This window comes from Sander vitreus, chromosome 6 (assembly GCF_031162955.1).
Source record: "Sander vitreus isolate 19-12246 chromosome 6, sanVit1, whole genome shotgun sequence".
Classification (NCBI taxonomy): Eukaryota; Metazoa; Chordata; class Actinopteri; order Perciformes; family Percidae; genus Sander; species Sander vitreus.
Window position 1 is genome coordinate 32093403 of NC_135860.1, and position 62120 is coordinate 32155522.

General features: G+C 40.5%; 3 protein-coding genes across 3 annotated transcripts; all 3 read left to right on the forward strand.

Annotated features, from left to right (window-relative positions):
* The first annotated feature begins 6134 nt into the window (after positions 1-6134).
* On the forward strand, positions 6135-27947 carry LOC144520103 (lysosomal-associated transmembrane protein 4B-like). Its single transcript, XM_078253771.1, has 7 exons — positions 6135-6422; positions 7448-7559; positions 9924-9997; positions 10399-10521; positions 11154-11252; positions 17925-18020; positions 26752-27947. The coding sequence occupies exons 1-7, from the start codon at positions 6327-6329 to the stop codon at positions 26875-26877; spliced, it is 726 nt and encodes a 241-aa protein (XP_078109897.1). The 5' UTR covers positions 6135-6326; the 3' UTR covers positions 26878-27947.
* Positions 27948-29451: 1504 nt separating this feature from the next.
* On the forward strand, positions 29452-47144 carry LOC144520104 (matrilin-4-like). Its single transcript, XM_078253772.1, has 12 exons — positions 29452-29631; positions 33137-33281; positions 33809-34381; positions 35696-35818; positions 40787-40909; positions 41541-41663; positions 41991-42113; positions 42318-42440; positions 43473-43883; positions 43991-44143; positions 44498-44590; positions 46887-47144. The coding sequence occupies exons 2-12, from the start codon at positions 33155-33157 to the stop codon at positions 46940-46942; spliced, it is 2028 nt and encodes a 675-aa protein (XP_078109898.1). The 5' UTR covers positions 29452-29631; positions 33137-33154; the 3' UTR covers positions 46943-47144.
* Positions 47145-47427: 283 nt separating this feature from the next.
* Positions 47428-58339, forward strand: LOC144520105 (uncharacterized). Its single transcript, XM_078253773.1, has 4 exons — positions 47428-47788; positions 51837-53270; positions 55827-55892; positions 56176-58339. Exons 1-3 carry the CDS (start codon positions 47701-47703, stop codon positions 55886-55888), a joined length of 1584 nt encoding a protein of 527 aa, XP_078109899.1. The 5' UTR covers positions 47428-47700; the 3' UTR covers positions 55889-55892; positions 56176-58339.
* Positions 58340-62120: the final 3781 nt, after the last annotated feature.

Sequence of the window (62120 nt, forward strand, 5' to 3'; positions counted from 1 at the left end):
ATTACGTTTTTAAAATTTATTTTCAATAATATATGTATATATAATAAAATTATTAAAATAAAGGGATATATTACTAAATAAATACGTAAAATGTAATTTAAAAAGTGGGGTGAGTGTGTAAGATAAAAACAGAAATGAAACTAATAAAATCTGTAAACATGTTTTAATGTGTGAATATGTTTTGTGGCGCTCTGCTTGTAGTTCCTGCTGATGTCCACCAGAGGGCGCCATGACGTCACTCACCAGCACAGAGACGAAAACAAACTGGGGACTTTGGGTTAGTTTGATTGTTCTTTATTTTGGTATTTCTCTCTAAAATAACAAATGACAACATTACCAATAACCAGTAACATTATAAATCATCATGTCGTTAATAACAGATTTACAATTAGTCAGAGGTTTCAGGGAAAAAAAGCTCTACAGTTTCCACAATTTTAATACTTTTTTTGTTATCCAGCGATCTAAGTAGAGATTTAAATTCTATGAGAAAAGGTACAAAATTAGGAGATGAATTAGAAAAGTTCTGCTTGTGAATATAAAATTTGGCATATAGAATGATGAAATGAATTCGATACTCAAGAGCACCATTTCCTGAATTATCGTAGAAACGGATGATATCTTTAAGGTTAAAGGTGTAGACAAAGTTGGTGGGTTCAAAAAAGTAAGTCTCCAAATCTGTCCAAAATCGTTTGGCTATTTCACAATAAAAAAAGGTGAGATATTGTTTCAATATTCTGTTTACAAAATGTACAGGAAGAGTCAATGTCGGCAAATTTAGCAACAAGGTGATTAGTAGGGTATATGTTATGTCAAATGTTGAGGTGTACTCCTTTGCTTTGTTAGAAACACAGTACTTATACGGTAGAAGCCAAGCCCTTCTCCAATTTATGTTCTCAATTTTAGATCTCCACAAAAACTGTATTCTTTCTCTGAAAAATTTGGCGAATATGCTTATTGTTACACTTTATGTGCGTTCAAGGGGGTCTGTGGGTCCTCCCCCAGGAAATTTTGAGGGTAAAAGACTTCAATTCCTACATTCTGATACATTTTTGGGCACCATTTTATGGTAAAAATGTCAATATTTATTGCAAGGAAATCACAAAATTCTGGTGGCAGGTAACAATTCAAAAAAGAAAATACAATGGAATATTATTATATTCAGTAGTCCAGTAAAGGGGCTTTCACATCCGGGACATGGGCCGGATACGACAACACTTGACCCAAAAGTCCAGTTGTTTAATTAGCATGAAAGCATGTTTTGCTCCCAAGTTGAAAAATGTAGAATTGACTTAGGCTACATAATCAGTGATGTTGAATATAGCCTACAGTGTAACGGACCACCATAGTTCATACATACATGTGAACCGCGGATTCATTGCAGAGTTTAACCTACATAGTGTTGAACTACTACGTAATGGGGCACAGCAGAAAGACGGAGCAGAACGACACTGCTTGTTCAGGGTTTTCATGTGTACTCCTATAGGCCTACACTTTGCATCAGGTGTTAAACCAACTGTACCGAATTAGACTACTATTTAACGCGATAACGAGACGTTTTTAACCGGTAATGAAACTGTCGCAATTTAATACTGATGCCGTCAGACGGCCGCACAGACAGACAGCAGTCGGAGTTCTGGCGGAGCTCTGTGCCCGTCAGCAGCAGCTTCACGCTGCTGCAGCCGGTCCCCCAGAGCAGCATGATCACCGGGAGGGTCCGGTACAGCCTGAACCCTGCAAACAGAGATCCCGTTTGAAGGTGACGTGCTTGATTTTGACTGAACGTCCCAGTTTAAGTAACCTCTGATTGGGTCGGTCGCCCCATCTCGGGACCAGGCCATCCGTTGCCGACTGGGCTTAATATTACACAACGATACATTTGACCGGCCCACATTTAAAAAAAATGGTCCGGCCCCTCACCCATTTACCAGAAATGCCAGATGGCCAATCCGCCCCTGGTTGTTTTAATAGCATTCTAATAAAATATTTCATTTTTTGAAATATATTCCTTTTAATAACCCTGATTCTGTGACAGAGCTGTTAAATTACTACATTAATATGTGAAATATTATCTCTAATGTTGACATGTAATCAGCCTTCATGTTTGAACCACATTTAGTACCATACAAGGTATTAGCCTGTTGCCTTAACTCACTGGTGATGTCACATTTGGAATTCTATTTTAGGCTCCTCCCCCATAGTTTATGATCTGTAATGCATGTTCACAGAACAGTGTACTGAAAGATTATAAGTTGATCGAGTTGTGCCGAGCCGGCTTCCTTCGATGGAATGCTGCTCGTGGACCTCCCCCACACCTTCAGAGGTGAACGAGTTGAGTCACCCCGACGGTCCCCAGAGTTTTCCCCTCTGGGGATAGCGGTTGGCGTGCAATAACTGGGCCCTGAGAAAGCTGTGCTTAACTCGTTCCGGCACCCCCTCTGACGATGTGGTGTGTTGGCCCCACGCTGCATTCCATCTTCGTAGCCAGACACAGCACATTTTAACATGTGTTAAAACTAGGGCTGTCAAACGATTACATTTTCTTAATTGCGATTAATCGTTGAATTTCTATAGTTAATCGTGATTAATCGCATGTTTTATCACATGATTAAAATTCTATTATTTTGCATTTCAGAACTGTATTTAAGTACATACTAACAATGGAAAGCAATTCTTACCAGTGTATCTTGATTGGGAATCAAATGAATGCAAAGAAAATGACTTTATGAACTTGATTTTAAGATTTGTATTTGTTATATATTTAATCTAGTCACACATTTGAATCTAGAGTCAATATTAGGGTTGGGTATTGTTTGGTTTGGATACCGGTGCTAAAGCGGTACTTTTAAAATGATACCGGTGCCTTAACGGTGCCTGAACCGAAAAAAAAGACTTTAGTTACTAAACAGTTGGCGACATTAAAGAATGGCTTGTTTATTGCTAAGGCCATATCGTCAAAATTAAATGTTTAATAATAATGTAATCACTATAACAATAACTTATTTCAGTAGTAAATAGCTGTTGAATGACAAAAACAACCACCAGATGGGAAAAGGGCATTTAACAACAACTTTGAATGCACCACAAGGCTGTAAATTACCAGTTTCAATGAACGCGCCGTCTGTGTTTTTCCGACAACAGCAGCTGCAGATTGTTACATCCCGGTGTTGGAATCCTCTACAGTAAAACACAGTCACACTTTACACTGTTTAGCGTTAGCTGTCAGCATTGTAACCGTGTTTAATCTAGCTACTAGCTAGCGGTAGGCTAACGTTAGCTGCTGTCGAGTATAGTGTTAACTAGCATCATGTGCAGCAATGTTTCTGTTGCCTGTAACATCTGTTTCAGAACATCAGAGAGAAGTGCAGACATATCAGTGGCACCGAAATGAGGCACCGAAATCCGCGTTGCTATTCCTGCAGCAGCAGGATGTGTTACGAGGAAGTACGGCAAAATAGTAGCCCGTTAGGCACGACGCAAAGCAGAGTGAAGTGAAAATAAATTAATAAATGGCGGCATGCGATTAATACGATTAAAAAGAAAATACCGCATTATGCTCGGCCCTTAATCGCATTGCGATTAACGCGTTAATGCTGACAGCCCTAGTTAAAACAAAACGCGGTCATTGCAATAACGTGTAAAGCTAACTAATCTGATTCAGAAAACCAGCCTGGTTTCGAAGCTTCGTCCATTATTTTACAGTCTATTCACAGACTGAAAAATAATGGACTAGACTTTCGGATCAGAAAAGTGAAGCCAATGCGGAAGTGCCTTAAAAACTGCATTCTATCTCATTTCCAGCAGGGGGCGACTCCACTGGTTGCAAATAGAAGTCCGTTTCTATAGAAATCTATGGGAAAATGTCTCTACTTCTGACTTGATTTAAAATATTACTGTTGGTTTATAAAGTGCTGAACATTTTTTTCTTAACTGCTTTTTAATATTTCGTGTAAATCCCTTTGAATTGCCTTGTTGCTAAAATGTGCTATATAAATAAAGCTGCCTTGCCTATACTTATTTTTTAGGTCAAACGTGGCTGCATGCTTCATAGAGTTCCGTGAAGCAGTTGTCTAAGTGACTGGACTTGACGTGTGTAAGAAAAAGGAAAAATGTTCCTAAATAAAAAAAAGTTAAATTAGAATTTTAAATGTTCATTTTAAGGTTTAAATGGACTTTGACACTTGATGAACGAAAATGAAGAAAACGATGTTTCTAAAAAAAGAAACAATGTTCTTACATAATAAAAAATTTTCCTGTATAAATCTTCCTAAATAAATATTTTTAAGTTATTCACTTTTAAGTTCATATGTGTTTTTCTTAAACTTTTTATATATACACTTTTTGGGAAAAACATTACCCTAGATGGGTGAGGAATCATATATGGTTACTTCATTGACCTTGATTTGCAACACAAAAATGAAATTCTTTTCAAAGAGTCACACATGTTTAAAAGTCATGTGATATCCTCCAATAACACTCTAGGGTTGAAATTCTGAATTTCCAAGTATTTCAATGATATTAATAACCCTATAAAAAGGTTTAAAGGTACAATTTGTAACATCTCTGCATTAAAATGTCTAAAGACGACTATTCCTATGTTATATATTTTGTTGAGTTGTGTACTTACACTACCCCAAATGTTTCCAACAATTTTCAAACCCAGAGAAATCTGTAATTTTTTTTCTGACACATGACGTTTTGTTTAGTCGCCTGTCAGTTGCGTCATTTCGCTTTTTGATCCCAGATGCTATGTTCGAGAGTAATTGTAAATCATACCCAGAAAGAGTTATACTCAGTAAACGTATTACTGTTTTTTTCTTCCTCACGGCATCATTTTGTCATTGTTCCTATAGCACTTTTCAACACAGCAATACTACCTTATTTATTGATACATTTTAATATAGATCGAGCCAGCTTAGCATTACTACAATGGTTACAACAACGTGCTGGTTGACAGTAGCTAATGCTGATGCTTGGAGGGTAACATTAAAAGGTTACAACATCGTTCAACACGCTAATACATTTGTAAACTTGTACATGAATGCTAATACATTTTTAGTATGATTGTTTTGACCACGGTTAACAGCACTGGGCTAACCCACAAATACGTTCACCAGCAACCTTAGCTGTATATATAGACGACTAATCTAATGCTAATTCAGCCAGCTAGCACACCCCGGTCTGTCTGCCTCACACCCCCAGCGCTAAGAGACTTCAGTCGGGATGAGAGCTGACAACAGCCCCGTGGACACATCCACAGTCAGCCCCCAGCCAGCTAGCAGCCAGCCATTATCATTACAGCAATCCAACCCCCGGTCAGCACTTGACTCCAGCGGCGGGTGCGAACGACACTAACGGCAGTTTAATGAACCGTCGGGAAACAGACCATATCAGACCCTAGGCCCCTGAGTCGGAACAGCGGCCATCCGTAACGATACATCTCCGTTAGCATTACCGGTGTTCATAAAATCTCCCTGCCGAAATTCTCCCCCTTTTGGCATTTAGCTGTCTTAACAATTAAAGGTACCCGACAAAACGTGGGTTAGGCCCCAAAACGACTAGTTAAGATTACAAAAAAGTGAATGGGGAGCAATTCCGGGCAGCTTGGAGATCTGCACAACATCGGCCATCGGACATCCTCGCCTTCCCAGAGATTAACAGTTACAATACAAACAGAAAAATGAATCTCCAACAATAATCGTGCAACACATTCATAAGGAATAAATGCCAGTAAGCCTTCATTTAGTGGTTTTTGTTTTAGGCTGAAGATTCACACCAGCTTGATATTAGTCCACGCAGCCTCAGTTAGGCTGATCCAAACAAAGCAGGAGTAGGCCGAGGTCTAGTAAATCCACCAAATATCACAAATTGCAAAGGCAATTGTACAAAAATGTCCAGCATCACATTGTTGCCTTTTTCACAGGTGCAAAGGAAAAAAATAACACTAGTAGAAGATGATGGCAGTCAATCACATACTGTACATAACCGATATGGCACACTACTTAACAAGAACATTTTAAAATGGCACTTCATATTGTAAAGGTTGCCAACCCTTGGCCTATATTCATAGTAAAACAACAAACTATGGGGATTTTATTTTGAAACAGGAAGTCAAAGTTCCCTGACGCTCACGCTGGCTTGACGCTAGCCGCTCAGGTAAGCTTGCTCACGGTAAAAAAAAAAAAAAAATGTAACGGACAGAGGCAGATCTTGTTTGTCATTAGTGAGGACAGACTGGACGCTCAACGGACGTTGATAGGAAAGCAGGGGCTCTTTCTTTTAAACACCGACACCGTTTGTCAAGGCTCGCGCAGTTGTAAGCAGACAAGATGATGATCTCCCCGTGGGACCGCTGGTACTCCACAAGCTGCTGTCTGTGCTGTCATGTCCGCACAGGAACCATCATCCTGGGGGTCTGGTACATGGTAAGCACCGCCTATTGTCTGCCACTCACTGCGTACATGTAGGCTTTCAGACACTCACCATGAGTAAAAACATTGACCACATCAGAAAGCATTTATTGGCCTACTATGTGCAAGATGTTATGATTATGCTGTGTTTTATTTAAATTTTATTTATGATTTCTATTACTCTTAAAAACCTAAACTCTATGATTTCTATTACTCTTAAAAACCTAAACTCTAATTTACAGAAAATGATTTAATTATTCTCTTAAAAAAAAAAAATATATATATATAAAAAACAAGTAGGCCTACCAGCAAACTTTAAAGTAGTATACATTTGTTATATTGTAAGTTACTGAGATGAGTTACAGTATAGAGGCGTAGAGGAGGGTTCTGTATATAAAAATGTCTCCTGACTGAGTTTGAGTCGGATTGGTCCTCTACATAATTGATTGTATTTTTATGCTTGGGAACCTTTTCGATTTTTTACATTATAATATTGCTAAATCAAATACAAATATACTCTCTGTTTTGTGTAAAGATCAATGTGGGGATATCTGTTGAATGCATCCCTTTGTTAATCTTAATGTGCAGGAGATGGTTAGCTAAACCAAACACCACGCTCCCTATGAATAAATTAGCACTTGGCCTCTTCAGGTAGCAGGTTTTGTGTCAGGTCTATTGACTGCAGAGAATTTTCCATTACATTCATCTGATCAATGGGGATGTATGAGTCATAGCACAATAAGCTGAGCTGACCAGACCAATACAAAGGTTCATGTATGTGCCTGGACATAGAGCTCATTTACCATAGCTATATTATCTCTAGGAGAAGGTGTAATTATTAGTATTTGGGCTGTCTAGAGTCACTGTGTTTGGATTTCCTTTTGTTACTCTGCACGTTCAATTTGGACATCTTTACATTTCAGAATACTTTCAGCATCTGCCGTTTGTTCTCACTTTTCCGCTGTCTCCTGCCCATCTTGCCCCCATGCCTCTGTCCATAATGTTGCCCTTTATCTACCCATATGTCCTCTGTTTCTAAGCTCATCAATGCGGTGGTGTTACTCATCCTGCTCACGGCGCTCAGTGATCCTGAGCAGTACCACCTGACCAGCGCTGAGTTGGCTAATGACCTAGATGTCATGGATGATGCCAGTAAGTAGCCCAGAAGGCCAGTACATTACAGTAAATTTCCCATGTGTACTCTCACAATACCACTGAATGGGTGTTACTATTTATGTATTCCAATATCTTAACAGTTTTTATTACATAAACAGCTTTTGTGAATTGTGTGGGAAACCTCCACTGGCCTCTGTAGTGTTCTGTTCTACATGAAACTAAGTCTCCTTCAATGACTGTCACACATGACTTAATCTCTGCTTGCTGCGTGACACCCTCTATAGGGCTGTCAACTGACTAATGGAATGATTTATTGTGTTGTTAGAGGGACCTCACACGTTTGTCTAGACGACGGTCAGCACTTATTTTTAAATCAAATACCCAAAGCCGCAGACATGCAAGCCTAATGTCCATCTGTGCAGAACATTTGAAAAGCCTTCTTAACTGAGCAGGTGTACACTGGAACAGTCTGACTGGAGGTGGGCCACAGCACATGCTGCTGGTAGCCTCTGATTGGGAATGACTGTGTTGTCCCAGTTCCAAGGGATAAGGGTGACCTATGATGCATTACTGCAGGCTGGGCCGGCCGCTGCCACCCCTGCATTAGGAACACACTCAGCTTGAAATACGACTTCTGTTCATAGGAACAAGAGCACTATAATATTGCTGTTATTTTAGCACTGTTGGATTTTTAGATAGGACAAACAACAAGCTGTAGTGACAGTTGTTTTGTGTTCTTTGAATGTTTTGACATTATGCCACTCCATATGGGTTTCAATATGCCGCTAATTCCTCTGAAAAATACATCGGAAAATCCACTAAAAGTGATTGTCAAGCTTAGATGTTACTCAGCGTGTGTTTTGTTGACACTGGTCATTTTTTGGGGCATTGAATTGAAATTGCATTCTGGGCATCAAAGCCTGCAGAGCAGGGCATCACATCTTCAAAACAGGACATAAAGCTGTGAGACAAAAAATAAAGGAGTGCTCTGCTATTTCTCTTTTACTTGATTTATTTATTCATTTTGAATACAAGCTTTATCTACAAGCTTTTCCCAGAACTGCAATGCTCCTTGCACGTTTTGTGTGAGGTTCTAGCAGATTTTGTGGTCTGACATCACTCCCAGAAATGTATTTTCATAAACTCTTTCTGTATTACATTATCAATCATAACTTGTACATGAATGCTTTTTTGTTGCAATTTCCAAACAGCATAATCTTTGTTTTATTCAAATGTAATGATAATTTGTATGTTTTAAACCACTGTTTTAATTGACTCATTTCCGTTGTGATTACCTCCAAAAGCTGCTGCTAAATTATTCCCAGTACAAAAAATAGTAGTGTTTCGCGAATAAAACAGTTGTGAGTATTTGTGATACTCTGCATATGTCATTTATGTACAAAATAAACAGTTCAGGACCTAATACTGACCCCTGTGGGACTATGTCTATGCCGAGGTAGATGAGAAGATTTCGAACATTTCTAAAGCTACCTGTTTAACAGTTTGCCAGGAAATATTTACAGCACATAACCCCCCAAGAAAACTATAAATTGTTGTTTTTACATTTCTCTTTGTGTCCAAATAAAAAAAAAAAAAAAGTTACCGTGTTAATTAGTGAGCTTCAGAGGTGTTGGTAGGCAGACTTACATTCACTAAATAGCTACATAACTCCAGATAAATACTGATGTTGTTCCCAATCTGCTGGATGTGTAAATAGGCAATTTTTTGCTAACAAGTTATATATATCAACTCACATATCAACTAAAAGGAGATAATAGTGTATGTCAGTGTTGTGTTCACAGATTTTCCCCACTGATTTGCAGTGGCCAAACAACTCAGTTACAGGTTTAAAACTATCTTCTATTGATGGTGTTTTAGATAATTGGTTTTTGATTAGAGTCTGACTCTGGCCCTTTCAACACTTAGCTATGTTATACTCGGGGGGGGGGTGGAAGTGATATATTGCCTCTCTGTACACTTTTAAATCTTGTTATGGGCAAATGTGATTCATCCTATGACTCAACATAGGCTAATACATATTCATTGTCAATTTATAATAGATGTACATGGCATTTTAATGGGTTACATGACAGAGAAATGTTAAATTGAATTCACTTTTTTTCCCAGGAGTGCCACATGTACAGTATTTTGGTTTTGCCTGGCGCTATACTAATACAACAGCAAGGATTAGTTCTGTTATATTGATATGAGGTTACGATGACATGGAGCGAATGACAGAGGTTAGTTCTTTGTCTGGTTGACAGATGCAGCGTGTCATTTATTTTCTGTGCAGAAGTGGTGAACATTTTAAGAAATGTGATTTGGAATTGAATGTGCCTCAACCAAATTGACCATGCACTGACTACGACTGACTTTTAACTACACCTTTCTGTGCTTCAGACATGTGCATTGCCTCAGCGATCTCTCTGCTGATGATACTTATATGTGGGATGGCAACCTATGGCGCATACAAGGTAAACAAAATGATTCATTAGACTTTTCTTCACATTCCTATACTCTCACAGTGCTGATTACAACTAAATATACGGGGCATTTGCTCTTCACTGATTGTGTTAGTTAGATCAGATCATTTCCATAACATAAGTGTTTTTCAAACAGTTCAAAAAAAGCATTTAATGTTGCCACGCTACTGCTTGTGAGCGCTAACACTACATCTATTTTTGAAGTCTTTTAAAACACAACAAATTAAAATACCATGCCTGCTTTTTTTATTATTAATATACACACTGTAATCTCCATGCGAAACAATTTAAGCTTTCTGTCTACAGTGTTGGTTAAAGAGCTCAGCTTGTTTCTTTGCTTTCTGATAAATACCTCCTACCCTAAATATCTAAAAGACATTACTCTGTTTCAGCTGCGTGCTGCCTGGATCATCCCATTTTTCTGCTACCAAATATTTGACTTTGCCCTCAACACCCTGGTGGCTGTCAGCATTGTGGTTTACCCAAACACCATACAGGATTACCTGCAGCAACTGGTAAGAAACCTTGGGTGTTTTCCTTTTAAAAGTCAGTGACATTTAACAGCATGATATTATTGACTTCTTTGTGGTTCACAAAGGTTTTCGTAAAAGCCCATTTTATGGTTCTGCGGAGGCTCCACACAGAGCTTTCACCGTAGCCTACGTAAGTGGCCTGATGTTTATACTTGTGCATTGGTGTGTGCGTCGAGCCGGCATGTGTGTGTGTGTGGGGAGTGGGTGATAGAGCGAGGGAGAAAGTGAGAGAGTGACGGCGATTAGCTTCGGAGCGAGTAGCGACTCTAGAGTCATATAGTGAGAGAAACAAAGAGTCTTCCCTGTGCTTTCTGACCATGGTGGGAAATGCAACATTACTCTGCCATGGCCGAGTGATGTGCGTCGCTGCGACGTGTAGTTACATTTTTCGAGAGGTGCACGTCAGGCTACACTGTAGGGTCCAGCATAGACGCAAGAGGGGTCTGCGGGGGTACGCCGTCGATTCGACGCAGAAGCAGAAAATGGCCTTAAGCGTTTCACTTGTCATTTATAATTTCACATGTCAGTGTTGATGATGTACAGTTACAGATGCCTCTACTATCTAATGACTGCTGCAAAAGTCTGCTGCATATGTTTCTCTGACTCCCGTGCAGCCTGATAACTTCCCCTACAAAGAGGAGATCGCTGCTCTCAGTAATGTGTGCTTGGTCCTCATCGTGCTGCTCTTCATCAGCTCTATTCTGGGCTTCAAGGTAATGTTTTCTCATCTTAATTTGCATATCTTCTCCATACGTTTAGCAGCACTGATAGTTCTTAGCAAGCCTACCAGGCTAATATTTGCAGCACAACAAATTGTCTTACAACAGAAAAGCTGTATAATGCAGCCTTTGACACAGGCACCTGCTTTTTATGTAACTTTCTGTACAGATGTGACTTTATGTAGACACCAAGTATCTTTTTTTGGAGCCCCATGGAATGTCCTGTAAATTATCTTGGGAGGTTTTTGGCAGGAGTCATGCATCTCAAAGCAGACATGTTTGACTTTGAAAAAAAGCATTAATGCCAAGTTAGTAAGTAAGTAAGTAAGTAACATTAATGATGGCTCTGTTCTATTCAAGTGTGAAGCCAGGATAGTGTGACCGTGAGCCAGCTTTCACAAAATCGTGACTCTGAAACAGAAGCAGCTAAATGGAATTCAGACATCATGAATGTTATTATTTACACCTGTGCTTTTTCTGCTGTGACCTACATTTCTGCTGATAGTGATGATTTTGCTGATAGTAGAATGGGATCTACAAATACTTTGTTTTGTTGCTGTTGGCTTTTCCACATTCCTGGAAAGACTTAAAGCAACACCAAAGCACTTTTCCCACTTTGGTCGCCCTACAGGTTGAAGGTGGAATTGTCCATTACATTACATTGTGCAAGTTTGCCAGATCGGGTAGCGGATCTGTAACCTGACTCCGCCAGATGGATTGCTTTGCATTTGCTTGGCATATCCATCTGGGAACTTTCTGTTGGAGAACTTTTGGAAGGGGCGAAAATACTGGTTAGCTGATTGGATAAACCATCTGTCTATCACCACCTATGTTGGTGATCTCAACAATCAGATCAACGAAGCAAGCTAAGTTAGTGTAGCTAGCATTAGTTTGGCTTCAAGGACCTTGCAGTTCTTCTAATGCTATCGTTTAACATACAATTAAGTTAGGTAACGTAGCTAATGTTAACGTTTTTTAAACTTACCATTTGTATGTGACATGAATCTCATCAATGACAATCCCCACCAAGTTTTCACGGTACACTTCTGAAGAAGAGCAAAAACATCTTTTCCTCCGAGAAAAGCCTCCAGTGCCGTTTTTTGCTCTTCTTTCAATGAAGGAATACTTTCTAATTCGGTTAAACTTGCGCGATAGCCATGCTCATCTCATCCGTGGAAGCTGCCATGTTGTTTAGACTGAACAGTTGCTTCTTGTTGCGTCACACCTAAACCCGCCTCAAAACCAACGCTGATTGGTCGGTCGTTTGGCGAACGGCTCCAAATTTTCTCTATCTCAAGATGCCAGACTGATCTGCGAGTGGAAAACTGGAGCTTGCGAGATCAGGACGGTCTCACGACGCAAGCGGATCTGTAGTTCGAATGAGACATAATGAGACATTACAGCAGCGGTAATGGACAATTCCGCTTCCAAACTGTAGGGGGACCGAAGTGGGAGAAGTGCTTTAGTGTTGCTTTAATGTCACAGTGTTTAAGCCATGTGGCATTAGTTGATTAGTTAGTTGATCCACCACCCATGCCAGACTAGAATATCTCAACAACTACTGGATGGATTGCTAAGACAGTTGGTACAGATACTTAGGGTCCCCAGAGAATGAATACTAATCACTTTGGTGACTTTTCAGTTAGCGCCACCAGCAAGTAAAAGTTTTCACTTTACTAGTAAAATATCTCAACATCTACATCTGAGCTTTGTGCAGACATTCAGGGTTCCCATATGGTTAATCCTACTCTCTTGGATGATCCCCTGACTTTTCCTCTTGCGCCACTATGAGGTTGACATTTAAGTGTAATATATCCCTGCCAAATATTGGATGAATTACCATGAATGAAATAATTCAAATAGCTGCTAAAATGATAGTGATCTTAGTAAACATTACTTCCTAAATAGTCTTGCATTGCCAGACCTATCTCCACAGCGCTGTGGAATAAGGTCTGGCTACACCACACATACATTCCAGCAGAGGAAGAAAAAAAACGTGCTCTGTTGTTTGCATTTCTTTAAACCAATCACAATCATCTTGGGTGGCAGAGACGGTGGCTCTGCAAAATAGTCTCAGGAAGGAACTTGTTTTGGTGGAACGTTTGCACCCCGCAAAAGAAAATGCCACATACAATATTAAATGAAGTTAACTGTTCAAACTATACAGTTACATGAGCTATTTAAATTAGCTGAATGCATGGTTAAATGTAATTTGCTCTTACCAGTGTATCTCCGTGTGTACTTCGTCCATAGCAGTCCCCACCAATCCGTCCCAAAACGTCAGATAGTAAATGCCATAAACATATTCTTCATAAATCTTTACAATCATTCCCTGAAAGCACCAAACAGGCCTGCCTTATTGCACAATCCAACTCTTTTTCAAAACTTGCCATTTTCAGCGTGTCGCTCGCTAGCTCAAAGTTTGTTGTTTTCCGAAGCGAACAGAATTTGAGAACGGCAACACAGAGAGAGCAGTAGGTGAGGGGTTAAAGGAGGGACCTGATGTCAGCCTTGATCCTGGAAATGTGCTTTCATTGATCCAGACTACTTCCTAAACATTAACATGTTTCATAGTTATTGTGAGCATGTTAGCTTGCTGACATTAGCATTTAGCGCGAAGCAATGCTGTGTCCAAGAACAGCCTTACAGAGCTGCTAGCATGACTCAGCCTTGATAATTTGTATGGGGTGTGTATTGTGTCACTACAGAATATCCAGTAAAACTGTCAGATATGTTTTTGTGGTTATGAGGCAGCTCTGCTGACACCCAAAACCATTTGTATTCTGCCAAGTCTGAGATTAGCAATAACACACATGGCTACTTTTAATAGCAGCGGGGGGTATGCTTTCGGTTTGACTTTCATAGATAAAGGAACTTCTAGATTGGAAACTTTATGTAGCACTTTCAGAATCTTTATTTGGATCAGTAGTTTTGTGAAGATGTTTCTGACTGATGGAATAATTTGCTTAGCATTATCACACTGTCATTTGCAGTGGACTGGGAGCTAAATTGAGTGATCTCTGTTACTGCAAATAGATCTCTGTTTATTCCTGTGGAGGTTTTTAAAATAACCTAGCTGTCAGAGCATTAGAGTGACTTCGTAATTGGTTTATTATAGAAGTTAGAGAGCTCCGTCTGGCTTTGGTTTGTGTTGGGGATGGATTTAGCAGATGGTGTTGTGTTTGGCCGGGACATTCCAGTAGCAAGCTACCTGCTGAGAGCCAGTATAACCCTGAAAACAGAATTTGAATTCAACAAGTGTGTAAATGGATAATTATCTGTATTTTATTAGCCTGGATGCCAGCCGAACTTAGCCCCACCCACAACATTTGAGGTCGGGAAGTTTGGTCTGGACTTGATCCATTGTGGAGCAACTATGCTCGAACCAGAGCTGTTTGGACCAATCAAATTGTCAGGCGGGCTTTATATGATGATGGACAGATGATCAACAGTAACGTAATCAACCACGTCACCAAAGAGCGCTTGGGTTGAATTTGTTTACAACAAAGATGGCTGCCGCTGGAGAATTGAGATATGTAGATTCCGCCATCGCGTCTGTTATAGAAGATATCGACAGCACGTTCATTTTAAAAAAGGAGAGGAGAACCGTGACCAAGGCATTTGTCGATCGGAAAGATGTTTTTGCCGTCCTTCCTATGGGATTCGGTAACGTCACATACTCTGTTGCTCTGATTGGTTGTAGGTCTATCCAATTGAGTGCAGGCAGAGGCATTTTCATTTCTGGTTTGGTTGAAACACGCCCCATAAAGAACAGCCCAATGGAACAGCATGTCAGTACCCGATCCGTAACGCCTGTAAGATCCGTTCTGCCCATGCGCATAATTACGTAGTAGAAAACTAACAATGTCCCTGTGCGATTTGTACCACGCATGCGTTGAAACACTTTACGACAGAACATCACAACTTTTTTATTAAATTTTTATTACACAATAGTCATAGCTACAAACAATCGAGACTTGTCACTGATCCAAAACCGTGTAGCGACGTCATTGTTGTGTTGTTTATGTTAATGTTTTTACTTTTAATACTTAGTCTTGACTAATAACCATAGACTGTCTATTATTAATGTGATGAAGTGTAAACGTACATAAGTGTCCTTTTGAAGACGGGATGACAGCTCTTCCAGCCACCACTGCTGTATACCACTATAGTAGCTACATGCTAACAGTAGTAAACATGTCATCTTAGCTGGCAATGTTGTTAAATTCTCCCCAATTCCGGGTCACATTCCTGCTGAAACATGTCCGATTGTGTAGTGTTTGGTCCAGAAGCCTTTATCTGCGATTTTTTACGTTAGAAAGTGCTGCTTCGTTCCACTACAATCTAACGTTAGCATACTCATGGCTAACTATTGTAGCTGCATGCAAACGCGACATAGCGGAGCATATATAGCTAGCTATATATGCATGTATGTAGCAGGACTTTGTACCGTTAAAAAATCACCAATAAAGGCTTCTAAACCAAATACTAAACAACTACAAATACAGTAAAGTGACCGGAATTTGGGGTGAAATGTCCAGCATTGAGCTACATAATAGTTTGCTAGGAGTTTGCTGGTCTCTCACAGAGATCTCATTTGTAGCCCTGTTTTTACCTGATACTTTCATCGAAGTACAAACACATGAAGTGAGAGGTATACACATGCTTAAACTTTATTTAAAGCATGATTAACCTGAAGCAGGACGGAGTCATGACTTAAAACACCAAAGCATGGCTTCTGGCTCAGGCTAGCTAGCGTTAGCAAATTACCTTCAAAGTTGCAAATAAATTATGAAACGTAAAATTTGAAGCCTTTGTTTAATTTGCTCCATGGTGTTGTACTGGATGGCCGGACGACCCTCCGTATATCATTAACAGATTAACTTTAGGCAACTCCAGCAAACACCTTGTAAACTTCATCTCTGCCATCATAACGGTCTACTGTCACTGTCTAATGTTTTCTTCTGGTAACCAGAAATGTCTAAACATCCTAACGCCAGTGCGTGCATAGAGCTGTGAAGTTTGCCGGTGTTCGTGCAAGCGTAGAACTGATCAGGCAGTGTCGTAAAAGACGTTGAGTTTCTGCGCATGCGCTGAATTGTGCGCATGCGCAGAACGGATCTTACAGGTGTTACGGATCGGGTACTGACACAGCATCAGACTCATGTTCTGACTAGAATCTAAGTATGACGATGTCAGGCTAGTATTTTATGGGAGTTATCTTCAGTGTTAGTGAGAGTTTCTTTGAATAACATCATTTTTATCACAGCCTATATAAAGTGCATGTCATCATGGTGGCATCTGTGTCTGTGTGCAGTAAATATAGACACTTACAACACACAGTTTCTCTGGGGATGAGATGACCTAAATATATTAATGAATTAGCAGTAAATATTTACACTTACAGCACAGCTTCTCTGGGGATGAGCTGACCTAAATATATTACATAATAATGAGAAAAAAGCTTGTTTCCTTAAACTACAATACTAATTTAAAACGCTAACGTAAAAGCGTTTCATATACTGTAACAAGACTATATACTGTGAGGCTATACTTAGGCACAGCGATGCTTGAGCTAAATGCTAGCAGCAGCATGCTAACATGCTCCCAGTTGAAAGTTTAGTTATAATGTTTACCACTCTCTCCATCTTGTTTTAGCCTGTTAGCATGCTAATTAGCCCAAAAAACACAAAATCCAGCTGAGGCTGGTGGGCATGTCATTGATTTTGTGGGTATTTAGCATCATACGCTGAAAAGTAAAGGAATCACCATTAGGGGTTTCACGATTTCGATTAAATCGACCGATATAAGTGTTCGATTTTGACTATCAAAGGAGAAACAACAAAACTGGACAGTCCTCCTTTTTCACTGAAGTCATTGCCATCCCTATTAAAAAATAATGTTTAAATTGAAAATTTTATTGAATCGTGACACCCCTACAATTAATTCGAAGAGGGACATGGACGTCTGTACTAGAGATGTTCCGATACCAGTATCGGTATCGGCTCCGATACTGCCTAAAACGCTGGTATCGGTATCGGGAAGTACTGGAGTTTATGCACCGATCCGATACCACGTAATAAAGCCCTAAAGAAAAAATACGTTAAAGTAGTTTATTTATGTTCTTTTTCCGTTATAACTGACTGTCAAACTGCATAATAAAAGAAAGTTCTGTGGCATTCATGTTTCACAAAGAGTTTAACCTGAGCCAGACTGACAACAAAGATAGAAATCATATCACATCCATACAGGGATAGTATACAGTTCTTAAAATATAATAAAATATATGACACACTAGTATCGGATCGGTACTCGGTATCGGCCGATACGCAAGTTCAGGTATCGGAATTGGTATCAGGAAGCAAAAAATGGCATCGGACCATCTCTAGTCTGTACAAGATTCCATGGTAATCCATTAAATACAGTAGTTGTTAAGATGTTTGAATCTTAACCAAAGACTGTATTGCCATCCATAGAGCCATGCCACTAGTGTGGTTAACAACCATTTGTAAGTTGTCACAAAAATATGTTTACTTAGACTCATTAATTAAATAATGTATTACTTACGATAATCCTAAGAGGTTTTTGCTAAATAATAGGTGGGTTGGATGTTATGCAGTTCAAGCTTCTTATCTGTGATTTTGTTCTTTTTCTATCTGATAACAGGCCTACCTGATAGCATGTGTGTGGAACTGCTACAGATATGTGAGCGGCCGGGGTATGTCTGAAATCCTGCTCTATGTGACGACCAATGACACCACGGTAAGTCACCTCTACTGATCTGTGTTTGTCACGGCTGATAGGACAGCACAGGCAGGGAAGACCCAAATGCAAACCCAAAGGCAGGCAAATTCAGTGAAGAAACTTTAATATTGATAAACAGGCTTACAGGCAGGGAGGGGGGGATGTCTTAACATGAATCCAACATATTGCCAGCTGCCGGCATAACCATTGTATATTTACAGTTTGAATTTCGTCACGGCATGTATATCACAGCTACCCTAAGGTCTTACAAAGCTAACACTTTTGTCCGATTTCAATTTAATTCATTTTTGAGAATGTGAGGGGTTTCGTTAGCTGCTAGTGTCCCTTCAATCCTATGGGTAAAGATCGCGGCTAGCTAGCTACACTTTCGGCATAACTAGAGTATATTTACACTTTGAATTTCATCACTGCATGTATATCACAGCTACCCTAAGGTCTTACAAAGCTTAGCTGACACTTTTGTCCGATTTCAAATTAATGCATTCTCATTCAGGTCTCGTTAGGAGGAGGCAAGCTAGCTCTCATTGATAGAGCTCCATCCAGCTCACAGCGGGCTCTATCAATGAGACTCATGGACAAGAGGCGTTTATTTCCCCGATCGTTTGTTTAAATAACTCAACACACATATACATTATAAGATTAACTGGAACCTGTGGTAAGAGATTGCGGGCGTAACAAGCTTGCTGACCGCACTCTCACTCACACACACCATTTAGCAGGAAGAGGGGAGGGAGAGCAGCGAGCTGCATGCCCTGGAGCTCTGTCAGGGCAGCGGGGTTTGGTTGTCCAGTAACCCAGTGACTTTGCGCGGGTATGGAGCGCCGCGGGCTGCCGGCTGTGATGGAGCTCCATCTAGCTCACAGCGGGCCGGGTCTGTGATAAAATAGCAGATGAACAATGTATACAATTTCTGAGATCTGCGCGACCTATTCAGAAGACTACCTGATCTCAGATCAGTGGTGTAGCCTATGTAAATGTTGGGGCGTGACAAAGGTAGAGACTAGAGCCAAATAAGGAGGAGCCACCATGTTGACGTCGACTCGGTGGTTCATTTAGGCACCGTTTAGGCAGTTTCAAATTGTGAGATTTGCAGAGGAAAGAGCTGTCAATGGGATTTTGAGCTTATTATTCTATGCACTTAAAAAGGTATGTATTAAGGCTTTAGGCCGTCCACACATTATAGTACGCCCAGTTTAAAATGCAAATGCAACTTAATTTGATATAATATGTAGTAGGTGGTTCCTGCTCCGTCTCTTTCAGGTAAGGGGTCCTTGGCTTAAGAAACGTTCATTCAACGTCATTCAATACCCAATTTCAATACCTAAAGGAGTAAATCTCATCAGCGTCAGTGAGTCAATAAGCATGCAGCATGCTTCTAACAAGATCTAATAATGCTGCTGATTGGCTGTCTAACGTTACATGTCGTAGAAAAAAATTGGTATTGAAAAAAGTATCATTTAGGAACCGGTATCGTTTAATAATCAGTATCAAAGTCACGGTACTGGTATCGGAAAATTTTGAACGATACTCAGCCCTACCTATCTGTTTGCACTGGCCCCCAAAAAAAATCCCATTGGCTTTTAGTAAAAAAAAAAAAAGTAAATCTTAAAAAACAAAAGTTTTGAAAAGGCTCAGTAGTTTCCTAAAACAGCAGTTTGTGAAAAAAACTACAAAAGTAGAGTGTGGCACTACTTGCAGCGGGCAGCAGGATGGTGTATGCAGAACTGAGTCAAAGAAAGTACAATGTCAACATTCATGGCAAAGCAGGAACATGCAACGGCACATTGGGGATTTTACATTTTGGACAAAGATGCATGGAACAGCATTGACCCGGGCTGAATCTATACTGTGTTTAGCTGTTGCACTACAGTTAAAGAAAACCAGTAGAAAATAGGTTTCTACCAATTTCTTTTCCCTGTCAGACCACCTGTGTGAATGCTAATAACATTTTACAATGTGCTGTTACTACGGATAGATAATACTATAGACATTCCGCATGTATAGTGTACAGCTGAACAAATACTTTTGTCAGTGTTAAAACACATTAAAAACAGATTAGAATGTCTGACTAGCAAACCAAATGATTTTCAAGTCGGCAGATATAAATGAAATGTAATAGTGAGAAGTATATAACCAAAATCATCACTCTGTGTCCATGTGTGCAATATGTTACCAAATTTACAGTCCATCAAGCTCTCCTTTATGTCTATATTGTCGTCTAGAGATCCAACATAAAACAAGATCTGATCTTGAATGGTTGCTTTCTTCCACTTCCAAAGGCAACAAAACAACCTGCAGAAAAATGATTTACTTATTCAATCCAGACTGTAAGTCACGTTTTCACCGTCTGCGTAGGTTTCCTCTGCTCAGACCAGTCTGGCAACTGTAAAGTCATCATGTTGGGGGAGGAAGGAAGTATAAAAATGGGCTGTCGTAGAAGGTAGTTTTACACAGGATAGCACAGATCAATGAACAGACTTGGACAGAGAGATGAGGCCCCATGCTTGCAAAGCCATTATAATAGTGGCGGAGGCCCAGTAAAGTAAGTGTGCTTTGTCTGGGTCTCCTGTTGGTGTCCTGTTGCTCAGGCCTGGCCCGCTAACTGATGTTACCCTGCTACCCACACACACATTATAACTATTCATACTTTGGAGAATAAAAAGTAGGCTGTAGAAACACTAATGATCTGTTTTGACGATCACAAAATGTGTTTTTCAGCATGAACACATAGGGAGCTGTCAGTAGCTGGCTCTGTTACTGACCTTGCAATATTTTTGGGTTTCACAGGTATTTTGAGAAACCTGTACTCCTCAGTCTGCTACTTAAGACTCCTCTGAGTGTAACATTCCACACAATTTGAAACAATCCACCACACTCGGCAGCTTTACACACTGCGTGGCTTAATGTGATCATGTTCAGGGCTTTTAAGAAACAGACTCCTGATGACTGTCAAGAAAGGAACAGAAGGCCGCTCTCTAACTCACTACTCATTACTGAAAAGTACCAGAAAAAACAGCAGTTTGTCCCTTTATTTCCTAACATTAGCCTCACCTCTGCATGTGTGCTTTATCAATTAGAGCCTGACATATTCAGTTAGAGCTCCCCACAGACCACAGCTAGGTGTGTGGCTTTTAGTTAGCAGCTTGCATGGCTTTACATCAGATCCACAGCAGTTAGGTCAAAGGTCCACTAATGTGTTCCATATGAGTTGAATTCCTGCACATACAGAAAAGTCCCTTACACCCACACGGTCAGGTAAACTGACTCGCCAGATGATTTGTTACACACTACCATCTGAGAAGATGTCATTGGAAACGGCTTGGAAAAGGGCAGGCACTTAAAAAAAAAAATACCTGGCAGGTGATGGGATGAACCATCTGTCTATCATAGTAGTTTTAAACAGTCGCGTTTGTCATACATACATACATACGTTTGTTTCGGTAAGCTGGCAGTTTAGACACAAATGCATTACTTTAAGCACATCAAGATGAATTTCCGTGTGATATGTGATCCGCGATTCTCGTGATCTCATGATATTGCGAGAATCCAGCTGCCGTGCAAGGTAAAAAGTCAGGTGTGTCTTTTTGGCAATAAAGGAACAACAATAAGTAACCCTTGAAATTCCTCATAGAATAAAATAGAACAGTTTGCTAATCCCCGCTCCTTGTAATAACTATTGCTAAACCTTTCAATCTGTCCAGTTTTCATTAGATAGATATATCTTTATTGTCATTGAATATATTTACATAACAAAACTTTGTTGGAGCAATCCAGTTAGTAGCATTAAAATACAAGATAAAATGTGTGAGGGGTCCTGCTGGATGTTTGTGGCCTGTGTGAGGAGACGGCTTGAGTGGATTTCACACAGATTTTGGAGGTGGGAACTGTAGCTGGGGCCAAAAAAAGCAGTTCAAAAAGAGGCATAGTTATTACAATATATAAACACCAATATATCCACTAAACTCAATATTTCTGTTTGATCTTCAAAAGCCAGCTTCTTATCTATGATGTACTCAGAATGTGTCTGAATTGTTTCCATCAATTACAGGCCACTACAGTTCAAGTGGGCATTGATCCATGTAGGAGGATCTAGTCACTAGTAGAGGCTGTTAAAGATTATTGATTACTTAAAGCTATAGTGCGTAGTTTCTGTCTTCCCCATGAGGAATACTAAGTAATGACAACAACACTGTTGTTGCATCCACATGACACAAGCCTTCCGTGATCGCGCACCACCCCCACCCCTCCTTGATGCAGTTGCTAGCTGCTAAGGAGGACACTGAGGATTAAAAAAACATGATGGACTCTTCAGAAGAGGTCATTATCTTCAAAAGTTGCCAGATGCCACAATCTTCTGAACATAGTCATACTGAGAAATTCAGAGAGAGTTGTGTGGAGCTGATGGTCTTAATTAGCTTTGTAGCAACTCATTTGGCAATGGCTTGAATGTAACAGACGTTGATTAATATCAAAAAGTTACGCACTAAAGCTTTAATGTCTATGTTATCCTTAAAAGATCAGAATGATTCCCCTTTACAAAGTAAAGACTGAGTCTGTCTGTATGGACTGAAACTCTCAGTGATTCATTGTTTAAAACATGGAAGAAGACACACGTCAGACACATGGTGTTGTTGTATATGAAGTCAAATGAACCATTGAGAGAGCCTACATTTGTGTTAGCCATAGTGTTTACAGCAACACCAGAATGTTGAGTCACACCTAAGATGTTCTGACTGCACACAGTCTCAGCTTTACTTCCTGGTTGATTACCCAAGAAACAGACGGAACAGAGGCAGCTTAGATTCATACATTTGATTAAATGAAAGGCTTTCTTATGAATGTTGTAAAGACGTGTGAACAGGTTTATCATGGCAAAAGTGGTAAGATGGACAATTTGCTGAATTACATTATTTTACAAACAGATTTCTGCTTTTGGTAGTGTAAACCTAAAAGTAAAGTGAAAGTGTAAACGGAGAAACATCCTTACTTTAGGTGTAAAGGAGGAATGCAAATCTGCCCTCTCTAGTTAGACCTTCTGTGTACAGCTTTAAAGGTCCTATGACATGCTGCTTTTTTGGATGCTTTTATATAGGCCTTAGTGGTCCCCTAATACTGTATCTGAAGTCTCTTTTATATAGACCTTAGTGGTCCCCTAATACTGTATCTGAAGACTCTTTTATATAGGCCTTAGTGGTCCCCTAATACTGTATCTTAATTCTTTTATATATATAGGCTTTAGTGGTCCCCTAATACTGTATCTGAAGTCTCTTTTATATAGGCCTTAGTGGTCCCCTAATACTGTATCTGAAGTTTCTTTTATATAGGCCTTAGTGGTCCCCTAATACTGTATCTGAAGTCTCTTTTATATAGACCTTAGTGGTCCCCTAATACTGTATCTGAAGTCTCTTTTATATAGGCCTTAGTGGTCCCCTAATACTGTATCTGAAGTCTCTTTTATATAGGCCTTAGTGGTCCCTAATACTGTATCTGAATTCTCTTTTGTATAGGCATAGTGGTCCCCTAATACTGTATCTGAAGTCTCTTTTATATAGACCTTAGTGGTCCCCTAATACTGTATCTGAAGTCTCTTTTATATAGGCCTTAGTGGTCCCTAATACTGTATCTGAAGTCTCTTTTATATAGGCCTTAGTGGTCCCCTAATACTGTATCTGAAGTCTCTTTTATATAGACCTTAGTGGTCCCCTAATACTGTATCTGAAGTCTCTTTTATATAGGCCTTAGTGGTCCCCTAATACTGTATCTGAATTCTTTTCTATATAGGCCTTAGTGGTCCCCTAATACTGTATCTGAAGTCTCTTTTGTATAGGCCTTAGTGGTCCCCTAATACTGTATCTGAAGTCTCTTTTATATAGCCCTTAGTGGTCCCCTAATACTGTATCTGAAGTCTCTTTTATATAGACCTTAGTGGTCCCCTAATACTGTATCTGAAGTCTCTTTTATATAGGCCTTAGTGGTCCCCTAATACTGTATCTGAAGTCTCTTTTATATAGACCTTAGTGGTCCCCTAATACTGTATCTGAAGTCTCTTTTATATAGGCCTTAGTGGTCCCCTAATACTGTATCTGAAGTCTCTTTTATATAGGCCTTAGTGGTCCCCTAATACTGTATCTGAAGTCTCTTTTATATAGACCTTAGTGATCCCCTAATACTGTATCTGAAGTCTCTTTCCCGAAATTCAGCCTTGGTGCAGAATTACAGCCACTAGAGCCAGTCCCACAATGAGCTTTCAATGTGCCATTTCTGTGTCTGTAGCTTTTAATGCTATTGAGGAGGAGAGAGGGGGGGCAAGGTGGAGGGTGGGGGTGTGGCCTTGACCAACTGCCATGCTTTGCTTGTTTGAAAGCCATGATGTCTCTCTCTCTCTTTCTCATGGGCGGGCCAAATTGTCTGGGGGGGCAAAGCAGAGAAAGGGGAGGTAATCTTTCCCCTTATGACCTCATAAAGAGAAGATTCCAGATCGGCCCATCTGAGCTTTCATTTTCTCAAAGGCAGAGCAGGATACCCCTGGCTCGGTAAACACCTATTACCATTTCTAGCCACTGGGGGACCATAGGCAGGCTGGGGGGACTCATATTAATGTTAGAAAACCTCATAAAGTGAAATTTTCATGCCATGGGACCTTTAAAACTAAATCTGGGTGCCGACATCTGCATTTGTTTTTTTTATTATATGGCATAGTGTCCCATCTTATTCATCACCCACATTATTCAGGACACTTTCCATGTGACTACAAGTCTCTTATTTTGATAGAGAAATCAATTTACCAGTCTCCTGCTGACTCCGCTAGCCTGACCGGTCAAAGTGTTCAAATGTAAAAATCTGAGTAAACACAGAGGAAATGTGAAGATGGCTTTCAGCTACGACCTATGGCTACAATTCTGACAATGTGGATAAGCAAGACCATCTCTGCGTCCATCTTAATCTCTACATCAAAGGGGGCACCTAGGCATGCATAGAGGAATTAAACACCGACTGCGTTTTCTCTGCTGGGCATCCTGCTGGTCACTGTGCAGGTGTTGGGCGGTGAGCTGGGTGGAAGGCCTGTGTGCCTACGTCGGTTTCCAGCAGGATGTCGGGAGCTGTGGTGTCCTTTTGCCCAGACTTGGCTGGACCCTGGAGTGCCGGTGCCATTCACCTGTCTGAAACTTTTTCTAAGAATGTGGCCGCCGTCCGATCGGCACATCATACTCAGAATCAGAATACTTAAAGGCATACTATGTAACTTTTCCCTCTTCGGTCCCTCTATAGGTTGTCTCATTGGAACTACAGCTTGCACGGCTGTAGTTCCAATGAGACAACCTGTAGGGGGACCGAAGAGGGAAAAGTTACATAGTATGCCTTTAATTGATCCCCCCCCCCTAAATGATTCCCCCTGAGGGGATCCATAAAGTATTCTAATTCTGATTCTGATTCTGATGTGCCGATCTGACGGCGGCCACATTCTGCTTTATGATGAATCGTGCACAAGTTTAAGGAGCTGATGGAATTACATTTCACTGGAATTGTACCTCTATGATTTCATGTGATGATTGATTGATTAATTGATTGATTGATTGATACGGCATAGTTAAGGAGTCATGTTGCCAATATTTTTCCACTATATGTACCCTTCCCTTTTAAAAAATGTAATGCTGTAACGTTTACTCAGAGTACATTTTTTAACTGACCTACTTTTAACTTTTTAATTAAGTAAAAAAAAAATTAAAAATTGTACACGCACTTTTACTTAAAATATTTCTTTGAAGTAACAGTACTTTCAATTGAATACAATATTCCAGTACTCTCTCTACCTCGACTATTTGCTTTACAACAGTGTTTCACTGCTTGGCTTCATCCCAGTGTAGGATCAAAATACATCTCTGATCATTTGCTTCAGTATCAAGCCACACAACATGTGAGATTGGTCATAAGGATGCAACTAGCCATTTATGTCATTATTGACATACCTGCTGATTATTTTCTCAAGTCTTTTCGTCTTAAGGATGTTTTAAGATCTGCAGTTTGGCCATGCTATTCTATTCACTTCATGTAATGTATTCTGTTGTTTTAACTCAAACAACAAAAGTTTGATTCTGTCTGTATATGAAATGTGCCATACAAATAAAGTTGCCTTGCCTTACATACTTCTATTGTACATGTTAAATGATCATATTTGGTTGAAATCCTGTAGTTTAGCCTATTAATTAGGACATCATATTTGTCTCTCTTCCATTTTATCACTTTCTGTCCGTTTCATTCTGCTGTTTAAAATTGCCAAAGCTGGTGCAATATTATGTGACTTAAAAGAAACAGACATTGGCAGAATTATCATTTTGCAAAATGTTTGCACTAGTTTGACACACTATTAATTCAATTCAATTCAATTTTATTTATAGTATCAAATTATAACAAGAGTTAGCTCAAGACACTACAGATAGAGTAGGTCTAGACCACACTCTATAATTTACAAAGACTCAACAATTCCAGTAATTCCCCCAAGAGCAAGCATTTAGTGCAACAGTGGTGAGGAAAAACTCCCTTTTAGGAAGAAACCTTGGACAGACCCAGGCTCTTGGTAGGCGGTAGGCACTGCAGGGCGTTATAGGGCACAGCAGGTTGTAGCAGGGCATAGCAGGGCACAGCAGGACTTAGCAGGACATAGCAGAGCACTGCATGGCGTAGCAGGGCATACTTAATTGCTTTCTTTTTCTTTCCTCTTTCACTCCAGGTGCTACTACCTCCATATGATGACAGTGTGAGCATCCCTCCCAAGCAGGCTCCTCCGCCGTACACCACCACACCGCCACAGCATGAAAAAATTCCCAGCATCCTGCTGAATGGATCCTGTTGCTAATTAAACCCCAGCAAGATTCATGCACCACACTGCCTCTCCAGTGTACAGTATATTCATGGATATATTGTAGCTACACAAACATTACAGTACACCCATGCATGCACTGACACATACAAAATCATCTCGCACACATATGCACATGCACACACCCTCTACCACCACCGTGACCTCTCATCCCTTCCTGTTATTTATTGATTCCAGGCATGATGTGCATTTTAATGCATTTGAACCTGGGTGCAATAAGGCACTAGAACGTTAGGTGGATTCTATATATTTGTACTAATTCTATTTACGCTCTGTGTGTACCTGTAATAGTATTTTATGTGTCCTACCTTTGATAGTCACATGTAACTTACGCACAAATGCAAAAATGACGATCTTAAAGCCCACAGTAATGAGTGTTTCCCGTTTGTCTCGTCTCTGCTCGTGATCAGGGTTGGATTGCCTTTATTCATAATAACTTTTCTCTCTGATGATCTTGATAGAACTATGTGTGAAGGAAGTGTCACCCTGACTTGAAGTTTTTTTCCAAAGAAATGCATCTGCCTGTATTCTGACATGATCAAAGAGCAACCTTATGTATATCGAACATATCACCTTCTTTTACTCTTTTGTTCAACTACAGACAGTGTTTTAAAAAAAATCAGTTGTTGAGTTGTGCTGGTTGAGCTTCATAACTTTTAAATGTAAGTGTGTGTTTCTACTGATTGATGAGAAATGTTTTGGGCTGATATTTATCTATTTTGAGAGCACAGAAGCAGCACTGATCTGGAATCAGTTTGCTCTTTGAAGTCACTCGAGGGAACCCTGGTGCAGTGACTCGAGATCAGGCCTCTCAATGTTCAGGAGCTCAATAAATATGGACGCTGGTTGTGTTTTTTCAATTAAACCAATGGGAGTTTCTGGTCTGTGTAAACACACAAGTCTGCTCCACCAGATGCACTTATTGGCAAGCTGCTTCCTGGACACAAATTATCCTGCAAGGACACAAACGTCAAACCTGAGGGCTGCTGCTCTATGAAAATTAAAGATGTGACATTTATTTGTCTATTAAAATGTAATTCCACTGACAGATGTTTGTGTTTATTTCAAACGTGAGGTACAAGCTTGCAGTGGTGGAATGTAACTAAGTACATTTACTCAAATACTGTACTTGCGTACAAATTTAAGGGTACTTGCACTTTACTTGAGTCTTTTCTATTCATGCCACTTTCTACTTCTACTCCACTACATTCTTAGAGAGAAATATTGTACTTTTTACTCCACTACATTCATCTGACAACTTTAGTTACTTTAAAAATTAAGATTTTTGCCCACAACACACATGTAGTTTATAAATATGTTTTATTATAAATTAAACTACCAACAACTATATACAGGCCTACAAGTACAGCTGAAATGATTAGCCGAACACTTAGTTGATTGACAGAATTGTTTTGATCGTTTCCAGTTTCTAACGTGAGGACTTTTACTTTGAATACTTTTTATAATACATTTTCCTGATAATACTTACTGACACTTACTTTTACTTAAGTAAAAAAAAAAGTTTTCAATGCAGGACTTTGACTTGTAATAGAGTGTTTTTTTTACAGTGTGGTATTAGTACTTTTACTAAAGTAAATAATCTGAATACTTCTTCCAACACTGCAAGCATGTGCATAAACTCTTTAGTTAGAAAACAGGTTTGTTTTGTTCACACTGACACTGTATGCTCAGCCAAGGGCAGATGTGGCCCTGGAAACTATTGGTAAGAGGTGACTGTGTATAAGGGTTCTCATTGTGTGGCAGGCAGGTAACTTTACTTACCAGGTCTTTCCATAAACAGCTGCTCTAATGGGGATGTGAAGCTCATCCAAGCATCACTTGTAAAATTACAAAACACCTCTTTCACAGTTGCTCTGGCCTGTTAGACTGCAGGACAATATAAATGAACAGCAGTTTCTCTTGGAGGAAAGACTTGTAATAGCTTATTCTGATTCTTTTAATAAATTACTCATTGCTTACAACACACAAAAATAAGTGGACACAATATAACGCGAGTGTAGACTGTGCCTTTTTAAAACTTATTTAAGCCTTTACACCAAATAAAAGCAGAAACTATTCCTCAATTTTTGTGCAAAGTTGTCAAAATGTCAAACAAAGAAATCAAAAGCTACACCCAATGGATAGTATACAAACTTCCAAAAAAGATCCAAGTCATTACATGATTAAGACACACCCCCTTTAAAAAATGTAACTGAACCATTGCATCTCTGAATGTAATGTCATCAATGTCCCTTAACATGAAAACATAAAGGACAGGCTGCTTTAACAAATGAAGTCATTAAACTCGAGAAAAGAAACTGAACACGAGCAAGGTTTAGGGCTCATGCCCACTCCACGTAGATCTTATTATGAAATGTTAAAGGACTTTGAAGGTGTAAAATGAATGGGTTCAGTTAGTTCTGTTCGTGAAAGTATCCACAGAGTTTTGTTTTAACAGACTGATCCGAACAAGAAGGCGTCTCCGTGTTGGAGTCAGAGGGGGAGTAAACAGAGAAACAGAGAGTGGATGGAGTAAGGGGCAGAGCAATGCAAGTGCCTCGGCAGATACAAAACGCCAGAGGGCTGGGACATATGCATGCATGTTTACTGTCTGGAGCTACTATTGACTGATTCTTCCTGCTGGAACTCCTGTTCTTGACGTATTCCTGGGATTTATTGAGAAACTTTGATTCCAGGAGTTGAGGAGAAATAGCTGGTTTTGATAACAGGGTAAGTAGGTTTTGATATGTTTTCCTCTGTTTAGTTGCTGAAGCACTGCAGGCTCTACTTGCAATTATGTCTTTGTTTTTTTCTTTTTAGAATAATGAGTCATTTTTCTTAAACATGGTGAAAAAGTGGAATCACCAGCTGCAACCTGTATTCTTTATAGAGATGGTCCGATACCAGTTTTTGCTTCCCGATACCGATTCCGATACCTGAACTTGCGTATCGGCCGATACCGAGTACCGATCTGATACCAGTGTGTCATATATTTTATTATGTTTTAAGAACTGTATACTATCCCTGTATGGATGTGATATGATTTCTATCTTTGTTGTCAGTCTGGCTCAGGTTAAACTCTTTGTGAAACATGAATGCCACAGAACGTTCTTTTATTCTCCAGTTTGACAGTCAGTTATAACGGAAAAAGAACATAAATAAACTACTTTAACGTATTTTTTCTTTAGGGCTTTATTACGTGGTATCGGATCGGTGCATAAACTCCAGTACTTCCCGATACCGATACCAGCGTTTTAGGCAGTATCGGAGCCGATACCGATACTGGTATCGGTATCGGAACATCTCTAATTCTTTATGAAGTAAATATTTACAGGACAGTTTCCATCACCTGCATCATGAAAAGCCATCAAGAGAAGGGAAGGGATATGTGCAAAACAGAGATCAGGTCCCATAAAACACGGTTAGGTACACACTGTTTTAGTGTTTCATAGTAAACACATAGCCTTGGCTTTAATTCATGAGGAAATGTGAGAGGGATTGCTCTGTGAGTGACTCCCCCCTATTTTGGTCAGTTGTGAAATCACTGTAATAAATCATATTCTAAATCAAATGTAAAGGATAATTACATGTTTCTGTGCTTTCTTTGCCACTAACGTTTCAGTTTAAAAAAAATGATAACCAAGACTTAAAGCTTTAGTGCGTAACTTTTTGATATTAATAAACGTCCATTCAACATTCAAGCCATTGCCAAATAAGTTGCTACAAAAAATAATGAAATGAACAACTCTCTCTGTATTTCTCAGTATGGCTATGTTCAGAAGCTAGTGTCAATGACCTCTTCTTCTCTTTTTTTTAATCCTCTTTTTTTGTCCTCCTTGGTTACAAGCAACTGTGTGGAGGGGCGCGATCACAGAAGGCTTGTGTCATGTGGATGCACCAAAAGTTTTGTTGTCATTACTTAGAATTCCTCATGGAGGCAACAGAAACACACACTACACACTATAGCTTTAATATTTTCCAAATGGTGTACATATTAAAGGAATCATCTGTCGACAAATGACAGAAGCCTGACCTGGTATCAAATTGGATCTGAGTGATTGGATCACAAGTGGACAGCTTTAAGTACAGGTGAAAACACACTCAGGACGCACAGTAATGCACAGGCTTAGTGGAAAGTGACGAACATTTAGTATGGAGGTCTATGGCCCTTAAATAGATAATACATTTGTTATACTGTTGGCTAATTAATGTAGAAAACACTTTTAGACCTGTGACAGAGAGACATCAAACAGATTTGAGGTCAGAGGTCAACAGCTCTGTGGGGTGCAACATGGATATGTGACCCCTGCAGGTCTCAGGTCAGCTGTTACCGTATACATGTCTGTGTGGGACGCAAAATTACGAATCCCACTATGGCCACGCCAAGACCTGCCCTACGAAGCAGCTTGATTGGTTGGGGTTAGGCATTTGACCTTGTGTGGTTAAGGTTAGGATAGCCAATTGGTCAGGGGATAGGACCTTTACAAATAGCGTTACGTTACCTTGCGTAAGCATGGACGCTTGGGCAATAAATGCAATTGAAGGGCGGGTCTTGGCGTGGCCATAGTGGGATTCGTAATATCGCGTGTGGGACTGTTCATCTGCCTGGGCTGATTCAGTGTCATCACCCTGAACAGAGCAGAGAAAGACGTTCAGAACTCCATTAAGAAATCCTGAAATTTCTAACATCTTACATGCTGTCTTTGAACTAAGATCTGATCTATATGACCAATGCAATGCCATTCTGCTTTTAAATGTGGATATATTTGCTATTTCTTCACCGATCACACACAGGTTTCAGACAGCAGTGGAGCCTGCAGTCTGAGTATGACAGGTCATTAATGGCTCTTCTGGGGATGTCATAGGGAAACAGTCTGTGGTACCTTTCAGCCTCTCTTAAATCACTTTCAACCACCTATGTACCAAAACATCGAAAAGCTCATTCTTTCATAGAGAGTTTGTGGACTTGATGGCAGATGGGAAAACGTGATACTCGTGTGTAGCTCGGTGTAGCCCACACTCATTTAGAAACAGAAAAGTGTAATGCTGCCAATAGTGAATATGTCACATTTAGAATCAGACTATGCCATTTGGAATGTGCTATTTCCTGTAGCTCTACAAAACCCATGCAATGCTGTGTGCATTACATCTATTCACACTAAAATGTGAAATCTGAAGCTGAGGGGGTCAAATATGCTGGAGGTGAAAGTTCTCCCTATTTATATCCCTCCTCATCATTAACTTAAATGTAGCACTTCACTAGTTACCTTACTGGCACAGAGTCACTATATGTGTTTCAGTCCTGTACGGACTCCAGTTTGTCTGTTAATTGGAGGCATATTTCAACAAATAATTTTATTTTTATTTGAATAGCACCACCATTTGGCAATTTGTAAAGCCAATTAAAAATGTATTCATGAACCTTAAACCTTATTTTTCCTGGATTCCTGATCCCTTGAAACATATGTTCTCAATCGGCCACACCAGTTTTGTTTTTTTCACATGAAAGATTTCTTTATTCTATGTTTTTGTCTGTGCTCGTCTCACCAATTTGAAGTGGGCGAGGCTCAAATTTTTCCATGAACCAATCAGCATTTAAGCCTGATGACGGGTAGTTTCCTTGTGTTGTTAATTAAATCTGCTATTGGAGCTAATCAGATCAAACCCCAAAGTTGATTAGCTGAGTTTATGGATATTATATAATAACTAATAAAGGATGTTTTTCAGAGCTTTAACTTTGATTGTTGCTTATTTAGTAATGAATCTTGAGGTTATGGTTAAAAAATAATTGAAATTGTTATTTCAGGTTTTTTTTTTATTTTAGCAAAAAAATAAAAAAGTTTTTTTTACCATTCCTCACAAAAAATCATTCTTTTACAAAACCTTACATTCCCAGACAGAGTTGAGGTGTTCTCTAAAAATCATGGCCACCATCAGCCAGTTAACAGGATTGACTGTCATTGTGTCTGTCATTGTGTCATTGTGTGTATTTTGATGCAGATTAAACATTTCCAAATAAAAAATTAGATTATAAAAATAACACATTTTCTTGCAGTTTCCCTCTTGCTTTATTGCCTCTCTCCTCATCTGTCTCTGACTTTACTGTTCCATGCAGGCTTGTTCTCTGCTTGCAGTGCATTGTGGGAGTGTTTATATCAGTTCTTGTGCTTTCCTCTCTCTCTCTCTCTCTCTCTCTCTCTCTCTCTCTCTCTCTCTCTCTCTCCAAACGCTGCAGTTGTCACAGCTTGTCAGAATGAGGTCCCTGGCCCTCGGCCTCTTCTTCCTGTTGTGCTGTAACGCAGTTCGACTGGACAGACGGCGTTCCAGACCCATCGTGGCCAGAGGTCGATATGAGACTACTGTCCAAACCAAACCAGCGGGTAAATGATCAGATGGAGACCAAAATGTGTATTTTGCCAACTGCATTTATGTCTGTTTCTATCTAATGCCGACCTTACACCAAACGACTTTTCAAGCCATTTCCCTGTTGCAGGCACATTTCCAATATCGGAATGAAATCATGAGAGTTGTGCTAGAGTTGGGGCGCGCGCCTATCGTCTCAATCATTTGGTGTAAGATGGTCATAAAACTCAGTCCGAGCTGTCTTAAATCAATCTTTTTCCCATCTTGACGTTCCGACAAAATCAAACGTGTTTGATATTATTGTATAAGTTTTAAGTCTTGGTAGTAAAATCTTCTTGTCTGTGACTAAAAACTCAGTGACATTATGACAGATTGCCTTTAGATGTGAGATAGTGTCTGACTCTAGTCTTTTCAGAGTCTTCTAGTGTATGGTAGATACAAAGTCAAACTATTTTCTTGAATCTAGTTTAGATTTAGCCCTGTTTAGCTGTGAATTTGCAGTATTTGTTTCCCTGATCACAAACCTCCATGTCTTTGATCACAGAGAAACCTTGCAAAGCAATCCCGCTGGATTTCGTCTTTGTCATCGACAGCTCCCGAAGCATCCGCCCCAACGACTACGAGAAGGTGAAGACCTTCATCATCAACCTGCTGCAGTTCCTCAGGGTGGGCTCTGATGCCACTCGGGTCGCTCTGCTACAGTATGGCAGCGTGGTCCAGCCCGAGTTTTCCCTCAACACCTACACCACCAGGGCTGAGGTGGAGCAGGCGGTGAGGAACATGGAGCACCTCGCCACAGGAACAATGACGGGTCTGGCCATCCAGTACACCATGGAGACAGCCTTCACTGAGGAAGAGGGAGCACGACCGGCAGAACTGCTCATCCCGCGAATCGCTATGGTTGTGACTGATGGGCGGCCTCAAGACACGGTGGAGGAGATCGCGGCTCAGGCGAGGAATGCCGGCATCCAGATATTTGCTGTCGGAGTGGGCAGAGTGGATATGGACACTCTGAAGGCCATAGGGAGCGAGCCACATTCTGAGCATGTGCACCTGGTGGCCAACTTTAGCCAGATAGAAACTCTCATCTCTGTGTTCCAGTCCAAACTGTGTGGAGGTGATGAATCCCATCTATTTTTGTGATCCATTTTGTGTCCCTCCTCATTCATGCATGTGTATTAGCACCAATTAGTTTTTTATGATTACAATTTTTATTTTTTAACACATAAAACATACAGTTTGCAACATGAAGATATCACCCCCCCCCCTCCCCCCTTTGTCATCACCACCCACCCAGACATAAATCAAGAAAAGATGACACAGTAACTACAATATTCAAGACCGTACAACAAAATGATAACAAAATAGGCAAACTATAAACCAAATGAACTTATGTGTAAATGTCTACGCCATAAGCCCATCATACACATGTCTCCCCAGTACAACACTTCTTAGGAGCCCTCCAGAAAGATCAGGTACTTTCCCCATTTTCTAGTATAGACATCCAATCTGGCAAACCATTTATATGACATCTTTTCAAAACGCCCACACACTAGCCATCTCACAAGCCCACTCCTGGATTGACGGCACCCTTTTATTCTTTCATCCTCTTAAAGGTGCTCTAAGCAATGTTGGGTGACGGCACTTTTTGTTGACATTTGAAGTATTTTCAAATAAAACGAGGCTAGCTCGCCCCTCCCTCCTCCTCATCCCGTTCCCGCCCCCTCCCTTCAGCGCACTAACGAACGCTGGAAGACTGTTATGTTTGGTGGTGCAGGTTGGGGCAGTTTGTTTTTGTTGGCATTTGTGGAGCCTGGGCTGTCTACAGAGTCCACGTTTTTTTACAGTGTGTTCAGGGGCCAGGCAACTAGCAGATAGTGAGGAGATGTTTTTTTACAGTGTGTTCAGGGGCCAGGCAGCTAGCGGATAGTGAGGAGATGTTTTTTTCAGTGTGTTCAGGGGCCAGGCAGCTAGCGGATAGTGAGGAGATGTTTTTTTACAGTGTGTTCAGGGGCCAGGCAGCTAGCAGATAGTGAGGAGATGTTTTTTTTCAGTGTGTTCAGGGGACAGGCAGCTAGCGGATAGTGAGGAGATGTTTGCTGTATGTGACAAAAAATGTTGTAGTCTAAAACACGCGTGACATCGCTTAGAGCACCTTTAAAGCAACACCAAAGCACTTTTCATCTTCCTTCCCCCTACAGGTTGGAAGTGGAATTGTGTCCATTATGTCTCATTCGAACTACAGATATGCTACCCGATCTGGCAAACTTGCATAGTGCGGTTATAGCCGATAGAGGGCCGCAAGCGAATGCAGAAGTGGAAGTGGAACCTGGGTCCCTGCAATACAACTTAGGTTTTCATGTATGCCGTTCCAAAATTCCTGGACCTTATGTTTGAGTGTCTGTGTTGTGTATGTTGGTGCGTGCGTTAGGTTCAGAGATGTGTGAGGTGGTGGACCATCAGTGCCAGCACATCTGTGTGAGCAGCCCTGCCTCATACAGGTGCAAGTGCAGGAAGGGCTTCACCCTCAACCCCGATGGCAAGACATGTAAAGGTGAAGGAACTCCTTTTCTCTCATTTCACTGTTGTTTTTAAAAATGTATTTACCCAGAAAAATGTGTTCTCTTTTTCGGCTACAGGCTTTTTTTTTTTTTTTTTACATTTACACGGTTTTCCTCCCTCAAGGCTGCTTAATGCCACTGCTGTTTTCTTTGATCACAAAGCACCATAACTTTCTCAGGCAACATGACAAAAGAGATGACTAAAGGGGATTGCAAATATAGAGGATTTGATCTCTATATGGCTCCCAGGGACTTCTCATCCTTCTCCATCACTAGTAACTATTTTTTACTGTATTCTACATTTTAATATATTTGTCTTTATGGCAATAACCTTCACTAAACCTAACAAAAATGTTACACTGTTGCATACACACGTGGATTTTTTTTTTAAACTACATCCCTTTTCAGAGTATGGTTATCTAATCTCTTGAACCAATTCAAATGAAAATTTTGAGAATACACACATAACAAAGTCTGAGGGTTTGTTCTGTTGTTTCCTTTTACACAGTCAATCACTATAGAGAGGCTGTCCGGTGGATCTCATGGGACCTTAATTCGGAAAAAATATGAACGGTAGTGAACGGGGAGAGGCCATGGATTACAAATATGATGTTCAATGTCAATTTAAAAGATAATTTTTCAACCGAAAAAAGTCTAAGTAAGCCATAAGTTTGTCGTAGTACCACTTAGCTTTGTGTGAAACTGCCCAGTCACCTAGCTTGATGCTCAACTTGTTCGCTAGCTAGCTAGCTTAGCTCTGTTCCACAACACATGTAATCTTATCTTACCTGATGTGTTTTATCCAGTGAAATTTTTTCAGCAGATAAGCAAAAGAACAAGCAAGATCCTCTGCTCGTTTGAGTAATGTTACATCCCCGGTACGATACACACAGACATGGTAGCTTCAGCGAGACGTCATCCATGAGACTTTGAAGTGTGTAGTCTTTCTAAATACGTATTTTCACAGTCTGATACTTCAACAGTTTAAAGCTCCCATATTATGCTCATTTTCAGGTTCATAATTGTATTTTAAGGTTGTACCAGAATAGGTTTACATGGTTTAATTTTCAAAAAACACCATATTTTTGTTGTACTGCACCGCTCTCTCTCACTGCTGCAGATCCTCTTTTCACCTGGTCTCTGTTTTAGCTACAGAGTGAGACCTCTTTTCTTCTTCTTCTTCTTCTGTACTATCTTTGATTGCACTCGCACATGTGCAGTAGCTCAGATGTAGATCATGTCAGCTAGCTAGCTCCATAGACAGTAAAAGAAAGGCTGTTTCTCTAACTTCGGTCAGTTACAAGGCAGGATTAGCTGGGAGACTTCTAAATGAGGGCGCACATTAAGTAGTTCTTTTGTAGATTATGGTGAACTTGTGTGTGTTGTAGCAGTGCTTTGCTATTGAGAATGAGGTAGCATGCTAGCGTTAGTATTAGCATTAGCATGCTAACGCTACGAGCTAACGGTTGCGGTTAGCCAGCTCGTTTCGGCTTGTGACGTCACAAGCCGTGCCGATTTTGAACAGCTCACCCGGAGACTGAAGGCAGGACACATTCAGAAACCGTATCTCACTCAAAACAGCATGGATGGATTTTTTGTTTGTATGTGTGTGAGACACAAATTAACACCCCAAATCCCAGAAAAAGTGTTTTTTTTCATAATATGGGCACTTTAACAATAAACTGAGACTTTCTTGACTTGCGAAATTATCTATTAAACTGATGAACATCATATGTGTAATTCATGGCTCAATTCAAACAGGATCAAAAAATAATTTGTCTTTCCCCATTTACTCCCGTTCATACTTTTTCGAAAGATAGGTCCCATGGACTGGAAGTAGAAGGGCGTGACTTTGTCTCTCTATTAATACTAAGTTACCAAATCAACATTACCATAATTAAAATACCATACCATAATTTAAAAAATTAGGGGTGATAGAATGCAAAACCGATTTTTCCCTTGTCATAGTTGAATTGAGGACATACATAGAAGCTCAAAATCCCATTGATACCCCTTTACTATGAAAATCTCATATTTTGAAACTGCCGCTGAAAACGGGCGAATCTCAACAAAGCTGGAAGTTGACGTCAGCATCCCAACTCCTAGTCTTTGTCACGCCCCAACATTTGCATAGGCTACACCACTGACCTGAGGTCAGCTTAGTCTTCTGAATCTAGCTAGCTAGGTCATGCAGATCTCCAGAGGTCCGCTATTTAATTACTAAATTCACTTCTGAGATTTGTTATGCGAGAAATCAACTATGTAGAGGTCACATATGGGCCGTTTTACGAAAATTGATGGCTAATTGCAAATTTTGTCCGACTGTGTGTTGGGAGTTCAGCGGCCGGTGCTGCCTGTGTTGCTGCCTCGCCGCCTGGCCTGCCTTCCTTCACAGACCCCGGCCCGCTGTGAGCTAGATGGAGCTCCGTCACGGCTAGCAGCCCACGGCACTCCATACCTGCGCAAAGTCACCGTTTTTTGGTTTAATGGCCTACCAAACGCCGCTGCCCTGACAGAGCTCCAGGGCCTGCAGCTCCCCTCTTCCTGCTAAATGGCCGGTGTGTGTGAGTGAGAGCGCGGTCACAGCGAGCTTGTTACGCCAGCAATCTCATACCACAGGTTCCAGTTAATCTTATAATGGATATGTGTGTTGAGTTATTTAAACAAACGATCGGGGAAATAAACGCCTCTTGTCCGCGAGTCTCATTGATAAAGGCTGCGGCTGGATGGAGCTCTATCAATGAGAGCTAGCTAGCCTCCTCTTAGACCTCTGAAACGAAACCCCTAATGTTCACAAAAATGCATTAAATTGAAATCGGACACCACTGTTAGCTTTATAAGACCTTGGGGTAGATGTTATATAAGTGGCGTGACGAAATTCAAACTGTAAATATACTAGTTATGCCGAAATTGAAGCTAACTAGCCGCGATCTGTACACATAGCTAGGACTGAAGGGACAGTAGCAGCTAGCTAACTAGCTAACGAAACTCTTAATGTTCACAAAAATGTATTAAATTGAAATCGGACACCATTGTTAGCTTTATAAGACCTTGGGGTAGCTGTTATATAAGTGGCGTGACTAAATTCAAACTGTAAATATATACAAAAGTAATGCCGAAAGTGTAGCAACGATCTTTTCCCATAGGATTAAATGGGACACATAGCCTAGCTAGCAGCTCCTCCTAAGGAGACCTCTCATGTTCACAAAAATGCATTAAATTGAAATTGGACACCATAGTTAGCTTTATAAGACCTTGGGGTAGCTGTTTTATAAGTGACGTGACGAAATTCAAACTGTAAATATACGAAAGTTATGCCGGTCATCCAGTAACCGGGAAACGGTGACTTTCACTGGGTATGGAGTTTGCCGCTTTCCCGTCAGACTGTGGAGCTCCTGAAGTCCAACACGTCTTACCATTTGCAATTAGCCATACATTTTCGTAAAACGGTCCATATTTGAGCTTGATATAGTTGATTTCTCGCATAACAAAGTCTCAGAAGTGAATTTAATAACGAAATAGTAGACAAACAATGTATAACTTTGCAGTGTCTGAAATATGAGACCTGCCGTCTAGTCTACAATGGATGTGTATGTGGTTCGCTCAAACCAATCAGCGCGCAGCTCATCTAAATATTCATGAGCATACCATATTTGGAAGAAAAGCTCTTGTTCCATATTCGCAGGGTAGTTAAGGACCCATAAAATAGCATTTGAGCAATATTCAGCCAAACCAATGTTACATACCCTATTAGGAGACCTTAAGGAACAGTGTGAAATACCCCATAAAATCATTCTATCACCCCTTTAAAGGATAAAGGGCCACCTTGAGGAAGGCATGGTAGCCAAAGGGGTTTGGTGAATAAAGCATTGTGTAAAGTAATTTTGATGCTCCAATCCAACTAAGAGCCAGCATTCTTCCTACCAGTGATGTCCCTACACCCACTGTTGGAAAACGTCCCTGTTGCTCCTCTGGAGGATGTTGACAGAAAGTAACGTGGGGGAGATTTCCTGAAGGAAGTGTGCTTTTGCAATCATCAGAGCAGCTGCTGAAATGTGGAGGTGTATCCAGGGTGTCAGTATCACAGAATCAAAACAACATCCATTGTTTGATCTTTCTTGTCTTGGGTTCACATATCTACACCTTTACCAGAGTCTTTCTGAGAGTGGATTTAGATGTTTGATAAACAAATGATGGTTTTCTCTTTTTGTGTTCTTGTATACTATGTGTCAAGCTGAAATATCGTATGCATACAGAAAACATTTATCATGACTAATAATAGACATTTTAGTAATTAAAGCTACAGTACCAGTAGTAGAAGAAGACATAATGTTAGTGATAGACAAGTATAAGAAGTCTTATTTTATTGAAGATTCATCCTTAGAAATGGACCACTGTAAACTTGGGAAGTAATGATTTCAGGCTACACAGATGCTAATTAGTATCTTCTACAGTAATATATTGTCATTTGTTAATAGTGTTAACAATGCTTCAATCTCTGTTCTGTGCTGTTTATGTCACCCAGAGATTGATCACTGTGCTGATGGCACCCATGGGTGTGAGCAGGAATTTATAAGCACAGAAGATGCCTGTGTGTGTAAATGCAGAAACAGCTACACACTCAGGCCTGATGGAAAAACATGCAAGAATAAGTGTCCGTTGTATTTTTACTTTTAGAGCAGGAAAATGGTCTTGGCCTCCATTTTATTTAGCTGGCTGGAGTTAGATGTTGTCTGTTTGTGCTCACTGGTACAATGGAACAATATGAAGAATTCAGAAAAACTTAAGGAGTTCATCTTTTGGAACATAGAGTAAATGTGCAAATTCAATTTGATTTGGTCTGTCCATTGAATTTTAATATTTTAAAAGTGGCAGAGTAGCAGAACTCAACAAATAGCTAAGTTTTCTTAGAAATGAATTCTTAATCCCGCCTGTACTGATAAACTGACTATTTCCTGCAGAGATAGACCATTGCGCTGATGGGAAGCACGGCTGTGAACAGGAGTTTATGAACACAGAAGACACCTGTGTGTGTAAATGCAGGAAAGGCTACACACTCAGACCTGATGGGAAAACATGCAAGAGTATGTGTGCATTGCTTCTGTCCTCCTTATCCTGTTATTTCAACAAAGAAAACAAAATAAGACATTTCTTTCAGTGATCTGTTATTGATTTACATCAAGTGTAACTCTGTTTACATCAATAACTATGTAGTAGATGTCCTCCAACCTGTTTCTCATTAGTGCTATAGGATTGCATGAACAATTTGTCCAACAGTTCAACATGACTGCAAGCATGTTAACTGTAACGCAAGAAGAAACTTACTTTTAGATGTGACATCGCTCGGTTACGTTGTAACCTTGGTTCTCTGAGTAAAGAGACTATCTCTCCAGCTGTAAGCCGCTCCGAGATGGTTCCGATCAAACTATCAGTGATTCCACGCCAGCACAGGTGCTTTATAGGGCGTGGCTGGGCAAGCCGGTTTATCTTGAAGTATCCATGTACCTGACCTTAGGGGGATCCTCCCCATGCATATGGAATATGTAACGGTGGAGAGATAGTCTCGATACGATAGAGAAACAGTATTCACTGTTGATATCACTGGCGATGAATACTTTCCATGGGGCAGACTAGACAGCAGTTGAGAGTATTCTTTTATTTTCAGTAATTACTCCCCAATTCTGTCTGTATTAATAAATGGACTATTTCCTGCAGAGAAGGACCATTGCGCTGATGGGAAGCACGGCTGTGAACAGGAGTTTATGAACACAGAAGACGCCTGTGTGTGTAAATGCAGGAAAGGCTTCACACTCAGACCTGATGGGAAAACATGCAAGAGTACGTGTGCATTGCTTCTTTCCTCCTTATCCTGTTATTTCAACAAAGAAAGAAAGATTTTTTTCAACATTTCAAAATAAGACATTTCATTCACAGTGATGTGTTATTGATTTACATCATGTGTAACACTGTACGCATCAGTAACTGTTGTAGGGGCACCTGCTTATCTCACCTGGTTGAGCGTGTGCCCCATGTACAGAGGCTCGGTCCTTGACGCAGCGGCCACGGGTTTAACTCCGACCTGCAGCCCTTTGCTGCATATCATCCCCGTCTTTTCGAGTTTCCTTACTTGATCTGTCCTATCAATAAAAAAGCTATTTCCTGCAGAGATAGACCATTGCGCTGATGGGAAGCACGGCTGTGAACAGGAGTTTATGAACACAGAAGACGCCTGTGTGTGTAAATGCAGGAAAGGCTACACACTCAGACCTGATGGGAAAACATGCAAGAGTACGTGTGCATGGCTTCTTTCCTCTTCTTCTTGTTGTTCCAACAAAGAAAGACGGTTTTTTTTCCCTCTATATTTCAGAGTAAGACCTTCTTTCGCAGTGATGTGTGATGAATGCTTATACATTAATAGCTATTGTAGTCCTCCAACCAGTTTGTCCTGTGTGTATTGCTAAATGGATGTTGCTGGAATGCTGTCTCCTGCAGAGATAGACCATTGTGCTGATGGTAAACATGGCTGTGAACAGGAGTTTATGAATACAGAAGATTCATGTGTGTGTAAATGCAGAAATGGATTCACACTCCGACCCGATGGAAAAACATGTCAGAGTGAGTCCAAGCTCATTCATTATCATAAATACATAGTGCAGCCAAAGGATATGATTTGAATATGTAAATGCAATGATTTGATGGGATACTACGAAATAGATAAAATAGATAACATACAGGACAGTAAATAATGTAAGTTTTGAAGCATTGAGTCTTTTTCCTGTGAGTGTTTCAGTTTGGAGGCTTCTGATTCATTTTCATATGTTCATTTGAATTCATATTAAGCTGTAGATAAGTGAAGAAAAACCTGACTCTAAAGACTTATTTGACAGTTTAAAAAAGACAGAATTGATATTTGTGTGAGGCAAAATAAACTCAATTCAGAATATCTTTAATCAGCATGTTTTCAAATGTTGCTTTGACTGTCCCCTATTCCAGTATTTATATGTCACATCACTTTGGATGAATTCCACCCAGTTATAAGGTCAGTGTTAATCCTAGTGCTCACCAACATTTTTATTTCCCCCCTCCCCCCTGGATTAAGGGGATATTCTGTTTGTAGCAGCCTGCTCCTTCCTAAACTTTACTTAACAAAGACAGAGGACTTACAGTTACAATACCGTTCAATTAAGAATACAATTTTGCACGATCACAAATTGTAATTTTAAAAACTAAAACTACTCATTGCCTTTCACAATATATCATATAAATAAATCATATTTTAGACACTCATACAATCATATATACAGTGCCTGAATTGGACCAAAAAAGGGGCCAGTACCCTAATTCAGCAGCTATGATTATCACATGTGTATATCTATGCTACATATTGTAGTAGTGACCTCGAATCGTTCAGTCAGTTATGAAACAAAAAATCATTCCATTCGGGCTATATGGGGGTACAGAATGTCTGATTTTACATTTAATTGCTTGGTTTGTCCCTGTAAATAATGATATGTAGCCTATTTCGCTTTAAACATTAGCCTATTAATAATGCTGTTAATAACAATTAGAAGTAAGGTACAAAAATCCGAAGTGCTGGTACTCAGTGCTGCTGAACATAAAGCATGTACTTGTTCTTGTTTTTGACAGAGCCAGAGTGTGGCGATGGAGTCATGGATCTGGTTTTCGTAATCGATGGCTCCAAGAGTCTGGGCCCTGCCAACTTTGAACTGGTCAAGCAGTTTGTAAACGGCATTGTGGACTCACTGGACATTTCCAGGACAGGCACTCATGTTGGCCTTCTTCAATACTCCACCAAGGTGCGCACAGAGTTCACCCTAGGCCAGTACACCACAGCGCAGAACATCAAACAGGCTGTGTCCCGGATGCAGTACATGGGGAGAGGTTCCATGACTGGCTCAGCCTTACGTCACATGTTTGAGCTCAGCTTTTCAGCTAAAGAAGGAGCCAGGCCGAACATCCCACGTGTCAGCATTGTGTTCACTGATGGAAGATCACAGGATGACGTGTCCGAATGGGCTAATAAAGCAAAGAACTCTGGTACACTTATTGTCTTGCCTTGCCATTCAAACGCGCTACCGTTTTAAATCAAACTAAGTTCTTTCTAATAGGCCTTACCTGTCATTATTCTGCTTTGTCATTTTCAGGGGTCACATTATATGCCTTGGGTGTTGGCAAAGCCATTGAACAGGAGCTGAGAGAAATAGCTTCAGAGCCTGATGAGAAGCACCTTTATTACGCAGAAGATTTTGACAAAATGGGAGAAATTACAATGAAGCTCAAGTCCAGGATATGTAAAGGTACATTGAACTAACTCGCAATTTGTCAAAAGAAATGCTCAAAAATGTCAGATTTCTAATAGCACTGTCTCTTCCTTTAAAGTGGTGCATCACTGCCACCTGGTGCTGCTATGATGATCACTGTTTCAAGCAACTCTATAAATTTTTTATGCAATAGTCCTGTGTAATTATCTGTTTCACATAGGCTAACTGATCAGTCCTTTTGCTCTGCAATCATGTACTCCTCACATCTACTACATTCTCTACAGGCAGGGAGGTAAACCTGCAGGAAAAGATTAGAAGAGATGGGGTGAAATAAAACGGATTCAAAGACGGGAAGATCTTCTGTATTTTAGATGTATTTTTTCTCCACAGACAAACCGTCCGATGAAAACATGTGCCAGTGTGAGAACGTGATAATGTTTCAAAACCAGGTCACCAAGAAGCTGACGAACCTGATGCAGAATAATATCCTTTTCTAAATAACTGTCGACTCCACAGTTACACCAAGATTCAACATGTTTTTTTGGTAAACTTGGGTCGATTGGGTCTCTGTCAAAGAATCCTCCAGTGCAGATGAATAGAGAGCTACATACAAAAACTCAGCACAGCTAAGTGTCCTTTGTTTTATGATTTTAGAAACAAATGTGTATAAAAATATTAAGGCCCTGACACACCAACCCGACGTCAAAGAACTAGTGGCGACTGAGGCCGACTGTTGTGGCTCCTCACCTCTGTGGCTTGGCAATGCAAAATTACACTGATCACACTGCACAGACTACAGCCGACGGCCAACTACCATGTACGTTGCGCCTGCGAAAGTGGCAAAAACTCTCCATACTAGCAGTTAGCGGTAGTCTGTTTTCGTCATTTAAAAAGGGAAACCGGAAGACCCAGGACTGTGGCTTTACAGATAAAGCGTTTGCCCACTTGAATCATACTAATCCGTTTGTCTTCAGTTGCTTCATTCCAGATGGCCATGATTCATTTTACTCATATAGCAGCTGGCCGGCTGGCTACAGCTAGCTTGCTTGTGCTCAGTTCTCAAGTCTTTTGACCAACCACGGTGCAGAGGGAAAGAGGGAGAGAGATTTATGGTCTTTAAATTAAGTTTTACGGTATAGGACATTATTTTATTTGTTTATTTTGTAAAAAAAATATTTACAAGACAATCTGTCTTGTATGTTTGCCCTCTTATGGACATAATGTGCAAAAATATATATTCGAATAGTTCAAACCTCTGTGTTTTTGCTCTCTAAAATACCAATAAATAGACATTTAAAAAATAAAAACTGTGTTTTTAAAAGGAATATTCAAATGTCATTTTTGGCCAGATTTGAGATGATGTTGAAAAATGAGACCAGTCTTCTGTGTGTGCCCTCTTGACTTAAGCCATTTGCTGGCTTTCCTAACGTTTTTTCTTCTTGAGTGCTGATTCGCTTTAGACAAATAGCCAATTAGAGTGATTCCTCTCCCGGATGGGCTCCCCCACCAATTCAACATGCTGAATCGGCTGAAATAAGCTGACAAGGGCCGACTAGTACGAATGGTGCGGACGCTCACCGACACCAACATCTGTCAGGGCCTTTAATTCTGACTGATGATCGAATACAAAAGACAATCTAAGGCTTTTATCAACCCTCATTTCAGTCTCCATGACAAACATATAACTTCAAACATGAACACTTTTAACAGGGCAAAAATAATACAGCTCGTTCTAGCTTCCGAACAGAGGTTCAACTCACAACAGGCAAGCTACAGGCAAAGAGACACCTGTCTGTCCAGACAATTAACACAAAGTCATGGTTTAACTAGTCTCGCATTGCCAGCCCTTCCTCCACAGCGCTGCGCATTCTGGGATGGGAGAAAAACGTGCTCTGGTTTATTGGCATTTCTTTAAACCAATCACAATCATCATGGGCGGCGCTAAGCCCCGGGCAGAGCCACGGTGCCTCTGCAAAATAATCTCGGGAAGGAACTTGTTTTGGTGGAACGTGTACGTTCAAAAGTAGTTTTAGTCGTGCAACAGAAAAGTCAGATTGGACAGATAGCCTAGCTAGCTGTCTGGATTTACCCTGCAGAGATCTGAGGAGCAGTTAACCATAGTCCTCACAAATCCACCAGAGTTTAGAATTCAAAACAACAACACAAAGAAAGAGGAAGGTACCGGACATCAATCCTGGAAGTGGAACGTCGTGGATATAGACTATGGTTTAACTAACAAATTACTACTATAAGCATAATCTACTAAAGGTGCTGTAGGTAGGACTGTGAAAAATGTAAACATCGACAACTTCTCAGTCCCTCCCCACTTTCCACTAAAGCCCAAAACGGCTCCTAAGCCCCTCCCCCCACAAGAGAGAATGAATGTGTGTGTATGAGCAGTGACTGACACGCAGTTAGACACCCCCCCTGGCCCTGATTGGTGCAGCTCAACAGGGAGCTGTGGATTTTTGCAAATCTCACTCCAGGCTGTAGGTGGAGCCAGAGGAGCTGGATTTATTTTAAATGACCTGCTTCATGTAGTTCTACTGGAACATAGGGTCAGTTTCAGCAAATATGACAGAAAGTTAGTTTTATAAGGCTTACCTACTGCTCCTTTAACAAAATAAAAGGATTTGGGAAAGCACACCTTAACCTATGCAACAAGAGACCTGACTGCCTTTGCACATGTATACACACATAAAATATATATCATTTTCTGTCATTAGTTGTGTTTAGTTGTGTTTTCATTTGTATCTGCATATTTCCTTTACATGCCCACTTGAAGCCATGTCGAAGAAGCTGGAGTCACTCGAGAATCAAGTTGTGCGCAAATGAAAGGCTGAGACTCATCCCCCTCCCCTCGAACCTGCAGTGTATCATTCATCTTTAATCCTGTTCAACAAGCTACACATGCAATGCTTTCTACTGAAGCTATTTTTACACTTTTTGTATACAACAGTGTATTTGTGTCTGTAATGTTCTTTATGTAATGCCAGATCAAATGAATAACTTTGTACAGTAAACTGACAAATAAATATTTTACACTTCACATTGGTTGTGTTATTATCAGGCTTTATGATCAATGTAGGGCATAAGTCATGGTACAACACAAAAACAAATGAAAGCTGTTCAGTCAGTGTAATTTAACTGCATACCTTCACTGACTCAAACAATACAAAAATAGAACCACTCCAAAGAACAAATTGTACATGTGCTACACTAAACCACCAGATGGTGGATCTCTTCCAGAGGGGACACTCCTACAAAAGGGGAGGACACACACTTCATTCACACGTTTTCCTCCCCTTCCTGCATGAATAGTGTGACAAAGCAGAGGCAGCTGGGGAAAGCATTCAGCAGTAGTGCCTGCACTGCTTAGCTGCATTCTCGCAACAGATCTGGGGCAAGAGGGCAGCAGGCCATGCATAAACACAACTAGGGGAGATAATGGTGCCCAGCTACTCTTAGGAACTGAAGAGCTATAGTGGTCCATGTTTCACTGCTAGACAGTCTCTGGTTTTGCTAACAGAGAGCAGAGGAACTTGTGTTTGCTTTATATAATAGGCTCCAAGTTTTGTATTCACCAACTCAACATGGGGTGCTCCTCGTCCAGTGCACAGACAGTTGATCAAGAGAAAAGACCAGGTACAAAGCCAGAGGAAAGCAATGGAGATACCGTGGGTAAGTAATCACCTAGGTAGAATTTAAATGTTTAAAAGTGAAATTTATATTTATTTGTGTGTTTTTTAACTGGCGAGCAGAAAATATGATGTATACATTTACTCAAGATATGTACAGTAGTTGCTCTAAGTTACTTTCCTTTTGTCAAGTCTTGCTGAGGGGTGTGTGACTGCTGCTGGTTCCTCTGGAACACTGTGTGCTTTTTCACTCTTCTGCTGCTGCACAGCATACTATAGTACCTCATGGAGAGAATTATTCATGTTAACCCTGTTTCTCATCAGTGCCCAGAAGTGGATGGCATTTATTTTTAATCAGCCATTTCTAGGTTGATGTCCATTAAAAGTGTGTTGACAAAAACTACATTGCATGATTTATTGATGAAGTGAGAGCTGACTTGTATGTTAATGTTTCATTCTCTCAACCTTATTGCACAAAGCTAATTGGGCATTTACATGTAGGTGTAAACCTAAATCGTTAGAATTTAGCTCAGATTGCATACAACTCCAACAGTAGCACTGTGTGAAAGCCAGCTGGGAGTGTTTTAGCAGTCCATCTGCAGCCTGAGGCAAGAGTTGCAACCCAATCTGTTTTCCGCCACTCCACAGTAGTCTGATTAGTCTGAGTAGATATTTTTCACGCACAAAAAATGTCTTCTACAAGATCAAACCGATGTGATCCAAAAGATTAGGGCTGCCCACTTTTATTCGCTAAATCGATTTTCTTTTTAGTTGGTTAGACATTTATTAATGATTTATTTTCTTAATAGTGATTGACTTATTTCCGAGAAACTTATGAGCACAATATTTAAAGTGGTGCTTTTGCATGACTCTTTGTGGAGAAACTCAGTTTTACAGATCTGTCGATTAAATCAACTAATCGATTAGTCGGATCTATAAGAAGCTTATAACTTATAGAGTGTTATTCGACTAAGAATTTCTTTAGTCGAGGACAGACCTACAAAAGATAATAATAGTAGCTTTATTTATATAGCACAACAGTTACCAAGTGCTTTTATTATTTTTTAATATAAATAGTTACAACAAATGTCATCGGTTAAGAAAACACCACAAGATAAAAGTGAGTGTTAAGAAGAGATTTAAAGGACGATACTGAGTTTGCCAGCCTGAGATCTTCAGACAGGGAGTTCCGCAGCTGAGGGACCCACCCGGACAACCTGGTCACCTTAGTGTGCGGCTTCTTCGTGCTTCCAAAGTTTGTATGCCAAGGTTTTCTCGAAAAGTGAGTCGCTTAGATGAACATCTATGTATGCAAGATGAGGCGTGTTTGAAATTCACTCCTGGAATTTACAACTCACACAAACAATAGATGCCGGATTGCAAAGGAGAGAGAGGAGGGGCTAGGAGACTGATGCCCTTTTGAAAAGAACCCCTTTCAGGCTAAGGAAATTCCTCTGCATAGGATTTTAGCATCTAAACATGCGGTCATGCTCTGTGGGTAATCGCCTTGGTTTATTTGGCTTTGCATATGGACTGTCTGTGTTCAAGCCTGTGCAGACGCCTACCAAGAGGTCTGACACAGACCATGATTGTCAATTCATGGGTTTCACCTACTGGCACATGGCTATGTCATGCCTGGCACAGCTGCATGTACAGTATGTTCTCACTCCATCTCCATCTTCCCACATAAACACAACGTGACAGTTACTGTCCTTGATAGAAAGTGTCCCTTTTTTGCATGTAATTGCTCCAGCTCATGCCCCCCACCAAGTTAATTCTTATGGTAATGTTAAAATGTTACTACAACACGCTCATCAAGTTATTTGATAGATTTCAATATTGATCCAGCTTGATATGCTACGATGACAAGTGGCTCATGCCAGCCACCAAGCTAATTCCTACGGTAACGTTCTAACGTTACAACACTCAAGTTATTTTTAGCATGATTGTTTTGACCACAGACAACAGCGCTGGGCTAACCCACGATTTAATTCACCACATACTATAACGTTGACAACAGTAGCTGTATGGGTTGTCAATTCATCTAATGGTAAGTTAGCAAGTTAGCGCTACATTAGCTAACGTTACATTAGCTAATGTTAACTTGTCGCTGTTTCATTAGAATGAAATTCCATAACGTGAATAAATGTGACTAAACGTAACGTGAAAAACTTAACGACAGCAACTCCCATGATCGCATGCTACTTCACGACATCATCAAAGTCTTTTGTTATTGTTTTGATTGAGAGACCCCTAGTGACCAAAAACTACATATTGTACGTTTAATACCTGGATAAGGTAAAAATGTAGCTTAAAAGTTTTGAGCAAAGTTAGGGACTGACCAAAGCCTAAACGGGTGGTATTATACCTGGTATAGTTCCTCTGTATTTAAGTAAAGCATTTCCACCTTCCACTATGTCACTGTGTGATGTTTGTGTCAGGGCATTGTCTCTCCAGCCAGCCAGCTATGGTCACCTGGAGAAGCTTGGGTCCCTTTCCAGGCTCTTACATCACCCCAACAAGAGAAGCAGTTATTGTTCTATTTGCCCTGGCAGGCTTCTCTAAATATGGCTGAATGGGTGGAGGTTTAAATCATACAGTGTACCATCTGTCTAACAAACCAGCTGTATGCCTTTGCCATCCAAGCCACCACTGGTCCCATCCCCTGTCCAGGCCCCCCGTTTGTCCCCCTCCCTCCCCTCTGTGCTATTGGCCAGCCATGGCACTGTTTTGACTGGGATCCCTGGCATCTTTGGCTGATAAATCATGTTTACACACGGGTCATCCATGCCTGGAGAAGCTGTCTCTGTCTCGACCCAAACAGACTTTTCAACACCACGTTGTGGCCTGCTGTGCAGACAACAGCTTTGTATTCTCTGTGATAGTTGGTGTTTGAGGTGGATCTCTGCTTAAAAAACTACACACTGATGGAGAACATGTTTGAAATCTGTTGAAGAAATGTTTTCTAAGTCAAACACCATTATAAGGATTTAATTTCTGATAACACTTCTACTTTTGCAATCTACACTGCTCAAATGTGATTTTAGAAATATTTCACTTCACATAAACACTTTTGCATGTTACGTGTTCTTCCACTGGCTCATTTTCATTTGATTTGCCAGGCCGTCACATTCCCTTCCACCCATCACTCTCAGCTCTCTTTACCACTTCAGACAGACAAATAAAATCAGGAAGCTGCAGCGTCCAAACTATCCACCCATTCAGCTAGCTGAACCCTTCTGGTATTTGTGAACAAAGTCCAGACAGTGTTTTTGTAAAGAGTTGTAAAACTGTGAAATACTGTTGAGGGAAACTGTAACAAGACACGTCGAAAGCTTCTGTTAGGCCGTTGTGATTCCTGTAACTGAGATGTGCGTTGCCGTTCCTGACATTTGACTTTCCAAGCCCACTATTGTTCCTTATCTGTTGTATTTTCATCCAAGGGCTGATGGCTTGTTCACACAGTTATAAGAGCAGGGGGTCAGGGAATGAGAATAAAGGTACGGTGTCCTTCCAAAGTATTTAATTTCCTCCAAGAGTGGCTTGCATGTCCTCTGGGCTTTAGACAAACAGGCTTCAATAAATCACATTTCCAACTACGGAAATGAAAGGATGTTTTCTTTAGCATGCAGTCTGTGTGCCTTATTTCCTATCTCCTGCCTTTTCATGTTGAGTTTGAAACAAGTTTAAAATAAACACCTTTTTATTTATTCAAGAAAAGAACATATAGGAACATACAAAAACACCCTGCAATATAGCAGTTGATTTTTTGTTGAATGTCGCAGTTAGGATGCACTTTATGAATGTATGAAGGTATGTTGTCATGACAAATGTGGTAACTTATTAACAAAACCATTCAATGCATAGATTCACTTAAAGACCCCCTCAGTTCAAGCTCATTCAAGTTAGGAATCTTCTTTAATCTTTTCTGTTGCTCAGCGTTGTCACGTAGTTACTGCTACAGATTAACAGGGCCTGTGAAAATGGATGCACGATTACAGGGTCTCACAAAGGACTGTTGAAGATCAGTGCCGCATGCTTGCCAGTCGTAAATCCTAATCCAGCTTCTCTTGTCATCCTTGTACTGACAGCACTCAGAAACGGTATCATCCAAGAAGATGCACAAACCATTGAGGACCAGATGCAGTTGCCTGTGCAGACTGCCTTACCAGACGATCTTCAACCGGGAGCCGATGATGAGGCGGAGGCCGTGTTGGTAGCCCTGGAGGCCCAGGAGGATCTTGGCTCTGGGGAGGACCTCCTGACTGCTCCTGAGCCTCTGCCAGAACCTGCTGCCCCTGCAGAGCCAGCCCTAGAGGTTGCTGCTCCAGCGGAAGCCGCTACGAAACCTGAGGCTGCTGTAGCTTTGGTAGAGGCACTTCCCCCTGTGGAAGAAGCTGCCGCTGTAGAAACTGTAGTGGCTGAGGCCGCTCCGGAGGTCCAAGCCCATGTTGAGGCTACAGCGGAGGCCCCTTCTGATGAATCTGTTGTAGCTGTGCAGGCAGAGGCCCTTGCAGTTGTTGAGGAGGTGGCCGCTGAGCCAGCAGAAGCCTCTCGTGAAGTTGCCACCCCTGCGGTTGAATCTGTTGTATCAGAGCCAGCAGAGGCCTCACCTGAAGTTGCCCCCACTGCAGTTGAATCTGTTGTATCAGAGCCAGCAGAGGCCTCTCCTGAAGTTGCCACCCCTGCGGTTGAATCTGTTGTATCAGAGCCAACAGAGGCCTCTCCTGAAGTTGCCACCCCTGCGGTTGAATCTGTTGTATCAGAGCCAGCAGAGGCCTCTGCTGAAGTTGCCACCCCTGCGGTTGAACCTGTTGTATTAGAGCTAGCAGAAGCCTCTCCTGAAGTTGCCATGCCTGCTCTTGAACCTGTTGTATCAGAGCCAGCAGAGGCCCCAGTGATTGTGGAAGAGGCAGCAGCTGCAGCGGCTGAGGCCCCTGCTGAAGTGGCTGCTCCTGTGGAGGCAGAGGCTCCAACTGACAATACTGCACCAGCTCCTGCCTCAACAGCACCATGTGAATCCTCAGAACCAGGTGAAGCGGTAGCCTCAAGTGAAGTTGTAGTATCAGATGAGGCTTTGGCACCAGTTGAAGCTGCAGGCCCAGGGGAAGCTGCAGTCCCAGTTGAAGTTGCAACCCCAGGGGAAGCTGCCGCCCCAGGTGAAGTTGTAGTACCAGATAAGGCTTTGGCACCAGTTGAAGCTGCAGCCCCAGGTGAAGTTTCAGCCCCAGATGAGGCTTTAGCACCAGGTGTAGTCTCAGCACCGGCTGAATCGGCAGCACAGCTTCTTATAGATCCAAAGATTGCTGCAGCAACTATTCCAGAGTTGCCTCCATTATCTCCAGTCACTGTTGAGGCCCAAACCGAGCCTCAGAAGGCCGTTGAGGAGGCAACAGCAGCTCCAGCAGCAACAACTGTGAGCTCAGAGTCTGCGGCAGACTGTGCAGCACCAGCGGAGGCTCCTGTGGTTGAATCCACTCCAGCTGAAGCACCCTCGGCACCAGCCCCTGAGCCCTCACCTGAAGGTATGGATCTCTGGCTAACACATCTGAATTGCTCTCTATTCTAGCTACTAAAAAAACAATTTTTTCCCTCTTTACAACATAAGGCTTGATTTATGGTTCTGTGTTGAATCTAGGCCGTAGGTACTACGTAGGTACGCGTAGATAAGGACCCACCGTAGCCTGACGTACAGCTCCCCAGAAATGTAACTACACATTGCACGAAGCAGACTGCAACAACTGTGATTGGTACGCTTGGCCGTGGCTTTGGTAGCGGCACATTTCCCCATGGTCATTTCTGGGTTCGACTTATCCGTGAACAACATGAAATCGGGGAGAGGGTTAACTTTTCCTGCTACAGCTTTCTGACCGTGGTCAGAAACCACAGGGGAGACACTTTGTTTCTCCCACTATGCCTCTAGAGTCGCTACTCTCTCCGAATCAGCCTTAAAGGGGGGAATAGATTACCACAACATAATCTATCTATCTATCTAGCTAGCTATTTAAAGCTGATTTGCATTTTCAGTTGACACACTGCAATGTGGCGTGGCCACATTTCCTCTATGACTATCAACAGCTAAAACAAGGATGACAATTGGATGCTATTGGAAGATGGCTGCCATTGTTGAGAGAGTTCTGTATGTCTTGAGAGAGTTCATGGCTCAGTGATTTACTTGATTAAACACAAAATTGTTTCCTGACAAACCTGCCATGCTAACTTTGACTTTAAGGCGTCAAATCATGTTTTGACCTGCTTCATAAGGCATGATCCACCAATACTGACAGATCGGAGGGCTGGGTCTCTGGGTGGAGATCAGGCAATGCATCACCACTGGGTGAAATAGCTGTGGAATCTATGCAAACATGCATTAGGCACTAAGCCTGTGCAAACAAGCAGGAAATGGTGAAAAGGCAGAAAGAGGTCAGTAAAAACAGATACAACTGAACTGAAGTGATGTGCACATAGATGAGATGTTGTTTACATTCAGGTAAAGAATTAATGGTCCTTCACTAGCCAATTTATCTTCTTGTTAAACATACAGCCAAAGTAAGATTGTTTTACATCACCACCTCGGAGGTCCTACCTGGTAAATAAGATGGTATCCAACGCACATACAGTTACCAAAACCAAACTCTCTGAACCATTCAACCGTTCTTGTAATAAACCAATCCTTCACATAGGTTCCTGTCTGTACTCCTGTGATTGGTTGGAGCTGACAGGATGAACAGGATATTGTTTGCCTATGAGGCTGAACAGATAACGCTGTGTGAGAAATAGAAAGCAGCCATACACTCTTAGAGCGAGAAATGAAGGCTTGTTTTGAGTGTGTCGATTATAACAGGAGCATGTTGTCAACACAACAGATCCAGTCACGCAACTCTCACTCATTGTACTCTATTGTGAAGTGACTACAGAATAATCATGCCCTGCTGCTTCCAATTACATAAGACAATGTAAATGCCCTTCAAGCCTGACTGCATTCCAGTCATCATTCAAAATAGTTAATGTGATTGTGATTACTCTGTATGATTCTACTCAGATCCTCATTTATTTTAACGCTACTACATCTGTTCAATTTCATTTAGAGTTTGTTCTAGTGATGCCATTTGTTCCCTCAGTACTGAAGCTAATGTCTTTAAGACTGATACAGACACGGTAGCACTCCTTTACATACTTGGCCCCAATATGTGGAATTTTACACCTTTTTTAAATACAAAGTACAGGGATTCTCTGGTTAAAATCTGTGAGATACACTGTGTACAATTATTGACTTTATTTAGAAAGCAATGACTATTAAAATAGTGCCAACTGTCAAGTGTGTATTCTGCATATTATCTCACTAAATGCATAGTGCCTTGACTCACAGAGAACATTCTGTACTTTTAGGGAAGAGACGCCCCTCCAGGCAGCATGTGTAGTATTCTGGTCCGGTGTGAAAGACCTATAGTATTGCATGTGTGTTCGTGTGTGTGTGTGTTCGTGTGTGTGTTTGTGTTCACTCGCTCGCTCAGACGCCAGGCAAATCACTAGTTGGCCAGTTCAGCAGAACCAGATGTGGCTAAGAAGAAATGTTAGCTCGTCACTTCTTCTCTGTGGTGCATTGTTACAGTAGTTATGTCTTTAGTTTGGTGATGGTGAAGTCATACCGTTGCTGTCAGACAGAAACCTTGTATCTCCAGATTTCATATTTCCTCTTTTTTTTCTTTTTCTTCATATGTCAATGCCATTGGTCACTCTTTATATCCGTCTATGGGTTTTACAAATATTTTATATTTAAGCAGTGATGAGGCGATTTTGCCTGACTTCATCTGAGGTAAATAGCACAACCAAATGTTCTCAAAGTAGCGTTTTTGTCATTTTCCTTGTCCACCTCCAACGGTTTTGGACATACAAGGCTTTTACAGCACAGCAACAATATTCTTGAACAAGCTCAAAGTTCCCTCGGCATGAAAGACAATGTGGTTTATATTGTATTATGTATTGATTTTTTGTGTGTGTGTGTGTGTGTGTGTGTGTGTGTGTGTGTGTGTGTGTGTGTGTGTGTGTGTGTGTGTGTGTGTGTGTGTGCGCGCGCACAGTGGTGTCTGCAACTGAGGCCTCTCAGGATACAGACAGCGTCAAAGCCAAAAAGGAAGATTGAGTCGGTGAGAGCACAACCACACATAAACCCAATACAAATACTGCAGGATCACATCGGTATCCTCAATATTCTCCTATGAATGTAGAGTACCCATAAACAACTTTTTCCGGGGGTAAAAAAACGAGTGCATGGTGTTTATGGAGTGAATTTTGATGCAAAAAAAAATTGAATACTGTTTATGCGATAATTCTGTCAAACCTACTCTAATTAAAACACTGAATGTGAATTGTGGAAATTGATGTTACATGTTTAAGCATTTTCTAATTGTATTCTTTATCTTCTTTCAGACAGAAGAGATGCACCAAAATAACTAAACCCCCAAAGCTACCATTGCACGGAAACTGGAAGAAAAACAAGACCAAGCAATAAACGCTACATTTTCAGTATTGTTATCAGCGCTTACCAACTGTACCAGATACATTAATATGCACAGTGCCTTGATAACATGTCATTTAGGAAATTTTTCCTACATTTGTAAATATAAACCTTTTATTATGTTTTTCTATTGAGACCTTAAGTGCCTGGAGCCACATACAGTACTCTACACGCAGGCCTATGCAGAAAAAAGGCTATAAAAACACTTTGGTTAGATGAGACAAGAGGGTGCAATATTCTGTGAAATCTGTGAACTCTTGTGAGAGTGTGATTAACTAGGGAAGGGTACTTCAAATAGCTGCTTCTGAGGAATACAAGCCAAATGCAACTGTGAATAAAATTATGCAAAGAGCTTAAGGTGACACAGACACCAAACGGGGTGGATGAACACACCGACTAGGTTTACACTGCCAGCCTAATTTTGTATCCCCTATATAGAACTGATTTTAAAGTATCACATTTCCACAGATTGAATTTTTAGGTTTTATTAAGTCTAATTTCTGCCATAAATCCACATTTCTGATTGGTGTTTTAACATGATTTAATTAAAGCCTTTCTAATAAGGTTACTTTAATTAATAGGAATTACAATACTAAATGTTAAGTAACAGGGTGGACAGTGTAATACTGATAAACACTACTGTAAATCAAATCTGTGTTTTTTTTCTGTTTTAAGTAAGGGAGAAAACATCAGATTACAGGCGCATATACAAAAGATTAGTAATGATATAATCATTGCCAGGTTGAGGATGCAGATGATAACCCAAGTTCTGATATGTCGTCTTGGTGTTCCATGAAGCTATTTTGTGAAGCTGCACTGCAGCTGGCAGATCATTTAATTATCTTTCTGAAAATGAAGGTGTTTCCAATTGTAAATTCAACAACGCATTCTCACGAACGTGTTCGTATGATATCGTACAAAAACGTGTTCACACCCATTCGTATGATATCCTACGAAATTAGGCGACCGCCGCTTGGTCACATGACAACCTGTCACAAGACTCACGTGACTTTGAGCCGGGTACCGGGCACTGTGAGCTGCCGGTCGTTTCAACAACCTTTACAGTTAAGTTTAGCGGCGGCGACAGTTAGGTTTAGGCACCAAAACAACTAGTTGCATGGGACACAAGCACGCGTTTCCTGGGTACACGTCTTGTGTTTTCCCCGGGACGCAAACTCTGCTCCCCGGCCTAAAAGCCCGATGTTTTATGATTTCTTTTTTTTATTTTTATGACCTCCAGCAGCAGTCAATGAGGTGCATATAGCAAAAAATACTGTGAATACATATGAATTAAAGTGCTCTACTTTTCATAGCGATATGTACGAAAGGTTGATGAAAACAGCCTAATTCAAAGGCCTCTTAAGGCCTAGCAACGCTGATGACATATGCACATTGGTTTTGGTTTGCATTCATTACATACATGTGTCCCACAGTAAGAGATCACCTAGGACGTGATTTTTAAATGATTAGTTCTTAGTGTGAGTTCTTAGAAAATGATTTAAATTGTGTAAGATGTGATGTACGGAAGTGGAGAATGGCCGTGCTTTAAATTATTGTTTTAATGCCATTATCTCAACAAGATCACAACACTTTACTTGAAGGTATTGACATAATCGTGACATGACACTGTCATAACTATGACATGACACTGTCATGAACATGTCATAAATGTTATAAACAAGTCATAAACATTTGACTTCTGTCATTAAGTGTCATTCGGTTTTTGTCATGACAAGTTGACATTGTTTGGGTTGTCTTGATTATGACAACTTAACATTAATCAAAGTGAGAAGTTGTCTTGGTCATGACAAGTTGACATTAAATTTGTTTGGGATGTCTTTAATTAACCAGGATGACATTACCAGAGGATGTCTTTGTAATGACAACTTGACATAATGTCATCCTGTTTAATGTCAAGTTGTCTTAATAAGGACACTCTAAAGAAATGTAATGTCAAGTTGTCATGACAAAGACATCCTCTGGTAATGTCATCCTGGTTAATGTCAGCTGTCATTACAAAGACATCCCAAACAAATGTAATGTCAACTTGTCATGACCAAGACAACTTCTGGTAATTGATTGTCAAGTTGTCATAATCAAGACACCCAAACAATGTCAACTTGTCATGACAAAAACCGTATGACACTTAATGACAGAAGTCATAAACGTTTATGACTTGTTTATAACGTTTATGACACGTTCATGACAGTGTCATGTCACGATTATGTCGATACCTTCAAGTAAAATGTTACCCAAGTTAATAATTGGATAATTATCCCGAGGTAACAAGATAATTAACTTGTGATCTCGAGACAACCGCATTAAAAAAGAACAATTGCAAGCGTGGCCGTGCTCGGCATCCGCAGTGATGGATGTTGTGGTAACAAATTTGTTTTGATGTCTATCTTTTTTCATCCGTTTCTTTCTCTGTAATATATTCCTTATCTGAGCTTTGTCTATGATTCTGCTAACCTAGTGTACAGAATAAAGTTTGAATCACTAATACAAATGTGTGTTTTTAAATGAAATGAGACTGTATGTCAGTATGGCAACCAGCACATTACTAATACCCCAATACATGTTTCATGTTTTTTTTTTTTTTTTAAACAGAGTGCTGAGTGACAGTAGGTTTCCTACAGTCATGTGAAAAAATTAGGACACCCATGCTAAAGTTGACTAAAAAGAGGAATAAAAAAATCATCTTTTGGAAATTGATCTTAATGCCTTAATTAAAAAAATGAGGAAAAATCCAATCTTTAAGGACACCAATTTTCTTTATGAATGAATAATGTATCGTGAATAAATAAATGTTCTTCCTTAAAATACAGGGGGCATAAATAAGTACCCCCCTATGTTAAATTCCCATAGAGGCAGGCAGATGTTTATTTTTAAAGGCCAGTTATTTCATGGATCCAGGATACTACGCATCCTGATAAAGTTCCCTTGGCCTTTGGAATTAAAATAGCCCCCCCCCACATCATCACATACCCTTCACCATACCTAGAGACTGGCATGGTTGTGTTTCAGTTAGCCTAATAGCTGGTTTGATTTGCATTGAAAGATGATTTTATGGAAAGTACCCCATGCCATTGGTGTCCTTAAAGGTTGGATTTTTCCTCATTTTTTTAATTAAGGCATTAAGATCAATTCGCAGAAGATGATTTTTTTTATTCCTCTTTTAGTCAACTTTAGCATGGGTGTCCTAATTTTTTCACGACTGTAATTATCCAAAGGTGCAGGACTGACCTTTAAAAGAGTTGAGTTTTTCTTCATATAATCTCACAATTTTTTAAAGCGAGATTGTAGGCTAATATAACAACTTCATATCTATCCATCATACTATGATTTCTTTTGCTGTGCATAGTCCTATCACCTTCATAGAAACTGGGAAAATAGTCCCTGGCGATTCCAATTATTAATGATTATGTGTACAAAACACATTTTTTCCGCTTACTGCATGCTCAGGGTGCACAACAAGAGAAAGCAGTTTTACCAAGCTCTGAGCACACCCAGACATTTAAAAGTTAAGTTTATTAGTTTATAATGTCGTGGACAGTCCCGCTTAATTAACTGTACAGTAAAAGGAGCAGCTTTAGCCTCTACGGCTAATTTCCAGCTGTAGTCCCCGACCAGCTGACAATAGGCATCCTAAAATACAATTGTTAACAAATAAAGAATCTGATTTGTAGATCTAGAGATATAAGTAGGTGGTTTACCTAACAATGTCTTGGCAATAAATAGCAAAGGGCATTTATCTCCGCGGGTGCAGAGAGCCAGGTTCTGTCCGAGGTTACCGTCTGTTAAAATCAAGTTTTTCCTCGCCAAATGTTTGCTCTTTGGTGGAATTGTTGGGTTTCGGAAAATTGTAGAGTGTGTTCTAGACTCTATCTGTAAAGTGTCCTGAGATAACTTCTGGTATAATTTGACACTATAAATAAAATTGAATTGAAATGGAATTGAAAATACAACGGTGAATGCGTGAACCTGCATTTGTTCCAAAACATAATGCAGCGTGGTAACGATCTGACTGTGACATTGGACTGTGAAAATACAGAAAATGTACAGTAGATATCTGTATTTTAAAAAGAAATTCTTTGTAGAATAACGTAAGGTTTTTGACTGTCATTTCACGATTGGTTTTTAACGTTTCTTTGCGTTAAATTTAAGGTTTAAAGGGGTGATAGAATGCAAAACTGATTTTACCTTGTCATAGTGTAATAACGACAGTTTGGTGAGTAAATAGGACATACATAGAACCTCAAAGTCCCATTGACAGCTCTTTCCTCTGCAAATCTCACAATTTGAAACTGCTGCTGAAAACGGGCGAATCTCAGCAAAGCTAAAAGTTGACGTCAACTCCTCAACTCCTCCCCATTTGGCTCTACCTTCTATCTTTGTAACGCCCCAAAATTTACATGGGCCACTAACTGATCTGAGGTCAGTTAGTCTTCTAAATCTAGGTTGCGCAAATCTCAGACACTTTTTACATTGTTCGCCTACTCTTGCATTACTAAATTCACTTCTGATCCTTTTTTATGCCAGAAATCGCCTATATGGGCCGTTTTACAAAAATATATGGCTAATTGCAAATTTTGTATGACTGCTTTGGAGTTCAGCAGCTCCACAGTATGCCGTGACAGCGGCGCAGTGCTTGCCCGGATCGCTGGCTTTCTGCCTGGACTATCAGACCCCCTGAACGCTGGCTGGAGCTCTCTCAGGAGATACGGAATACTGGCCCAGAGAAAAGCGGACAATTGAGTAGGACGTGGATTTAAATCAGTGGCGCAGTGGACTCGAAATGGGCGGTGCGTAGGAGCTGCCTGCCGGCGGCGGTTCACGGTACGTAAACTTTTTTTTTTTCCAACATGGATCCTCAGAGAACGGTGTCGAAAGCATTGGTGTGTGTGTGCGCAACACACAGGAGGATGAATAGACTGCAACGAAACTCTGTATCTGGTGCTTTTTACAGTAAGATTAGTTGATGAGTATGTGTGTCAGCTGGGCAGAAATCAAGTTTGAAGCTAGCGGGCATGCCTGGAGGCGAACAGAGGCGAACGTGTATGTGTGTGTGTCTCTGTGTGTGTGTGTGTGTGTGTGTGCCTGCTAAGCTCAACCAATCAGCGTGCAGCTCATCTAAATATTCACGAGCAGACCATAGAAGGCAGAAAAGCTCTTGTTTCAGTCCAGTCCCATTTAACAGGGTAGCATTAGGGCCAAAAAAAACAGCAAAAGAGACATTTTCAGCCCAACCAATGTTACATACCCTATTAGGAGACCTTAAGGAATAGCGTGAAATACCCTATATAACCATTCTATCACCCCTTTAACTGTAAAAAAACAGAAAGATGCCTCAATTTTACACACATCCTGTTAAACAACTATATGATATCATTATATCAATTTACAGACTACAACCTTTATTTAATGGTTGTTTTTTTTGTTTTTGTTTTTTAAATAAAAGTATTTTTCTGGCATTAACACTTAATGTGGAAAAAACTTTTCTTTTTTCTTTTTTTTACAGTGTACTCTATCTGTAAAGTGTCCTGAGATAACTTCTGGTATAATTTGACACTATAAATAAAACTGAATTGAAATTGAATTGAAAATACAACGGTGAATGCGTGAGCCTGCATTTGTTCCAAAACATAATGCAGCGTGGTAACGATCTGACTGTGACATTTCTAATTACTTCACAGGCAAATTGAACAATGAAAACTTGATCAATTGCTTTAAACTAGACAGGAGGAGCTTATCATTTTAATCAGCTGATGTGTTGTTTGGCTGGAATAAAAATGTGCGGATCCCCAGCCTTATATGGCATGTGTTAACCTATCAGTCTTACAAACTTGTCTCCAGC

Excerpts from the sequence above, each read along its gene's own strand:
- LOC144520103 (XM_078253771.1), top strand. The coding sequence starts at position 6,327 with ATGATGATCTCCCCGTGGGACCGCTGGTACTCCACAAGCTGCTGTCTG. Across the intron at positions 6,423-7,447 it reads TCCTGGGGGTCTGGTACATG|CTCATCAATGCGGTGGTGTT; the intron begins GTAAGCACCGCC and ends TCTGTTTCTAAG. Across the intron at positions 18,021-26,751 it reads TGACGACCAATGACACCACG|GTGCTACTACCTCCATATGA; the intron begins GTAAGTCACCTC and ends CTTTCACTCCAG.
- LOC144520104 (XM_078253772.1), top strand. The coding sequence starts at position 33,155 with ATGAGGTCCCTGGCCCTCGGCCTCTTCTTCCTGTTGTGCTGTAACGCA. Across the intron at positions 40,910-41,540 it reads TGATGGGAAAACATGCAAGA|AGAAGGACCATTGCGCTGAT; the intron begins GTATGTGTGCAT and ends TATTTCCTGCAG. Across the intron at positions 43,884-43,990 it reads TAATAAAGCAAAGAACTCTG|GGGTCACATTATATGCCTTG; the intron begins GTACACTTATTG and ends TGTCATTTTCAG.
- LOC144520105 (XM_078253773.1), top strand. The coding sequence starts at position 47,701 with ATGGGGTGCTCCTCGTCCAGTGCACAGACAGTTGATCAAGAGAAAAGA. Across the intron at positions 47,789-51,836 it reads AAGCAATGGAGATACCGTGG|CACTCAGAAACGGTATCATC; the intron begins GTAAGTAATCAC and ends TTGTACTGACAG. Across the intron at positions 53,271-55,826 it reads CCCTGAGCCCTCACCTGAAG|TGGTGTCTGCAACTGAGGCC; the intron begins GTATGGATCTCT and ends GCGCGCGCACAG.